The sequence below is a fragment of the Lissotriton helveticus genome, chromosome 6, assembly GCF_964261635.1.
Source record: "Lissotriton helveticus chromosome 6, aLisHel1.1, whole genome shotgun sequence".
Lineage (NCBI taxonomy): Eukaryota > Metazoa > Chordata > Amphibia > Caudata > Salamandridae > Lissotriton > Lissotriton helveticus.
In genome coordinates, this window is record NC_136067.1 from 280,512,121 (window position 1) to 280,584,209 (window position 72,089).

Sequence of the window (72,089 nt, forward strand, 5' to 3'; positions counted from 1 at the left end):
GCTCATTATATTACATTGCGCCACTCCTGCGGCAACCCCAGGAAATGGGGTTCCCTGGTGCAGCTGATGGTCTACTGCTGCACTGACTCAGAGTCGTAATCCGGCAGACAGTGGCTGCCACTGGTGCATAAGACCACTGCACTCGTAGTCAGGTCCTCAGTACTAGTTTAAGTAAACACACCACAGTGCAACAAAAGCTACATTCCTCTCCCAGATGGTAAAAATGTTTCCTAAATATTCTAAAAAATGTAAACTAAAATACAAATGAAAAATAATTATTTCAGAAATAATCTACAAATATTTAAAAAACACTAACAAAATAAAATAAATTTTAACAATCAATAATAAGCAATTACAAGGGGGAGTGATGTACTTTGAAGGGGTTAGAGCTACTATTCCCACTCCAACTTGAGCATGATTAGGGATTGTGTTGGACTTTGAAGGGATCAGATTTGCTGTTCCCACGCTGAACATAAGCAAAAGTAGTGACTGTGCTGGTTTTTTGAGGGGTTAAATTAACTATTGCCTCTTCAATGTAAGCAATAGCTGGGGAAGTGTTAAGAGTTTTGAGGGGCCTTATTTACTATTACCACTCTATCATAAGCAACAGTAAAGAAAGTGCTGAACATTGGAGTGTCAGTGTTGGACTTTGGAGGGGTAGATTTTACTAATCTCACACTACCATAAGCAACTGAAAGGAAACATTGGACTTTGGAGGGGTGTCAGGAATACTAATCCCACTCCAATCTAAGCAACAATAGGGAAAATGTTGGAATTTGGAGGGGTCAGATATACTATTCCCACTCAAACCTAAGCAACTGTAGGGAATGTGGTGAATTTAGGATGGGTCAGGTTTACTATTCCCATTTCAATGTGAGCAGCAGTAGGGAAAGAATTGGGCTTTGGAGGGGTCAGATTTACTATCCACACTCCAATGTAAGCAACAGTACAGTACTATTCCCAACTCTATCTCAGCAAAAGTAGGGAACGTGTTACACTTTGGTGGGGTCAGATATACCATTCCCACACCAACATTAACAAAAGTAGGGAAAATGTTGGGCTTTAGAGGGGGGTCAGACTTACTATTGCCAACTCTAAGCAAAAGTAAGATAGGTGCTACACAGTGGAGGGGTTATGTTTACTATTCCCACTCCAATCAAAGAAATAGTAGTGGAAGTGTTGGAGTGTGAAAAGGTCAGATTTACTATCACCACTCTGAAAGAATTAAAAATTAAAATAAATAAATAAATACATAATATATATATAATGATGCCCAAGCAGTGCCTATACTTAACCTAGAAGAGGAGCTTGATTTTTTAGTAGAGGAAAGGCTTCGCACTCTGAGGCCACGACAACAACAACAAAAAAACAAGGCAACGTCTGCAGAAACAAAAAAAGACGAGAAAGAAGAAGATCACAAAAACAACGCCACGCAAAAAAAGAAGAAAACAAAGAAACACTGGCAGAAGAGGACATAATTAATGAAAGATCAATAATTAACCTCTCAGATGTGATCTTATCCAAAGCTGAAGAGCAATTATTAGCTTTAGGCTTGAACTTCTGTCCTGAACAAAAAATTCTTTGCTTTACAACATCTAAAAACAAGTACAGACATTACTAATCCAGCTAAGGGCACATGCTCCACCAATCATCCTCATTTGGCTGCATCAGACATTCCAGTACTTCTTGCATGTCATGACCTTGACCAGGCCACAGATTCTCAGCCTATGGGTCAGGAACAAGATCTCAACACCCAAAGAAGGCTAGAAAAGATCAATATGGCGCAGAAAGGGGCAGGTATAACCCCTTTCAAGGGAAAATCCGACTTTGTACCGCTCATGACTAAGGATGCGGTGGATGTTTTAAAAGACTGCATCATCTCTGAAATAAAAGAATTATAGAAGAAAACTAACAATCGGAAAAAACACAAGTTTAATCAAAAAACAGCCAAGTATTATGAATTGATTAAAAAACTGAATGACAATCCTGACATAGTGGTAAAAACCGCAGATAAAGGCGGAAATCTCGTGATTTGGCCGAAAAAAGACTACAAATAGGAGGCACAAAGACAGTTACAAGACAATGCCTGTTATGCGAAATCCAATCTGAAAGAGTACAAAAAGGCTAATGAAAATTTGAAAAAACTGTTACTGAGATGGCGGAGAGAAGGCCTCATATCAGATGACGAATTCAAATTTATGCTCATTGAGTTTCCTGCTTTACCTGTCTTCTATTTGATACCAAAAGTCCACAAAGATATGATACCAATTCCGGGCAGGCCAATCATCTCCGCAATCAACAGCAGCGGGGAAAATGTTGGCCGCTTTATAGACTTCTTTTTGCAGGGCTTGGTAAGCAAACTGCCAAGCTATGTACGTGACATAAGTGACTTTTTGGAAAAAATAGAGGGCTTGGAATGGCAGGAAGATATGCTACTTATAACTTTGGACGTTGAGCAATTATACATGAGCATTGCCCATAGTTGCGGAATAAATGCAACCGCGTATTTTCTGGGACAAAGAGAAGTGGAATTTCACGAGCATAACAAAATGATTCTGAGTTTAATCGAATGGTGTCTACACAACAATTACTTTACTTTTGGAAAGGAGATTTGGAGGCAGGTTCGTGGTGTGGCGATGGGGGCTTGCTTCTCCCCCAGCTACGCGTGTTTACACGTGGGCTGGTGGGAGGAGCGGGTCCTCAACGCCACACACCAAGTATGGGTCAGAGAAAAAATTGTGAAATACCTTCGCTATATAGATGACATCTTTATAGTTTGGCAGGGAGATATAATGGAAGCCCAACAGTTCATTAATGGGATTAATAACAACACACTTAATCTGAATTTTACGTCCCACATAAGTGCCAAACAAATTGAATTTCTAGATGTCTCTGTATATGTTGATAAAGACAACAGGTTACAAACGACCCTGCACAGAAAAGCCACTGCAGGCAATACAACCCTGCATGCGTCCAGTCTCCACCCCATGCACACCATTGATAACATACCTTTGGAGGAAATCCTCAGAATCAAAAGAATCTGTAGCACTCAATCTGACTTTCTTAAATGTGTTAAATATCTACGGATACGACTAAGAGCTCGAGGATATTCTGATATTGTGTTTAATCATGCTCTGGCTAGAGCAGATAAACGTTCCAGATCCTCACTATTTCCAAATACTTCTGAAAACACATTTGAATCTGTATCCCCTGAAGCAGAAATCTCAAATAACTGCCCGAGATTTATCACTGCATTCAGCAACCAAGAAAAAAAGATCAAACAAATAATCAATCGTAATTGGCCAACAATCTTGACTGATACAGTATTAGGAAATATGTTGCCCACTAAACCCTTGGTAACTTTCCGGAGAGCACAGTGCATGGGCACTATACTTGACAAAAGTAGCCCAGAATTAAAGCAAAAATCTATCTGGTTACAACCAGCTTCAGGGTTTCGCAAATGCTCTACTTGTGGAGCTTGCCAATTTGGCTGCAACAAAACACATTATAGTACCCCCTTTAAAACAGAGGAAACGCCTATAAAGGGAAAACACACATGTAAGACTGATTATGCTGTATATGTGCTGACGTGCACCAGCGGCCTCAATTATTTTGGTAGCACTAAGCAGCAGGTGCACGTCAGAATATTGCAGCATATCAGGGCTATTCTCCATTGTGATCAATCTTATCCGGTGGCCCGCCATTTCCAGAGCACACATGATAAAGATGTTAACTGTCTATTGTATTATGTGGTAGCTTCAGTACCACCCCTTAGAAGGGGTGGGAATCGAGAATTAAAATTAAGGCAGCTAGAATCTCGATTTATTCTGGAATTTGATAGTAAGTGGCCTAACGGACTTAATAACACTGAAGATTTGCGCAATTTCCTGTAAATAACTGTATCTCATGACTTTATATTCTTTATCCTCAGGTAGTCAGGTTCCCTGTTACCTAGAGTTGATTGTTGACTATTTTTTGTGGTACCACTCTATTTCATCTAATCTAATTTTGTCCACACGCCGTGGGTAGTCAAGTTCCTTGTTAGCCACGGCGCACTCTAGTCACTAACTCCTCACCTCTTATATTTATCACCATTGAGGATTTTTTAGCACTTTGTAAATTTGGGTGTTTTTATCACTTTTTAACATGATATCGTTTTTTTACCTGTATTAAATATTTTATACTGATGCTTTTTATAAATGACAAAATTATGAGGACTCCCAATTGTCTATTTAAGCATTCCTGAATTTTTCAGACAGGTCACTTTATCATGCACTTTTTAGAATGTAAATACTGTAATTCCCTATAGCACGTATGTTTGCACTTTTTGCACAGTTAGACACGGATCTAGTCCAGCACTGCATTTTGCACTTTATTCTGAACCCGCCCTAACGATATTGTGAAATTTGACTATGGAGTTTTAACGTTCGTTTGGCCCATCTTTGTGGATTTATCCTGTTATACCGCATTCTTTAGACGTGTATATATATAGAAAAAAAGTATTTATATATATATGAAATTATATGTGAATAGTGTACATAAATTCGACGCTATAAATGAAATGATAAATGCTATCTGTCAAATATCAACTGACTAAAGTTTAAACATGCCAGAACGTTTTTTTGTGCGTATTTGTACAGTGAATAACCTTACTTCATAGTAGATGTTTTCTATGTCTATGGTCATGTGACCAGGGGAAGGGCGGTGTTCAATGTGGTCACTCGAGCATTATAAAATGAAAAAAATGGCACTAGTTCTTTGCATGTGAACAAGGGCTCTTGAAGCCCGAAACGCGTATTGCCCTCCTGTTTTTACCAGCTGCAATAAAGTAAGAGCCTATGAAATATGTGGTCCGTCTCCTGCTTTGCCTCGCAGGTCCTGGGTGGATCAGGAAGTGCCGTCCGTGGAGTTTTATGCATATATATATATATAAATATATATATATATATATATACACTATATATATATATATATATATATATACATACACTATATATATATATGTATATATATATTCACTGAAAAAACCATAGGTTATAGACCATATATAGTTAGGAATTAGCATTTAAAAAACCTTATTTTACTCACACAAAACCATTGAAATTCCATATATAGTTAGTTGCACTAACTATATATCGCGCACCCGCAATCCACTGCTGATCATGTCACATATTACATCATTCATGACATGGTCAGTGACATCACTGATGACATCTCAAATGACATCACTGATGACATCACTGATGACATCTCAAATGACATCACTGATGAGATCACTGATGACATCATCCAGTGACTGTGTGTTTCTGTAAAGTTTAAATATGTTTTACATATTGAAGAATGAGTAGATGTATAAGTGTCTGGACGAAGGATTTAGTAGGTGCATGACTGAATGTATGAGTGAGTGATTAAATGTGTCTCACTGAGTGCATGGGTTAGTGACTAAACTGTCTTAATTTGTGCATCATTATGTCTGTTGTTCTGTAAACTGCTGCATGTGTTGATCAGTAGCTATATGATTAACTATATGGGTTATTGATTGATTGTCCAAGTATTTGTATAGGAGACTGAGTGTGTGTGTGGCTGGCTGGGAGGTGTGTGACTCTGTGCCGATCAATGTGTACTTGTATCAATGATTGTATAAGAAAGTAAGTATGTGTTAGTGTATGTTTGAAAATGTAAGGTGCTCTATGTTTAACTGTATAGACAAGAAAATGGAAGTGTGATTGATTCTTTACAGGACTGACTAGGTGTGTGAGTAACTCCATGGATGAGTGGCAGAGTGTAAGTGTCTGTATAGGTGTATGAGTGCATATGATAGTGTTGTAAAGATGAGTGATTGTATGTATGAATGATTGTATGGGTGAATGAGTGAATGTGTGTGTAGACGTAGGAATCAGTGAGTACGTATGTAGTAACTAGTATTGGTGTGTCAATGGTTTCAAAAATTATACTCTGTATTTAACACTGGGTGAAACAGAGGTTATATTAAAACGTGAGGAGATGCATTGTATTGTCACATGAATGATATCATCAGTGATGTGGTCATTGATGTCATTTGAGATGTCATCAGTGATGTCATCAGTGATGTCACTGACCATGTCATGAATGATGTAATATGTGACATGATCAGCAGTGGATTGCGGGTGCGCGATATATAGTTAGTGCAACTAACTATATATGGAATTTCAATGGTTTTGTGTGAGTAAAATAAGGTTTTTTAAATGCTAATTCCTAACTATATATGGTCTATAACCTATGGTTTTTTCAGTGAATTTTCAAGGTTTTGTAAATGCTAATTCCTAACTATATATGGTCTATAACCTATGGTTTTTTCAGTGAATTTCAATGGTTTTTTAATAGCAAATATCATAAGCTGTCAAATGTCAAGTACGTGGTAAGTAAAAACATTTTCGTGTTTATGCACACTGATCTGCTTTGAATACTGCCCCCCACCCCTCATTTCTATTAGGAGTACTCTCTCTTTGCAGATAGTGAAGGGTAGTTAACGCAGCCCTTTGCCCCCTTTGTAATACGTCGTGCCTGCTTCTCTCTCCATTTGATTGATTGTTCTCTTTGGTTCATTCTCTATTTACAAACAAGCACAGAGTCGCAATACTCTGTTTAGTCTTTGCAGATAGCGAAAAATCGTGTAAAAAAACAAAAGGAATCGAGCAAAATCAGTAGGCCACTAATGGGATCTCTTTTTGACCTCGCTAAAATAGAAACATTAGGAACAACCTGTTGAAAATAGCAATGCGTATGTACATAAGCGGCGTTCATTTGTGTTCACAGTACCCCTTGTTGATTGTTTCAATCGAGCATTGAATTGTTCGAAGTTAATTCTCTTAAGGATCTTCTCTACCTGCAAACGAGGAAGAATAGGAATATTCTCTCTCCCTTTGCAGATAGTGAAGGGTAGGTAACGCAAGCCTTTAACACGTCGTACCTATTTCATTCCTCATTGATTGATTGATTGTCCGAACATTGACTGTTTGGGAATTAGTTCTTTTTGGAGGTATTCCCTGTTTGCAAATAAACGTAGGAAAATCTTTGCAAGTAGTGAAAGGGTACGTAATGCGGACCTTTCTCCCCCGTTGTAATCTGTCATGCCTATCTACTCCCCACTGATTGATGCACCTTTTTCACCCGGACCATTTACTAGAGATACGTCATCTGGCCCGACCAGAGAGCACCCCTAGTGAAAAGGACATATGCAATAATAACGAAGTGATCACTGTATCCTGTTAACAGAAACTTTACCATGAAACAACCTGGAAAGAAAAAAATAGGAAAACGAAAATCAGTAGGCCACTGATGAACATGAACTTTTATTAAACAACAAACAAAGAAACGATAACATAACGTAATGATAAAACCTATTAATGTCCTAGAAACAAGAAAACGTTAAAGTATGCCAGTGGTGAGAGACCAGAAAAACAGTCCGAGAAACCAAATCACCCCTCGCTGTCCCAACTCATGCACTCTGAAAGTTCAAAGTTTTGAGGAGTGCTTGTAACATTGTCTGAAGCCTATTTGCAATTGCTTCATCTTCACTATTCTTAAAGTAAGTGGGGGCTGTTGTGATGCGGTGCCACCCTGAACCGCTTGACGGAGGCCCCCGAGGGACGGTGTCATGTCGCGGACTCGGAGGGGGCGCTTGGCTCCGGCCCCCTCCCCAAGTCGTGTTGCCCTGGTGTGGCCTGAGATCGCCCCCGACATAGGTGGCCGGCTCCCGGGGTCAAGCGGAACTTTTTTCCTTTTGGTGACTCTTCCATTCTTCACCTTGTCCCACAATCCGTTTCACCTAAAGACACGCTGTAGTGGGGCACCCCTTTTCCGTTTCATTTGCCATTCAGCCCGCTTTTGCTACACTGTGCCTCTTCCGCTATTCAGCTGTTTACCGCCCGCTCTTTCGACTACAGCGTCTCGCTCACCATGTACTTGAGTTGCTCCCGCTCTTGCGGTGCAGCGATAGGCGGCTGCCACAGGACTCTCAAAATGGCGGCCATCTCTTCAGATTTGGGCGTGGTCCACTAAAATGGGCCTGCGACACCTTGGAACTCGGACGCTTGTCTGCTAGAGCTTGGGCTCCATTCTCGAAAGCGTCCCCTCATCCTTGAAGATTCTACAAAAGTCTTGGGGGCCCCCGACTCCCGCAGGCTTCTGGTGGGGAGCGCCTAGCATGATTGCTCGTGGAATGGCCACGACGGAGCTACGAAATGGTGGTGCTCTCATGCTAACGCCAGCTTCAGTCTGAAACATCCAGAAACACTGTAGACTACCAATTCGATCAGTTCCGGTAGCGCTCCAACGTGACCCGGTAGAGAAGAACTTGCCCTCCCCTCTTTGACTGATGGTTCTTGTTGCCTGTCCCTTCTGTTGTCATTTAACAGAACTATTTAGCCTGCTGAAAGGGGTTGTGTGCCGTCCGCTGGTTGGTGGAGACATTTTGACTATATTCTGGACCTGCGTTGTCGCGTAATGCGTCATATGACGTGCCGCGTTAGAAAGTTTAATAAATTATTAAACACAATAAACAATCCTTAAAAAATAAAAAAAAATAAAAAATAATCAACAAAACCAACAATCAATTAACAACAGTATTTGAAAAGTCTATCATTCATTTTTCATTGCAGTACGCTGCCCAGAAAGCTTCCCGGTTCCCGGACCGGGCGCTACCCACGCAAAAAAACAAAAAAAAAATTTTTTTTTTTTTTGCCCCGCGGGGCCGTTTTAAAGCCTCCACATTAAACCTAGGGGGTCAGGGAGGATCTACTATGCCCCCTTATGGTTATTTGCCCCTTTGTTTTGGCCTCCTCTTGTCTCTCGATCCTACCGAGAGACAAGATGGCGGCCGCTACGGACTTTTTGGAATGTTGACAGACGCCAGAGAACCAATCAGCTTCGCTTCACAAAGCTCCGTTGCGCGAAAAGTACGCGTCCTGGAGCGCTGCCCAGAGCGCGCTTACAGATATATATCTTTTTTTAAACGTTAATTTCTCAAAATCCACTGGAGCACATATATTGAGACCTACAAAAGGCACATCGGGCTACCAGTCCCTACAATTTTGCCAAGTTTCGTGCAAATCCATTCAGCCGTTCGGGCTAAAAGTGAGGCCAACCGCCCTATGGAAATTAACATGGGAAAAACGCGTTTTGGGACCCCCCTTTTTTCTCGGCCCCCCCTTGACGAACCCCCCCAAAATTTTCAGGGGCTGCTCAGAAACAAAATGTGCCATTTTCCTGAAAATTTCAGCCAATTCCGTCCACAAACGCCAAAGTTATTAGACATAGAATTTTCAAAAATCCCATAGAGAAAAAATCCTAACTATATATACCTACTGGCGACCGCCAGTAGGTAATATATATATATATATATATCTGTATATATATATATATATATATCAATGCTCGAAGGTGTCCACCTTTGAGTAGCACGCAAACAGCAGCTTGGTTTATGTATAGGTGAGGACGGGGATCCACTCGTAGACGCCGCTCCGTACGGGATCTGCCCGACGCGTTTCGAAGCTCCATATGCTTCTCTTCAGGGGCTTTAACGGAAGCGGTGTGCCCCATTTTATATATAACACACCCACCGATGGGAGGCTCAAATGAGACTGTGCATTCTGGGAAGTGAGGTCCGGGAAGCACACAATCAAGTCCTGTATGGACTCCACAAGTGGGCCCGTCCTCGATTCCAAGTACGACTGCTGCTTCACCTTAGTGACCCCCAGGGTACATACCCAATTGGATTGGGTGGTAAAATACCGAATTTGTAGGGCCTTTGGGACTCAGAAGAGTCCCACCTACATCTGAGATTTACCGAATCGGTAAAAATACCGATTCGGTATTTTACAGAATCGGTAAATTTACCGAATCGGTAAATTTACCGATTCTGTAAAAATATGCCCCTACATGCCAATTCTTAAATATCGGTCGGTAACGTCCGAAATCGGCCGTTACCGACCGGTATTTTGGTTCCTACATCTGGCCCCTAATCACTTACCTATAGATTCAGTGTTATATGCAGTGAATAATCAACAGAACACTATCAAATATACGTATACGCCTATTTTAACATTACACACCAGCACACATTGTATTCACTTATAAAGACATCCTTCTGACTTATGCAAACAATTGATTATACTTACATTTACTCACCTACACACTTATACAAACACCACTTCATCTATTTATATAGATAGTAACTCACACTTAGTGTGTTATAAAATCACTATTACAAGTATACAGTTATCCATATAGTGACTCATACAATCACTAAGTCTTAGGCACACTTAATTAGATATAACTGTCACATGCACTGCCTTTTTTTCAAGTTTAATGGAGATGTACCATTGAGAGAAATATTTCATCACCACCACACCCATAAACATATACACTCACTGAAACAACTGTTATAACATGTAGTCTTAACCTCATATACCTACTGAATGAACTATTGACACATTTTTTGGCAATCACACACCCCCACCAAACCACATAGACATTCATTTACCCATACACATACTCAGTTAAGAAACCAATAACAAATATAGTCTTTAACATAGCAATAAAGACTTTCACACAGTTTAGTAACTACACATTATATATACTGAGACTCTACAAATTAGTCAAGGAAACAATCAATGACACTTTTAATAAATCCACCATCCACACATTTATATTTATATATCCACTCATTCTTCAATGCAAAGTAGTGTATTTATAATACATATTTAAATATCAAAGCAAACCACTTTCACTGGATGATGTCATCAGTGATGTCATCAGTGATGTCATCAGTGATGTCATTTGAGATGGCATCAGTGATGTCATCAGTGATGTCGCTGACCATGTCATGAATGATGTAATATGTGACATCATCAGCAGTGGATTGCGGGCGCGCGAGTTATAGTGAGTACAACTAACTATAACGGGGGAATTTCAATGGTTTTGTATGCGTAAAATGTCCAGCTAACTATAACTGGTGTGAAACCTATGGTTTTTTCAGTGAATTTCAAAGGTTTTTTAAATGCTAATTCCTATCTATAATGAGTGGGAAACCTATGGGGCCTTATTTACGAGCCCATTGCGCCACCGGAACGTCACTTTTTGTGATGTTCCGGTGGCGCAGAAGACTGAGTGATATTTATCAGGCAGGACTAAGCCACTTTTTGTGGCGTAATCCTGCCTGATAAATATCAGTCCCTTTAACGCAGTGCCCTGCGTTAAAGGGGCGTGCAATGGGTGTTGCTGGGGGCGTTCTCAGCAGCATCCATGGACTTGAGTAATTTATAGCATCCTCAAAGTCAGTCTTTCAAAAATTCCAAAGTATAGGACATGATAATCCAAATACAAATGTATATACAATATATAATCTGCATATCTATATAAATACAAATATAAATGCATGCATACATATACATATATGCATACATATGTATGTTATTTACATGAAAGTTTGAAAAACACTCATAAAAGCAAAGCTAAAAAGCCACCTCATTGCAAACAGAATGGCTTTAACTTAAACGAGGGCGCGATCTATTGCATTTTCAATGCTTGTTTACTTTGGTTCCATCAAGAAGGCATTCAGATGTGTCACACATTTGCCATAAATTCTGAATGTTAGCACTCTAGTTGCTCATTAGATCACTGTAGTAAAGCTACTGCTCACCAGGGAAGTCTGCTGCTGGTATTCAAAGTGCATGTTTCAGTCTGCATGTCAGAATTTTTTTAATGAAATAGAAGAGGATTTGAGAAGTCAAAATGTGCCCTAATTTTTCTTTCTTCAGCACTAATCATAAATTCTATGGCAAAATGAACCCCCTCATTTTGTTCCTTTGCAAATTAAATGTTTTAAGTGTTACCACTTTATTCCAATCAAGATGACTTCAGGTGTGCCATACTTTTGTCATAAGTAAGACTTTTAGCGCTCTAGTTGTTCTTTAGAACACTCTGGGACATGCTGTCATTGGGCTATACTTGGGCTACATCTGGGGGATATTTGTGCTACATTTGGGCTCTTTTGTCTCTGGTGGCCATCTTGGGGGACTTCTTTGTTATGAAGTTTCCTAATTTCCTCATTTACTACAGTCTCCTCAGTAGGAAATACTTTCAGTTTTCTACTTTGATTCCATCAAGAAGGCATTCAGATGGGACACACATTTGCCATGAATTCAGAATGTTAGCATGCTAGTTGCTTCTTAGATCACTGTAGTAAAGCTACTGCTCACCAGGGAAGTCTGCTGCTGGTATTGAAAGTGCATGTTTCAGTCTGCATGTCAGAATTTTCTAATGAAATAGAAGAGGATTTGAGAAGTCACTCAAAATGTGCCCTTATTTTTCTTTCTGCAGTACTAATCATACTTTCTATGGCAAAATATACCCCTCATTTTGTTCCTTTTTAAATGAAATGTTTTAAGAGTTACCACTTTATTCCAATCAAGATGGCTTCAGGTGTGCCATACCTTTGTAATAAGTAGGACTGTTAGCGCTCTAGTTGTTCTTTAGAACACTCTGGGAAGCTGCAGTAGAACACAAAGGAATCAACTGACAGTCTCTGTCCTTGTTGGATGTACATGTTTTACTGAGAATGTCAGACTTCATTCTCACATGACTGAGAAAGATAATGTGAATTTACAGAAAATATGCTTTCAGTTTAGCTTATAGATCCCCTTCCAAACCACTGTGGGAAAAGCATGAGATAATAGTTTTCTTTCTAACATGATTCATGATATCCCAGCAGAAGGCTTTTTTACATAGTAAAATCACCTTAGAACACACCACAATTCCTAAAATGAGTATGGTACCATCAACAAATGATTTATAATGTAACTAAAGTCCTAAAACCTTCGTTTAACTGCAATGCTTTTTAATGAGGTGCTATCATGTATATTGGTCCCAAGATGGCTGCCAACACTTCTTGGATGAAGTGCTGATAGCCAATCAGATGTCACGATGAGATGTGTGGTTAGGCTCCGACCAGATATATATATTATTTTTCTTTTGATTTTCTCAGGAACTACTAGAGTGATTTACACCATTTAAGCAAAAGGGTGATCTGGGTACCAGACCCTACCATTTTCCCAAATTTGGTGTAATTCCGTTCAGCGTTTCGGGCTGTAGCCGTGTCTAATCGTCATATGGAAATTAACATGGGGAAAACACGTTTTAGGACCCCCCTTTTTTCTCGGCCCCCGCTTGATGAATCTTCCCAAGACTTTCTGGGAAGAAGCGGAGCGGAGCAGGCCATCTTCTTTGACAAATTCACGAAGATTCAACAACCGGCGCCAAAGTTATTCCCAATAAAATGTTGCGGATTTCCTATGGAAACTAGGTCCTAACTATATATATATATATTTATATATATATATATATATATATATATATATATATATATATATATATATATATATATATATATATATATATATATATATATATATATATAGTTATATGTTTACCATAATATATTTAGTCATTAAATATATAGCAAACAACATTACATTTATAAACTATACATCATAAAACATTTCCCTATCTATACCCTAAAAAACAAACATTAACCAACATTTTTAAATAATAATAACAATCATTTAAATAGGAATGACATAGCAATAATACAGCCATTATTAAATTAAACTTCTAAAATAATGTCAGTTATTACATTTTAATTCACACAATTATTTAATTATTTAAATGAACTAACTACCAATTAATCACAAATCAACAAATAAAATATCAAATGAACAGTTAATTAATTTGTAAATGTGTCAATTAAAAAATGTAATTCCCTAAAAAATTATTATACAGTAAGAGCAATAATCTACATTGAAGAACATGCCCATTCAAATCCCCTATAAATCCAACAACCCCCTAATAAATAACAATCTGTAATGACATTTAAAATAATACATCTTGTATAAAATCCTACATGCTACTAATAACTTACACTACTACAATAACAAATATTAATCAAACTAATTCAAAAACAACATGTTATACAATTATATTAAATAAGACAACGTTATATGATATTAAATGCATAAACTTATATATTGTTACCTATGATATTAAGTATCAGAATATTATTGATATCACAAAATCCTGGCCACAATATTTATGATGCACAATACTTTTGATTTGATTATTTGGTCAAACAGACTCCCAGGGCCCTTCCACACTAACGTTTTCTTTCTATTGTTGTCAACAAACCTGACTGTATGATATAGTTTATTTTATCTATCACAAGTGCATTTAGTAGATAATTCCACTTTATTTCATGAACGCTGCTGTTGAACCAAAATTACAAATTTAAGGTTTCACTAATGAAATTATTAAATTAAATGTTGATTTGAAAATTTTCAATACAAATAATTATTTTCCCTAATGAAGTGCCACGAATATTTGGTCCATGTGACCGAACCCTATACGCCATTTCATTTAAGGCTGGAGAGGTTGACAGTGCAACGTATGACAAGCATCCTCAATTATATAAATTAAGTTGAACAAAAGTGGGGAATATTGCATCATAGATTTAAACACCATTGGCATATTCCTTGGTGGGAGTACAGCTAAGGATGTTTCCCTAGTGCTTGCAATTCTGTGTCCAACATGTTGGCGTAAGCAACATTTAGGATATGTGCTAGTCACATACCTGACTTGTAACTAATTTGGCAGCGCAGCTTGTGAGAGTTGCATCCCTGTATCAAAACATTTCTCTTTATCCACCAGTGTACAGACGCTGGCCAGTTGATGAAGCAAGAAATGTTGATCCCCTCTCAAAGTCAGTCTTATCTTTTGGCCTGAAATAAATAAACCAGAAGAAACATGGCTGCTCTTGTGTCACTTATTTTCATTGATCCTTTCACAGCAAAGTACAACACATGAAAAGTCTTTTTTAAGGTAAGGATAAGTAAATGTTTGTGTGTGTGGGTGTATGTGTATGTGTATATATATCCCACAGGGTAAACCATGGAAGAAGGCACGGACTCGAGGTAGTCAGGATACAGTATCTGTTTTATTTGATCAAGTCATCCTCAATCCCAAAGATACACGAGAGACGCGTTTCGGCGTGCTGGAAGCCTTTATCAATCTGTTTGGCGCCATAGTAAGATCAGTATATATAGCCCATCATGGGCATAAAAGACATACTATCATGCACGTAAATAAAAAGTGCCCCTGTGAAAAGTATAAATATCTACTATACATAAGTTTGCACGGTATGATAGTACCTATAGTAGTATCTGGACTGCATAGTGCAACTCATAACCTAACACAATATATCGTTATCTTATTGCATGTAAAGAAATATACAAAATTCAGGCCATCCTCTCAGATCGAAAACATTTTTTATATAGGCATGTGTGCCGCCAAACCCCCATTGCGTATTGCCTGTATGATTAAAAAAAGCAAAAATGTTCTGCGTACTTTAAAAGAACTCATGCTGCTAATATTTTCCCCTTAATTAGTCAGTTCATGGCAAATTCTAATTCAACATGTCCATAAATACTGATAACGGAACCGCCAGCATGCGGCCTCTGACCTCTTCCGTGAAAACAGATGTTCATTTCCACTTAGATCCTTGTCGCAAAGTTAGTGAAAAACTCCGATTCAAATACATTTTCCACAAGACATAGGGACTGGATAAATTACAGCCGCTTCCTCGGGGGCCCAACTAAACATCAGATGTGAACGTTCGACTTGTGTGTTGCCTCCCAGCGCGTGCTTTAAACCCGACGGGACTACCGGTCCCATAATGCAGTTTGCCAATTCTGAAAATAGCGGAGTTACACAGATAAAAATACAGCACCAAAGTCCGTATTGCATCAGCATATAGTCTTGACGAGGTACCAGGATTCAAAAAACAGTGCATGAAATAGTCAATCTGTGGGGGAAAGAAGCACAGTCTCAATGTCCTAATAGACATGCAGCAAAGTTATGATTTAAATCAGACACAAGTTCGAGATTGAGGGGGACCAATGCACAAAAATAGAATACGCCAAACACACCTCACCGCATCGGCATAGGCCAGCCGCGGTGCCCAGTCACCAGGTGGCGCCAGTATGCTGGGCAAGGCATTTCTTGCTGGGGAAACACCGATCCCGCGCTGGCAGTCACAAACAACCACCTCGCTACAGGCCAATAGTCTCCCTCCACAGTCATCCTTGTTCCTCTTCCCGGCTGCCAGACTGCGGGCTCTCCCTTTAGCACTTCCCAACTCCTCTAAAATAATGCGGTCAGAATGGAGAGCCACAAACAACTGGTGTTCCGTGTATAGCGTGACAACCGCCTACGCTGAAATGGATGAACACAAGCAACCCGCTCCCACAGGGTTAACCATGGAAGAAGGCACAGACTCGAGGTATCATATCAACAAAATGACCAGGTCCTTCTTGGCCTATTCTTATTTCAACATGGGCACATCTTATCAGACTCAATCTGTTATTTTAGCTCCCCACACTTAATACTAATAGGGGTAGAGAGTACATTATTTCCAGGCCAACTTTAAAAGCAACACCATCCCATTGTGACAGTCAAAAGAACAACAGAAAAAACTTCCCTGTGCCTAAAAATGTGTGAACGGGATTCACTGGTTGGTAATCACCAGTGTAGCCCTATTATCATCATCGGCGGTCACCAAGCCTTAAAAGAAAGGTGTCCAAACAAAAATGTAATGTGAGTGCAATTGAGTGCAGTGAAAGAAAAAACCAACCAAACCCAAAAATAGATGTATTATAAAGTTAGGGATGCACGTCATTAATCACTTTATTCTTTAGACTTTGTGCAGTCTAACTGATTAAAAATGGAAGAGGTATAGGTTGCTAATCATGCAGCCCTAAACCCACCAGCCAACATGTTTCATTGCCTTTTACCATTTGAGGCATTTTCATCAGGGCATAAGTTTTCTTGCCACCGCTTCAATGCTGGACACACCGTTACATAAGACTGTCAAAAGAAAGAATACCTACTTCACAATATGCTCATGTATATGCTACTTATAAAAACATCACATCGCACAGAAAGCAACTCATATTTTCCCCAGCCAAGCCATGGTGACTCCTACCAGCTGCAAGGGTCAATTAAAAATGAGGCGCGACCCCTCCTGTAAGTCGACCTCCGTGTACTTTCACAATCTGCATTAGTGGCAAATAAAAAACCGGCAGGAAAATGACCGTTCATCTTGAACATTTCATTTCCAAAAATCGAGCGTTTTGAGTCTAATAACACCAAGTCTTAATATAAAAATATGTCAAAATGCGACTGGGATGCAGTGACGAGCCTGCAAAATAATTCTGCCATTACTATAAAAAGTGCGGATAAAGGAGGAACGGTTGTCTCCTTAATACTGGTGATTATAAACTGGAGGTCAACCGACTCCTCAATGTCCGCACAAACTATCAACCCTTGAAAAAAGACACTACTCAAGAACTACTAAACATCATTAAAGAGATGGTCAGTACGGCTAAAGAAAATAAATGGATCACAGCTAGGGAGGCTGAGTTCTTAGTGAATAACAACCCCAGGACTGCGGCATTTTATATCCTCCCTAAAATACACAAGCCCGCACGCCCCCCTCCGGGACGCCCCATCGAATCTGGGATTCAATCGGTCCTAGAACTATTATCCCAGTTCTCTGACTTCTTCCTCCGAGAGTCAGTACTCAATCAGAAATCTTTTGTTAAAGATACGATGGATATACTCAACACAATGGGTGAGATGGAGTTTGACTCCACCAGGGAGTTCCTGGTAACTATCGATGTTGAATCTTTATATTCTTGTATCCCCAAGACGCGACCCTGGTTGCAGCAGCTCGTGATCTTGGGGAACAAGAATGGTTCTATGATGTACCACAAACCTTCGTCCTCCAGTGTGTGGAGTTGGCTTTGACTACGAACCTATTCCGTTATAAGGACAAACTGTTCCTGCAAACTACGGGCACCTCTATGGGGGATACGATGGCACCAAGCTTGGCATGTATTTATGTGGGCCAATTCGAGGAGCACATCGTCTACCCGTCCACCAATCCCTTACAGAGGAACATCCGCCTCTGGAAGTGGTATATAGACGACGTGCTCTGTGTATGGACAGGCGAAGAATCTACTCTGTTAGAGTTTTTTGATTGGCTTAACACACAAGACTCAAGTCTCCGTTTTACCTGGTCCTACAGTCGTAGTTTGGCTGTCTACCTGGATCTGGATATTGAGGCCTCTGAGGAACATTTAGCTACAAGGGTACATCAGAAACCCACCGACAGGAACTCCCTTTTATTGTATGAATCATACCATCCGAGATCTTTATGGGACAACCTGCCGGTGGGGCAGTTTCTCAGATTCCGAAGAAATTGCTCATCAACAGAGGATTACCTTGAACAGGCTAAGGGATTAAGTAGCAAGTTACAGGACCGTAATTACCCCGCCAAGGTTATCAGACAGGCTAAGAAGAGAGCTCTCAATACCCCAAGAGGTGTCCTCCTGGAGGTAAACCAAAAAACTAAAAGACCATTGCATCCCAGTAGTTATGACCTTCGGCCCCTTGGCAATGAAGATAAGGCAGTCAATTCGCAAACACTGGTCCTTGTTGTCCACTAATGAGTTTAAAATGCCACCCCCCAGGTTTGCTTTTAAAAGATCATGCAACCTGAAGGATAAACTAGTGCACACCCGGACTCCGCCAGCGAAAACAGTTACAGCTGTGACAGTCCCTAAAGGACATTTCCCATTTGGGATGTGTTCGGTATGTCCCCTAATGAACAAAGTAACCAGTGTTACATTAAGATCAGGAAAAGTGTGGTTCCTGGGACACTTTAGCAACTGTTACACCACTAATGTGGTATACAGGTTGCAATGTGAGTGCGGTTTGCAATATATCGGCCTCACATCTAGAAAGGTGAAAATCAGGATCCAGGAGCACTTGAGTACTATAAGGGCTGGTAAGCTGTCCACGAAACTTGTACAGCATTGCCATACCTATAAACATGGTTTCACCTGGACAGTGTTGGAAAAAGTGGTAGGAGATCGCCATACTGTAGAAAGATTACTGGTATCGAAAGAGGCCAGATTGATTTTCCAAGAAAAAAGTGAACAGCTTGGACTCAACGAACTCGTAGAATGGAACAAGGTTTATTGAAACATAAAGATATAGATGCAGAATGATTGTCTTACCTTTGAGGTTCCCTTAGCTGAGCTACTTGGTATTGGTGGAAAGGGAAGCGTTAATGCCCACACTAGAGTTGCGTAGCGAGTCGCTGTATCGATGAGGACTGGAGCTTTGATACTCACTGAACGATGCTCGGTATTGCTTTAATATCATCCTAATGTGGAAGTGGTAAGAGCTACATAACAGTGCATAAGGCTAAATGAGGGACGTCTAATATGTATCTTCTATAATATCTAGCCTGTTCTAAGATGGCTGCACCCCTTTTTTGTATTGCACCATAATGGATGAAATTGAGGTACTCGAAGGAGAGGACGTTGTGCACACTAACGCGGGAGCACTCTGTGCGTCTATATGGAAACCTCGATGGGTTGGCACAAATGTGGAAGCAATTTTAATTTCTCTTTAAAATTATGAACTTTTATATGATTTGTTGCTGTTAACTTTTAAAATTACAACCGACTATAAATTGAAAGTTGCGACCCATGGTCTAAGAAGTTGCCACATATACAGGAATTTTAATTAAATACCGACATGTAGCGATCGAAAACAACAATACCCCACTCCAAGATGGCGGCATGTTTACTAATAGAGATCTCGCGATAATTAAACCATGGGCCGCGTTAGTTTGTTTTACAGCGGCTTTAAATCGAGAATGTTTGTCTTGATGCCGGTACCTGGATGAGACAAAGAGGTTTGCGTGTTCTTTACCGGTAAGGAGAGGGGTTTGGACATAGGGCTCCTGAGAGAATTCGAGCACTAATATGTAAGAAAAACGCTTGATTTTTGGAAATGAAATGTTCAAGATGAACGGTCATTTACCTGCCCTTTCTTTATTTGCCACTAATGCAGATTGTGAAAGTACATGGAGGTCGACTTACAGGAGGGGTAGCGCCTCATTTTTAATTGACCCTTACAGCTGGTAGGAGTCACCATAACTTGGCTGGGGTAAATATGAGTTGCTTTCTGTGCGATGTGATGGTTTTATAAGTAGCATATACATGAGCATATTGTGAAGTAGGTATTCTTTCTTTTGACAGTCTTATGTAACGGTGTGTCCAGCATTGAAGCGGTGGCAAGAAAACCTATGCTCTGATGAAATTGCCTCAAATGGTAAAAGGCAATGAAACATGTTGGCTTATGGGTTTAGGGTTGCATGAATACCAACCTATACCCCTTCTATTTTTAATCAGTCAGACTGCACAAAGTCTAAAGAATAAAGTGATTAATGACGTGCATCCCTAACTTTATAATACATCTATTTTTTGGTTTGGTTGTTTTTTTCTTTCACTGCACTCAATTGCACTTACATTACATTTTAGTTTGGACACCTTTATTTTAAGGCTTGTTGACCGCCGATGATGATAATAGGGCTACACTGGTGAGTACCAACCAGTGAATCCCGTAGGTGCTATGCCCGTGAGGGGTCTTCATGCCTTTTTCACACTTTTTTAGGCACCGGAAAGTTTTTTCTGTTGTTCTTTTGACTGTCACTATGGGATGGTGTTGCTTTTAAAGTTGGCTGGAAATAGTGTACTCTCTACCCCTATTAGTATTAAGTGTGAGGAGATAAAATAACCAGTAGGTTGTTATAGTTATGACCTATTTTCCATAGGAAATACGCAACATTCTATTTGCAATAACTTTTGCGTCGGTTGACTAATCTTCACGAAATGTTCAAAACTCGTGGTCCGCTCCTATCCTGAAAGTTTGGGGGTGATTCATGAAGCGGGGGTAGAGAAAAAAGGGGGTCCCAAAACATGTTTTCCCCATGCGATTTCCCATATGAACCTTTAGTCGCAGATACAGCCCGAACTGCTGAACGGAATCACACCAAATTTGGCAGACTCATGCCTTTTTTTGCTAAATGGTGTAAATCTGTTCAGTAGTTGTTTAGCTATTAAAGGGAAAAAAATATATATATAAATCTGAGCGGAGCCTAACGACAAGATCTGATTGGCTGTCAGCACTTCATCCAAAAAGTGTTGGAAGCCATCTTGGGACCAATATACATGATAGCACCTCATTAAAAGCCATTGCAGTCAATAGAAGGTTTTATGACTTTAGTTACATTATAAATCATTTGTTGACGGTACCATACTCAATTTAGGAATGGTGGTGTGTTCTAAGGTCTTTTTATCATGTGAAAAGGCCTTCTGCTGGGATATAATGAATCATGTTTGAGAGAAAACTATTTTCTCATGAATTTCCCTCAGAGGTTTGGAAGGTGATCTATAAGCTAAACTGAGAGCATATTTTCTGTAAATTCACATTATCTTTCTCAGTCATGTGAGAATGAAATCTGACATTATCAGTAAAACATGTACATCCAACAAGGGCAGAGACTGTCAGTTGATGTCTTTGTGTTCTACTGCAGCTTCCCAGAGTGTTCTAAAGACCAACTAGAGTGCTAACAGCCTTACTTATGACAAAGGATTAGCACACCTGAAGCCATCTTGATTGGAATACAGAGTTAACTCTTAAAACATTCAATTTAAAAAAGAACAAAATGAGGGGATTAATTTTGCCATAGAAAGTATGTTTGTGCTGTAGAAAGAAAAATTATGGCACATTTTGAGTGACATCTCAAATCCTCTTCTATTTCATTAAAATAAATTCAGACATGCAGACTGAAACATGAACTTTTAATACCAGCAGCAGACTTCCGTGGTGAGCAGTGGCTGTACTACAGTGATCTAATGAGCCATTAGAGTGCTAACATTTAGAGTTTAAGGCAAATGTGTGACATATGTGAATACCTTCTTGATGGAATCAAAGTAAAAAACTGAAAGCATTTCTTACTGAGGAGACTGCAGTAAATGAGGAAATTAGGAAACTTCATAACAAATAAATCTCCCAAGATGGCCACCAGAGACAAAAGAGCCCAAATGTAGCACAAATATCACCCAGATGTAGCCCAAGTATAGCCCAATGACAGAATGTCCCAGAGTGTTCTAAAGAACAACTAGAGTGCCAACAGTCTTACTTATGACAAAAGTATGAAACACCTGAAGCCATCTAGATTAAAATAAAGTGGTAACACTTAAAAAAAATTGTTTGCAAAGGAACAAAATGAGGGGGTTTATTTTGCCATACAAATTGTTATTAGTGCTGCAGAAAGAAAAAATAGGGCACATTTTGACTTCCCAAATCCTCTTCTATTTCATAAAAAAGTGCTAACCTTCAGAATTCATGGCAAATGTGTGACACGTCTGAATGCCTTCTTGAAGGAACCAAAGTAAAAAAATTGAAAGTATTTCCTACTGAGGAGACTGTAGTAATTCAGGAAATTAGGAAACTTCATAACAAATAAGTCTCCCAGGCGTGGGTCTCGTGCTCTCCATGCCACTGGTGTCAAGCATCGAGTACCGTAATGCGCTTGTGTCGCGAATGCACGGGAGCAGGAGTCGCGTACTGGTCGCATACCAATCGCGCATATCAAGTAATATTAAATGTATATGATTGAAAAGCACGCAGCTGTCACACACCGTACGTGGATCCTTCACAAATTCTCTAAAATGGCGGCTAGAATCTGCGCGACTCAGAAGTTCTTTTTTTTAAAGAAAATAATATAAATATATTAAAAGACAAAAATAAAACAAAAAAATTAAACAGTATTTCAGTTTGATTTTTAAAAATGTTTTTTGCAATTTTCAGAAAAATATATAATGTTATTTAATGAATAACATATTTATAAATAAACAGTTAAAAATACCTGTAGATAATCAGTACAAAAAAAGGTATAACTATTATTACACTTAAAAATTTGCATTTAAAAAGCCTTTGAAATTCACTGACAAAACCATAGGTTTCAGAGACATTATAGTTAGAAAATAACATTTAAAAAAGCTTTGGAATTCACTGAAAAAAACTTAGATTTCAGAGACGTTATAGTTATAAATCAGCCTTTAAAAAAACCTTAGAAATTCACAGAAAAAAACATAGGTTTCAGGGGTGTTATAGTTAGCTGGGCATTTCACTCATACAAAACCATATAAATCCTCTGTTATAGTTACTTCTGCTTCTGTCATCAATGATGTCATCAGTGATGTCACTGACCATGTCATGAATGATGTAATATGTGAAATCATCAGCAATGCATTGCGGGCACGCGAGTTATAGTTAGCAGAACTAACTATAACAGAGGAATTTCAATGGTTTTGTACGAGTGAAATGTCCAGCTAAATATGACACCCCTGAAACCTATGTTACATTAAAACTTTCTTCATATTGAAAACTTATGCAATGAAGAGTTTAAAATACATCAATGTATAAAAACACTAAAATTACATATAGAAAAAATATTTTAAGAAAAATTATATTTTTGAAAAAAGGAGTTTAAATGCAATGTGCTTCCAATTTTAAACGTGTTTCTAACTGTATAAATACAGGAAATAGAATTCATAGTAAGGATAAATCCCGCAAAAAAATGGAGGTAACCAACCTAATCTTACATAGGTTATCTAGCATAAAGTTCTCTTGCTGATGGAATAGACAGTATCAGATGATAGGTTAAAGTGCAAATATTCAATCATGACCAAGCAGCATTCAAGATTATTGTGCAAAACTGTGCAGAAATGAGTACAAAATATTATGTAAAGTGCAAACCGTATGATAAAAAATAGCTGTATAAATATTGTTCACAACAAAATAGACCATTACTGGATCCTATTGTTAAAATCATATAAATAACATATTATTAGGAATTCATCATAACAGTTAATAGTGCAAAATTTAGAAGTGAGAAAAATATATGAAAAAGAATGTTTATGTTATTTCATATATACAAGCAGCCGTAGGAGTAATTCATATTCTTCTTAATAACAGGGAAGCTGTTTATTAAGTCTAAAATATGGTGAAGAACCAAATTTAAATGTAGCCTCAGTACGAGATAATGTTATATACATAGGTAAGATGGCCAGATAAGATGCGTGGAACAGACAGGTAGGAGAACAATAAACTAACTAGTTTCTATCACTAATTTTAGAAAATTATACATGTCTTCTGTATTGTTCAACCTGTTAGGCCATTTGCTGTCGAATTCCAAAATCATGTTGGTCTCAAGTTGCCTCAACAGATGTTTTCTGTTGCCTCCTCTACGAGATTTTGGAAATGGACCCCACTACGTAATATTTCAGGCACGCTACGTCATTTTTATGAGTTCATTTGAAATGACGCGCTACCGGGTAGGCAGGATCGCTATGAAGGATTGCTCTAAGATGCTGTAAAATCCTGACATGCACCTGAGGCTTTGTGCTACCAATGTAGTTTAGGCCACAGGTGCATGTCAGGACATAAACAGCAAATTCAGTCTTGCAATTGAAGCTACCGGAAATGGCTATCTCCTGGGAACTGAAAGTCTCTGATAATGGTTCCAAATTTACATGCTCTACACGTAGAACATTTTCGAAACCCAGCGCTGGTTGAAGCCACATAGTGTTATATCTGATTTCTAGGCTGCTTTTGTCTAGAACATATTCTATACTTTTAGATCTTCTAAAAGTAATCATAGGGGTACTAGGTCATTTAGAACCTAGAACCACATCAGTTAACACTATTGGCCAATTTTTCTTTATGATAGTCCTGATTTTGCTTTCTTCATTACTGAATGCAGTAATTAACCGAGGACATTCTCTAAACTCATTGTCATTTTTGTTAACTTGATCTGTATCAGAAATTTCAGTGCCATTTAGCTTGGAAGGAAATATGTTATGTTATGTTATGTTAAAGGTATTTGGTACCGCGCACATACACCAATTGGTTTCTTGGCGCTCAAGACCAGTGGGCAGAGGAGCAAGTGGGTGGAAACAGCTAGTCGAATGCTAGACAGAACACATAAGTTTTCAGAGATTTGCGGAAAGGGAAATAATCAGGAGTGAGCCGAATGGAAAGAGGGAAGGAGTTCCAGGTGGACGGAGCAAGAAAGGAAAAACAGGCATCTCCATGTTTCTTGCGTTTGAACCTAGGAGTGATCAAGAGATTGTGGGCAGAAGATCTAAGGTGTCGAGAAGGGACGTGAGGGCACAGACAGAGAGAGATAAAGACAGGAGTAGAAGCAGAGAGAGATTTAAAGATAGTGCAACCCATTTTAAAGATGCAGCGTTGTGCAACCGGAAGCCAGTGTAGAGTCTTCAACATTGGCGTAACATGTTGATGTTTGGGCTGCTGAAAAATTAATCTGGCTGCCTGGTTTTGCACCAGTTGGAGACGGTGGAGATGGTAAGCGGGTACCCCCACGTATAGACAGTTGGCATAGTCTAAACGTGAGGTAACCAGGGCCATAATGACCAAAGTAAGAGCTTCTGAAGAGAGAAACCTTCGAATCTTCCCGACTCTGCGAAGGTGGAAAAAGCAGGCCGAGGTGACAGCATTAATGTGCGGCCGCATAGAAAGATCACTAGAGATAGTGACTCCAAGGCTCTTTACGGAGTTGACTGGACAGGGGGGAAGACCCAGGGCAGGGGGCCAGAAATTGGAAGTCCAAGGATGCGGAGAGCCACCAATCAGCACAAGCTCAGTCTTGCTAGGATTGAGCTTCAGCTGAAATAAGCTTTCTTTAGGCCGCACATTGGCCTTAACTATAGCTTGATTGAGAGTGGTATCTGAATATCTTCGCGCCTTTAATCTTACCATCATTTCTTTCAAACATATTTCAAAATCACTAGTTGAACTGCATATTCTCTTAAGTCCCAAAATCTCTCTATAAGGAATACTAGTTATGGTGTGCTTAGGATGTAAACTAGTAGCGTGTAGCGTGGTATTTCCGGCAGTCCGTTTTCTGAACAGGGTGTTCTCTATTCTGGCATTTTTAATGTAAATTCTCACTTGTAGAAATTCTATTTCACATTTACTAATATGAGATGTGAAATTGAGATTGAGGGAATTATGATTTATCTCTTCTACAAAAAGTGAAGCCTCCTCCTTATCTCCTTGCCATAAGATAAAAATGTCATCAATATAACGAAGATATTTTACTATCTTTTCATTGACCCACACCCTATGTTCTTTATTTAAAACCTGTTCCTCCCACCAGCCAACGTGCAAGCACGCATAGCTGGGGGAGAAACAGGATCCCATCGCCACACCTTTTAAATAAATCTTTTCCGAAGAGAAAAAAGTTGTTATGGAGACACCATTCAATGAGACTGATAATGACCTTGTTGTGTTCATGGTACTCATACAATCTTTTGCACAGAAAGTGTTCTACAGCTGCCAACTCATTTACGTGATCTATGCTAGTATATAAAGACTCTGGGGCATATTATCAACGATTAGCGATATTCAACGCTAACTAGGCTTAGCAACAAATTTTTTATCGCTAAGCATCGCCGGGAATTATCACTGAGATAACGTGCTATTAGCAACGTTTATCTCCAAAGCGATACATTTTCTGGCGATAGCGTGAATATCGCTGAGAATACAGCGATATTCACGCATTAGCGACAAAATGCTCTTAGCCATGTTATCCACCTCCCATTGGATAACATGGCTAAGAACTGGTCAGAGCAGGCGTTAGTTTTTGGCGATAGCGGGAATATTTCCATCGCTACGCCTGCCTTGCTAATAGGCGATAGCGACGTTAGCTACTGCTTTCAGTCGCTAACAGGTTGGGTACGCCCACTTTGCATGTCATTAGCGATAAATATCGCTGACATGCAAAGCGGGACCCAAACCGCTCGATATTGCCTAAAGGTGTTGCTTACTGCTGTTAGCGACAGCTTGCTAATAGAGCGATAGAATTTTCGCCGCCGAAAATGGCCGCTAAAGCGGCGATAATTGCCTATCGCCCTGCTTGGTAATATGCTTGGTAATATGCCCCTCTACGTCTAAAGTTATCAATAACATGTCATCATTCCACTCTAGATCTTTAATATTCTCCAAAAAGTCACTGGTATCTTTAACATAACTCGGTAGATTTTTTACCATGTCATGCAGAAAGAAATCAATATATTGGCCAACCTATATATATAAAGAGTCAATTCTGTCCTTGCTGACGACCGGGGTAGGCGTACTCTTTGGGTTCTGTCGGTGAGGAAGGAGGAGATCCAGACAAGGGCCTTTCCATGGATCCCTGTCTTTTAGAGACGTGTTTTTAGGGTGCGGTGGCAGACCACGTCGAAGGCAGCTGAGAGGTCTAGGAGGATGAGGGCTGCGTTTTCTCCGTTGTCGAGCAGGGTTCTGATGTCGCCGGTGGCGGCGATGAGGGCGGTCTCGGTGCTGTGGTTGCTGCGGAAGCCAGACTGGGATGGGTCGAGGGAGCTGTTGGTTTCGAGGAAGTTGGTCAGTTGCTTGTTGAGGGCTTTCTCAGTGACATTCGCCGGGAAGGGGAGCAGGGAGATGGGCCGAAAATTCTTGAGTTCCTTGGGGTCTGCTGTCGGCTTCTTAAGGAGGGCGTTGATTTCAGCGTGTTTCCAACTCTCAGGGAAGGTGGCAGATTCGAAGGAGCTGTTGATGATGTCTTAGAGGTGGGGTGCGATGATTGTGTCTGCTTTTTTAAAGATGTGGTGAGGGCAGGGGTCGGATGGAGAGCCGGAGTGGATGGTGTTCATGATCTGGGTGACGTCTTCAGTGTTGACGAGGGACCAGCGACTGAGGAGGGCGGTGGGGGGCGTTAGTTCTGCGGCTGGTGGAGGCATCTGGTTTGCGAAACTGTCGTGTATGTCGGCGATCTTGCGGTGGAAGAAGGCTGCGAGGGAGTCGCAGAGGTCCTGTGAGGGGGGATGTCATTGGAGTTGGAGCTTGGGTTGGAGAGTTCCTTCACGATGCTGAAGAGCTCCTTGCTGTTGTGTGCGTTGCTGTCTATGCGCTCTCTGAAGGCTGTTTTCTTGGCGATGCGGATGAGCTGGTGGTGTCTGCGTGTGGCGGTCTTAAGGGCCTCAAGGTTTTCCACAGTCCGTTCTTGGTGCCAGGCTTTCTCTAGAGTTCGGTGGGATTTGAGGTCTGTGGTGAACCAGGTGGTTCTCCTGCTGTTACGCTTGTTCGGAGGGTTCTTGATAGGGGCGAGGTTGTCGGCGCAGTTGCTGATCCACTGTGTGAGGGTTCAGGTGGCGGTGTTGGTGTCTGAGGTGTTGGCCGGGGGCCCTGGGCGAGGGAGGCGGTCAGCTGGTCAGTGGTGACTTTGATCCAGCATCTTTGGGGGATATGCGGCGGTTGGATGTGTGCGGTGAGTTTCTTGTAGGAGAAGTGGATGCATCGGTGGTCGGTCCAGTGGAGAGTGGTGGTGTGGCTGACCGTGATGTTGATGCTGGCGGAGAAGATGGGGACCAGCGTGTGGCCTGCGTGGTGGGTCAGGGTGTTCACTAGTTGCTTCAGTCCGAAGTTGGAGAGGTTGCTGAGCAGGGTGGTGGTGTTGTTGTCGTTGTTGTTCTCCAGGTGGAAGTTCAGGTCACCCAGGAGGATGTAGTCTGTGGTGGCGAGGGCATGCGTGCTGACGAAGTAGGCGATGGATTCGCTGAATTGTGGGCGTGGACCCGGTGGTCTGTAGATGAGTGTTCCTCTGAGGGTGGTCTTGGGGTCGGTGTGGATCTGGAAGTGTAGGTGCTCGGAGGTGCTGAGATTTTCTTCGGTGCTGGATGTGACTCTGAGGGTGTTCCTGTGGACGATGGCAATTCCTCCTCCCGGCTTCTTGGTGCGGTCCCTCCGGATGATTTTGTAGCCGTCCAGGATGGCAAAGGCGATGTCGGGGGCCGATGAGGCGTTCATCCAGGTTTCCGTCAGGAACGCGACGTCTGAGGCTGTTGAGTTGAGGAGGTCCCAGAGTTCGATGGCGTGCTTGTGTACGGAGCGGGTGTGGAGTAGGATGCACTTGAGGTCGTTGTTTCCTGGGCTGGTGTGGGAGGCGGTGGTTCGGGTCCTGGTGTAGCAGCAGTTTCGGCAGGAGAAAGGTCCGTGAGTGCGCTTTGGGGTGGCTTGGTAGCAGGCAGTCGAGCGGCCGGTGTTGAGCGTGAGGAGGGTGGCGGCGTCGAAGGTCCGTCGTGCGTTGTGGGCCTGTCGAAGGCCAGGGGTTCTGGCGCTGGGCTCGGTCCAGGCACGGACGGGCGCAAACGGGTTTCCCTTTGGCACGCCTCTGGCGCAGCGGCCTGCATTAAGAAGTGGTGGAGGGAGGGAGGAGCAGCTGGGAGGCGGGTAGCGGGAGCCAATGGGAGGGAGGGCGGGTGGGCCGCAGGGGCTGCAGCGGCAGGAAAGAGCGGGAAGTGGGCGGCACAGACATTTTGGGGTATAAGTACAGGACCCCAGACCACTGAACTTTAGATCATCCTGGAATCAAGAAGAAACCTCTGCCAATGAGAAAGCTGGAAGATTGAAGAAGGAAGACTGTCCTGCTGTTGCTTTGCTGGACTGACCTGCAGTTGCTTTGCTGCCAAGGAGAGGGGAAGGACTTTGCTTTGTGCTGTGTCCCCTTGCTTGAAGGAATCTTCAAGGGCCTGTAGAAGAGCTGGCTCCCTGTTAAGAAGTCCCAGGAACAAAAGGACTTCACCCCCAGCTGCCCTGAACTCTACTGAGAGAGTTCTGTCCTTCCTAGAGTGCTTGGGCCAGTTGTGGTGCCTCTGGAAGTTGTACCTGTTTGGGAAGCTGGAAACCAAGATTTTAAAAGAAATTTCTGCAAAGTTTAACGTATTGCTCGCTTGCGGAGCGCATCCCCGTCAGTGTGAGGAAATTCCCGCCTCTACGAAAGCCAAGATCGTCACAGCGTCATCGCATTCTTCGTTTGCGGGACGCACCAGTCCGGTGCGGGAAGATTACCATCACTGAGAGTATCGTCGCAGAGCCTGTCATCACTGGGAGAGATCGTCACACCACTTGTGGAGAAGTGTGGCTCAATGATTAGAGCGGCAGACCCTGATGCAGAGGTCTAGCCTGGGACCAGGGTTCAATTCCCGCCTCGGCGGGTCTTTGGCTCAATTTCCTCGGACCGGAAAATACTCGCCTCGGTGCCTATTCTAATCATGGGTCCCACTATGCAACTCTGGGCAATAGCTTGCTTAATCTCCACAACGGCCCCCACAATGCTAGGATGCCTGGCTTCACCTTGGGGGTGCCCAGGAGTGGGCACTTCACAGGGAAAAAGCCAGGAAGGGTTCCACAACGGTATTCGTACAAGCGCCGAGATACCCCAGTTGGGGTCGATTCATGCGCTATACAAGTACACTACATTTACATTTTGCTTGCGGACCACATCACGTCTCTGCGAGAGTCGTCGCAGAGCCATCGCATCAAAGGGCTGCGAGAGGAGAAGATCGCCGCTGAGCGGCACATCGTCACCGCACTGGAGATCGTCGCCGCCCTGAAGATCATCGCATCATACCTTTTGCGAGCCACTTCCACTGAAATCTGTGCACCAGAATCCACACAAGGTATCGCATCCCTGACCCCAAGGTCTAACACAACCCAATAGGTTTGACACCATTATCTTTCCCAGTTTATTCCATTAGTTTCATCCCATAGTCTACTCCCTGGTTCCTTAGTATATTTTCATCACCCAGACGCTAAATGGAAGAACCCACAATGTAACCTTGGTATTTGGGTTTAAATTTCGGGCACTGGTCCGAAAACTGTATTATAACTTCCATTACCACCAACTTTTAGCGATGTCTCATTCATGAGACTATCTCCCTGCTGCTACTATTTTCTTATTAACTTTGTGAAATTAAGGGCACTCTCACGGGGCTCCGGGGGATATGTATTGCTGCTGTAGAATTTTGTGAATATTTGATAATTTTATATTTGCACATTTGCACTTTATTGGGGTTTGCACTTAGGTGCTTTTGGGCAGAATTGCACCATAATACGTCCGTTATTGGATTTCCAGAATGAATGTACATTTGCACATGAATTACTTGTTTACAGATAGCATTTTTGTGCACATATTTAAACAGGAGGTTTCCAATTGTATGACATTTAACCAGCATGTTAGAATTTTACACCATGTCTATATGAAATTATGTCCTTCTGTTTTTACAAATATGTGGTGGCAAATATTTATTGTTTTAAACTACACTATGTATTTATTTATTTACAATGTATCATTCAAGGGAATCCAAGCAGATCGTAGGAGTCCTCAGGAAAAATTGGAAACTCTTACAATTAGATCCAACGGTGAGCAAAATAATGGGTAATCACCCTAACATCACGTTTCGACAAGCCAAAAACTTGAGAGATAGCTTGGCACATAGCCACTATCAGGATCAAGGAGAAAAAAGAAAAGGAACACAGTGGCTAAAAAGAAGTGGCTTTATTAAATGCCATAATTGTTAAGTTTGCCAGATAGCCACCAATAAAACAGAAGTGATGTATCCTAACAACAAATTGTGGCAAACCAAGGAGTTGATAACATGCAAGAGCCAATTTGTTGTATACATGATTGAGTGCCCATGTTCTTTAAAATATATGGGAAGCACAAAGTGTGAATTGAAAAAAAGAATATTGGAGCACGTTTGAGCAACTGTAAACAGGGACAGAAGCAACGTAGTTGCTAAACATATGAAAGCCATGCATGAAGGTGATTGGAAATTAATGAGTTTTTATGCCTTGGAAACCATAATCCAACATGTAAGGGGCGGAGACAGGGAAAGAACTTTGAGGTGCAGAGAATCCCGACAAATAGTGAATTGCAGGACTTTAGCCCTGTGGGTACTGAACCAAAGCGAGGAACTATATGTTCATCTTTGAACAAAATGTGGACTTGAATTGGACAGTACTGTTTTGTTGCCACTGTGAAAAATTAGAGGGGTGTTTTTTGGTTCTTTTATGGTTCAAGGGTATGGGGGTTGTGTAATTTGAAAGGTCGGTTAATTTAAAGTGAAAATTGGATTTGACAGTGGAAAGCAGTAATATAATTGTTTGACATAGACTTTCGGGCATGAACTGTGATTCGATAAGCCCACTGGAGGGAGTGATTTGAGTATACATAAAAATAAACTAGGTCAAAAATTCACCGGACAGTTACAGTAGGAATGGGTGAGAACGTACTAAACCATTGGGGTTGTTAGGATAATAATATGGATACACCTTAACGTAGCCCACTGGAGGGCTTAATAGAAGTATGTTTAAAGCGGTGGTATTGTAACGAATAAATACAGTCTTATAGATTGGTATCCTAGTAAAAATGCCAAAAGAATAAAGTTTTCAATAATAGTAAAAAAACGGCATGAAGCAATGAGTCCGGTTTCACAACGCTATTTAAGAGCTAAAAAAAATGTTTTAGCTTAAATCTATTATGAGAAACTGCAATGTCGAACAATAATATAATTGAAAGATGCATGCTCCCGGATTTATTTTGTAATAACGTTGACACATAGAGATGTGTATGTATCTACTTAACAAACTACAACCTCCATAAACCCTTGCAACATGATAGGAAGTGATGCGAGTAATCACATGTTTGGTGCACTATTCCTTATAGGAGGGTTTGAATGTTAAGGAATATCAACCGTGAGCAAGTTACCAGTGTGTAACGAAATGCGTCAGTATTTTTTATCACTGGATGCTGCTGGGTAAATAAAGTAACGGAGAAATATGAAGATCCTGTGAGTGCGGACTGTCTCTGCCCTATAGTATCGCACCGGGACGAGAATCGCCAGGGGTCGATGAGTGCGATCCAAGTCAGGAAAACAAAAACAAAAAAAAAAATATATATATATATATATATATATATAAATATTAAGTATGGGCGAATTTTGCGGATCTGCGGTCCGCGAATTAGCGTGAAATCGCTAATAAGTCTGCGAATTCGTGGATTTTCCCGCGAACTCGCAGATTTTTATGCGATTTCCATCTACTCAACTGGAGTGCTTTCTACTGGTTAAACAGTAAGTGCTACCTCGTTGGGTAAATGTATAGTGCTTTTCCTACACTGCAGCTGCGTAAAGGCCCAGAAGATTTGTCTCCACTGACCATGTGTGCCTGTAACTTTGCCACCGTGCCAAAAGGCGCCGAGGTCCCTTGAGTGAGCTGTCCATCATAGTTGGGAAAGGACGAAAAGACGTTTGATACCGCTAGTGTGTGGTGCGGGGCTTCTATGCGTGTCATCAACATGTCCCTTGTGTATAAAGGTTCAGAGAGCGAGCAGGGCAGCAGGTGAGGAGAAAGCAGCCTCCTGGTCACAGGAACTACATGGGGATTGCGCTCGAGAAACTCATGGATTCAAAGACCTCCCTCGAGTATTACAGCTAATTTTCGACAGCAGATATGGGGTTAAAGCACACTTGCCCAGCCTCGACCGTGCTCACTAATGTTTTGGGCTGATTAAAACGTTACTGAATTTGAGCTTCAACCTGCTTTATTTATATCTGTAAGTGTTTCCTGTTGAGGTTTATTTTTTGTGACAGGAGCCTCGTGCCAGAATGAATCCTGCCCTGCATAATTATCCACGAAGATGCCGCCGTTTTGTGCAATACCTCTACTCAACTGGAGTACTTTCTACTGGCTAATCCAGTAAGTGCTACCTTGTTGGGTAAATGATAGTGCTTTTCCTACACTGCAGCTGTGTAGGGCCAGAAGATTCGTCTCCACTGACCATGTGTGCCTGTAACTTTGCCACCGCGCCAAAAGGCGCCGAGGTCCCTTGAGTGAGCTGTCCATCATAATTGGGAAAGGGCAGGAAGACGTTTAATACCGCTAGTGTGTGGTGCGGGGCTTCTATGTGTGTCAACATGCCTCTTGTGTATAAAGGGTAGGAGAGCGAGCAGGGCAAGCAGGTGAGGAGAAAGCAGCCTTCTGGTCACAGTAACTACACGGGGATTGCGCTTGATAAACTCAGGGATGCAAAGACCTCCCTCGGGTACTACAGCTAATTTTCGACGGCAGATACCGGGTTAAAGCACACTTGCCCAGCCTCAACCGTGCTCACTAATATTTTGGGCTGATTAAAACGTTACTGAATTTGAGCTTCAACTCGGGCACCTGCTATATTTGTAAGTGCTTCCTGTTGAGGTTTAATTTTTGTGACAGGAGCCTCGTGCCAGAATGAATCCTGCCCTGCATAGTTAACCACGAAGATGCCACCGTTTTGGGGAATACCTCTACTCAACTGGTGTACCGTGCTCACTAATGTTTTGGGCTGATTAAAACTTTACTGAATTTGAGATTCAACTCGGGCACCTGCTATATCTGTAAGTGCCTCCTGTTGAGGTTTAATTTTTGGCCCACAGGAAGCACTTACAGAGTTAAGGCATGTGCCCGAGTTGAAGCTAACTTTTTAGAATGGCGCTGGCAAGCTGCCAGAGTTGCTTACTTGCAAGTTGCAACTCTGGCATCTTGCCGGCGCCATTCTAAAATGGTTACAAAGTTAGCTTTCTTCAACTCGAGCACCTGCCTTAACTGAAATCCGCCCGCGAGTGGATTTGCGGATTTTTTGGCAATTTCGCGAGATTCGCGGATCGCGAAATTGCCAAATATCCGCAAATTCCACGAGCGAAACTGATTTTCCGCCCATAGTTAATATATATATATATATATATATATATATATATATATATATATATATAAAATCCCACAAGCGAGCGCAAGCGCTCAAGGCGCCTTTCCCAGCCGCTTCGGTGAAGGCGGTCCGTTACGAGGCGGGCAGCCTCTTCGAGTTGCACCAAAATCGTGTTTATACCTTGTTCGAAACACGGTAGTAATGGACACAAGCCAGAGTTCTGTGCAGCAGACGGAGATTTATTCGTCAGATGGTCTTACAGGCAAGAGAAACACTTGACGCGTTTCAGTGCTATGGCACCTTAATCATGAGTGTTTGATCTACCGGTGCATACATTTTTAAATACCACGTGACACTCGTGTAAGTGAAAAAAGACTCAGCAACTTGTGATTACAAATACATCAATGTTGCTAAACAAATATTCGGCCGAATACATGAATGATATTATGTGAAAAATAAAAATAAAACAGTTAACAGATACTGAACCGCCTCTGTGTATGAGTGATTGCATATGCTTACTAACATAGCGAGACCTAGTGTGTTCTTATAATGTTATTCAATAAAGTTCTTGTTTAAAGAGTCCGTGTGCAACGCTGCGAACCTGTTGGTAAATCGGAACAGTCTGAGATGATGTATACCACGCTCGTCCCATTAAGCGCTCACAATATCAAGCCTCTGTGGGCAAATTCATGCTTACAGACAGTTGCACGGAAAAATGGGTGAGTATTAAGTCATCAATCTGGCCCAAGTGGGCTTATACGGTAAGTCTCCAAAGTTCATCACGTTTCAGCAGCATATATAATAATTCAAATTCATTTCTTCAACACATTGCGGTTCAAATCTAAAATAAAGTAAAATAACACTGTGTCACTTATGTTAAAAAATGAAATCAAAATAAAAAATACACTAAACATGGTTAGATCAAAAGAACAATAAAAAAACATTAAAATGATCATTTGCTCTGTGGCTTAATCATAATTCTGGATATTCTGGGGAAACCTCTTCAGTCTATACTGTGTACAACAGAACTGACTAACCTAGATGGACGGCTAGCTCCTCATCAAAATTGTGACCTGAAGGGGTAAGGGTCCTGTATTGTATGATGAGTTTAGATTCTAATGTGCGGAGTTCTTTCAGTCTATTGCCCCCTCGTATATCCGCTCTCACAAAATCCAAAACTGCGAAACTCAATAGATTCGTGTTCTGTTCATGATGACTGTGAAAATGGTGGGCTACGGGGTATGCTTTGTCGAAGTTTTTTATTGCACGAAGGTGTTCAAGAATCCGTATTTTGGCCTTGTTTATAGTACTGCCAATATAGGCGAGGCCGCAAGGGCAGAATAATGCGTACACCGCATATTTCGTGATTGTATGACTTAACAACTACTGCCTAAACCACGACTTCCTGAACAACGAAAGCTGAACAATGAGCAATGCTTAACCACTACTTTTTTTACAACGACTTCCTAAACCACGAAAAAAAGTTTAAATGACTCATTACTAATTGACGCCAGTATGTTCTTTTAAATAAACATGTACAAGCTGTGTCCATATGCGAGCAAAATCAAGCAGAGTGAGATGGAAGGCCGTGCTTATCTGCTTAAGCACCTAACGATTGACGAACACAAACACATCAAGCTGTGTCCCTCTGCGCAAGCACAATCAAGGACATTAGACTCGCAAGGCTGAAATAAAACAGCTTTGGACTTTTGTTCCTACACACAGTCTGAAGGGTGAGCTGAGAACTGGCTTATTCCGAGGTGAGTTATTTTAAGTCCAAGTGGGTGACATGAAAGGGGTGGGCAGAACAAGCTTTGCATGACACTGGGATCTGAGCCCAGCTGCAGGCTTCACATGGGATTTGTGACACCTCTGCTTAATTCATCCTTGTTGAAAACGTGTTAAAGGTGAGCTGGCTGCTGTTTAAACCGCGGAGCCAGGGGTCACGGCTTCGGGCCTTCAGCCAGAAAACTTCAAAGGCGATGGCCCAAATCCTTCTAGTCGGATTTCCACAGGTAGAGCCTTTTATTCACGTCTGCCTGATGGATTTAGAGCAAGGTGTAGAGAGGTTTAAAAGTGAAGACGAGAGGCCGGGTGAAGTACACGTTTCTGCCCCGTCTCAGCAGATTTCTTGCACTTCAGGGAGCAATGAAGGTTAAATGTCTTTGTTGTATTTTCTAGTAAACAGGCCAGCTGCACAGAGCGAATGAGTCAGCCTTTTACGAGTAGTAATTGCACATTATTCGAGGGCTGTTAACTCTTAAACGCAACTGTCTGTGTGTTACTACAGTGTCCTTCCTTCCTTTTCATGTAAGGATCTTGAAAACACTAAAAAGACATTATTTTGCTAATGTTTTCCTGTGATTACTTCCTTTTGACTAAAAGTCGGGCGTGGCTAAAGAATACAAAGAATTCTTGATCATCAGACCATCAGTCTGATGAGAGATGTAACACCCCAACACTGCCGAATTAAAGGGGGGGCGGAGAGAAGTGACGTACCTCACATACTTCCCGTGGACTTCATAATATGTCTGCTTCTTCGTTGTAAAGGACTTTGTTGAAAAGTCATGGTTCAGGACTTCATGGTTCAGGACTTTGTTGTATGTGATTCTTGGTTGTTAAGACTTCGTTGTTAAGGTAAGTCATTGTTTGAACTTCGTCGTTTAGGATGTTTCCCATATTCCGTATTACATGACGTATGCTTTTTGATCACATATGGGCGACTGCCTGCTGAGAGGATACATTCTTTTTTGTTCTTACTGTTTTTACACGCTTTGCAGCTTCTGCAGGTGTAAAATCCTTGAATGCCAGGAATCCCTTTCTTGTCAGTTTCTACTGCCTTACAGAGCGTATCTCTTAGAGATCTGTCTCTCTTATATGTGATCTGCGGATTCTGTCCTATGCAGTCTATCAGATCTTTATCCGTTCTCTGAACGGGCCAGAATTTGTTCAGGCATTTATGTACTGCATGCGTTTGTTTACTGTACGTGGTTATAAACCTTAGGGTTTGGTTGTCAGCTTCTTTACTCTCTCCCACTACCTCTAATGATTTGTCAATAAGCAGAGATTCTCTCGAACGTAGGGCTGCTCCTTTTAATGCCTTATTGACTGTTTTGCTGGTATAACCACGTTGCAAAAAACGTTCTGCCATAATTTTCGATTCTATTTTAAACTTCTCCGTCATGCTGCAATTTCGTTTCGCTCTAAGGAGCTCACCCAGTGGAATACTCTGGATGAGTGCCATAGAGTGACAGCTGTCAGCGTGCAGCAGGCTGTTTCCTGCAGTGATCTTCCTGTAGAGACAACTCTCAATTTTACCATTTTCAACAAATACATTGAGGTCTAGGAATTCAACTGCACTGTTAGACCAATTAGAAGTTAGGTGGAGATTAAAGCTATTGGCATTAAGTGTTTGTACAAAATCATTTGCCTCCTCTTCTGTCCCTCTCCATATACAGAAAATGTCATCAATGTACCGGATGTACATTGGAACTTTATCTTTAAATGATGTTAGTTGGCTTACTACTTCCTCTTCCCAAAAGCCCATGTAGAGACCTGCAAAAGGCAAAACAGGTCCCCATCGTAGTTCTGTTTCAAACAGATGGATATCATCTCCAATAACATTTCTGTGTGGGCGATGTAAGAAGCTGACCTGTTGTTTAAAAAATGTCTGCAAGCTTCTACTCCTTTCTCTTGGGGTATGCACGTGTACAGACCTGACACATCCATTGTCAACAAAGAGTACTCATCAGTCCACTCAATACTTCCCAGTTTACGCAGGACGTCACTAGTGTCTTTAACGTATGAGGGTAGTTTTTGTATCAAACCTTGAAGGAAAAAATCAACATATCTGGACATGTTTTCCAAAAAACTCCCTCTCGATGACACAATTGGTCTCCCTGGTGGCTTAAGTGGCTCTTTGTGAATTTTGGGCAGCAGGTATAAGGCTGGGAGCTTAGGAAATTTACAGTCAAGACATTTATATTCGCTGTCTTCAATAAGTCCCTGCCTTTTCCACTCTAATACCCGAGTGCCAGATTGTCTGATAGCGTGTTCATACTCCATCCTGTTACTTCTTTCATATTTGTCAGTTTCACCAAGTTGTCTAAGACCTTCGTTAATGTAATCAATTTTAGACATAATGACTACATTTCCGCCTTTATCAGACTTTTTTATCACAATAGAGTTGTCATTCTTTTAAATCATCAATCAATCAATCAATCACAGCATTTATATAGCGCACTACTCACCCGGAGGGTCTCAAGGCGCTGGGGGAGGGGGGTCTGCTACTGCTCGAACAGCCAGGTCTTGAGCTGCTTCCTGATGGCGAGGTGGTCCTGGGTCAGGCGGAGGTGGGTCGGGAGAGAGTTCCACATCTTGGCGGCCAGGTAGGAGAAGGACCTTCCTCCTGTGGTGGCTCTTCGGATCCGGGGGATGGCGGCGAGGGCGTGGTCGGTCGATCGAAGTTGGCGTGTGGGAGCGTAGAAGTTGAGGCGGCTGTTGAGGTATCCTGGGCCTTGGTTGTGTAGGGCCTTGTGTGTGTGGGTGAGGAGACGGAAGGTGATTCTCTTGTTGACCGGGAGCCAGTGCAGGTCTCTCAGGTGTCCGGAGATGTGGCTGCGACGGGGGATGTCCAGGATGAGTCGTGCTGAGGCGTTCTGGATCCGCTGGAGTCTCTTCTGGAGTTTGGCGGTGGTTCCGGCGTAGAGAGAGTTGCCGTAGTCCAGACGGCTGGTGACGAGGGCCTGGGTGACCGTCTTCCTAGTCTCGGTGGGGATCCACCGGAAGATCTTGCGTAGCATGCGCAGGATGTTGAAGCATGACGAGGAGACGGCGTTAACTTGTTTGGTCATGGAGAGGGAGGAGTCCAGGATGAAGCCCAGGTTGCGTGCGTGGTCTGTTGGTTTGGGTGCGCTGCCCAGGGCGGGGGGCCACCAGGAGTCGTCCCAGGCAGAGGGTGAAGATCCCAGGCTGAGGACTTCCGTCTTGTCCGCGTTCAGTTTCAGGCGGCTGCTCATCATCCACTTGGCTACGTCTGTCATCCCTTTGTGAAGGTTGGCTCTGGCGGTGGCGGGGTCGTTGGTGAGGGAGAGGATCAGCTGGGTATCGTCGGCGTAGGAGATGATGTTGAGGTTGTGTTGGCGTGCGATGGCTGCGAGGGGGCTCATGTAGATGTTGAAGAGGGTTGGGCTGAGCGAGGAGCCTTGAGGGACGCCGCAGATGATTTCAGTGGCTTCTGATCTGAACGGGGGAAGGCGGACTCTCTGTGTCCTTCCGTCGAGGAACGAGATGATCCATTCCAGTGCCTTCTCCTGGATTCCGACGTTGCTGAGGCGCTGCACTAGGGTTCGGTGGCAGACTGTGTCGAAGGCCGCGGAGAGGTCTAGGAGGATGAGGGCCGCTGTCTCTCCGTTGTCGAGCAGGGCTCGGATGTCATCGGTGGCTGCGATCAGGGCGGTCTCAGTGCTGTGGTTGGCCCGGAAGCCAAACTGCGAGAGGTCGAGGGATCCGTTCGTCTCGAGGAAGGCGGCCAGTTGCTTGTTGACGGTCTTCTCGATGACTTTTGCAGGAAACGGGAGCAGCGAGATGGGGCGGTAGTTCTTGAGGTCGGTGGGGTCGGCTGATGGCTTCTTTAGTAGAGCGCTGAGTTCGGCGTGCTTCCAGCTCTCCGGGAAGGTGGCGGTGTCAAAGGAGGTGTTGATGATGTCTCGCAGGTGGGGTGCGATGACAGCGTCGGCCTTGTTGAAGACGTGGTGAGGGCAGGGGTCGGTCGGGGAACCGGAGTGGATGGAGTTCATCGTGCGGACGGTGTCTTCGGTGCTGATCGGGGTCCAGGCGCTGAGGATGGTGGTGGGGGTCGGTGGTTCAGTCGTGGCGTGCGTCGGTTGAGGGCTGCAGCTGTTGTATATGTCTGCGATCTTGTTGTGAAAGTAGGAGGCGAGGGAGTTGCAGAGGTCTTGCGATGGGGTGATGTCGTTGTTTCCGGCGTTGGGGTTGGAGAGCTCTTTAACGATGTTGAAGAGTTCCTTGCTGTTGTGGGCGTTGTTGTCCAGTCGTTCCTTGAAAGCAGTTTTCTTGGTGGCGTGGATCAGTTGGTGGTGTTTACGGGTGGCGAGCTTGAGGGTAGTCATGTTGATCGGTGTAGGGTCTCTGCGCCAGGCTTTCTCGAGGGCTCGGCAGTTCTTCTTGGAGCTCTTGAGTTCGTCGGAGAACCATGGGGCTTTCTTGTTGCCGGGTCTGCTAGGCGGGGTCTTCAGGGGGGCGAGGTCGTCTGCGCAGTTGCTGATCCACTTCGTGAGGTTGGTGGCCGCCTGGCTTGGATTCGGTGCGCTGGTGGGAGGGTTCATGTTCAGGGAAGTCGCGAGCTGGTCGGCTGTGATCTTGTTCCAGCTTCTGCGAGCAACCCATTGCTGGTGGTGGTGGATCGTGGTCCTTCTGAAGCTGAAGTGGACGCAGCTGTGGTCCGTCCAGTGGAGTCCGGTGGCGTGGCTGAAGGCGACGTCCTTGCTGGATGAGAAGACGGCGTCGAGTGTGTGTCCGGCGTAGTGGGTGGGGGTGGTCACCAGCTGCTTGAGACCGAGGTTGGCGAAGTTGTCCAGCAGGGTGGTGGTGTTGCGGTCGATGTTGTTCTCCAGGTGGAAGTTGAGGTCCCCGAGGAGGATGTAGTCAGCGGAGGGGAGGGCGTGCGGGCTGATGAAGTCGGCGATGTCTTCGCTGAATTGTGTGCGTGGTCCCGGGGGTCTGTAGATGAGGGTGCCTCTGAGCGTGGTCTTGGGGTTGATGAGGATCTGGAAGTGCAGGTGTTCGGCTGGTGCGAGGGTGTCGTCGGTGTTGATCGTGATGCGGATGGTGTTCCTGTGGATGATGGCGATGCCTTCTCCTAACTGGTTGACGCGGTCCCTCCGGATGATCTTGTAGCCGTCCCGGATGGCGATGGCGATGTCGGGCGCTGAGGAGGCGTTCATCTAGGTGTCCGTGAGGAAGGCGACGTCTGGGGCTGTGGTGTCGAGCAGGTTCCAGAGCTCGACGGCGTGTCTGTGGACGGAGCGGGTGTTGAGCAGGATGCACTTGAGGTGGTTGCTGCTGGAGTTCGGCTTGGTCGGTGCTGGTGTGGTGCAGGTCCGAGTGCAGGTGAACTTGCAGGAGAGGCAGCAGAAGGGTCCGTGGGTGCGTCTCGGGGCGGCTCAATAGCAGCCTGGGATTCTACAGGCGTTGAGTGCGTTGAGTTCAGTGGCGTCGTAGGTCCGTCGGGTCAGCTTCCGTCGGTGGAGGCCAGGGGTCCTGGCACTGGGCGCGGTCCAGGCGCGGACGGGCGCAGACGGGCTTACCTTTGGCGCACCTTCGGCGCTCATTCGGTGCTCCCGCTGCGCGCGTCCGCTGCGCGGTCGCTCTGGGGGCGTCATAAGAAGGGAGTTGGGAGGGAGGGTTCGCTGGGAGGCGGGAGCGTGTGAGCCAATCGGCTCGCGGGGGGGGGCGGGCCGCAGGTAGGCAGCGGCGGGAAAATCTGTGCGTCCTTGGCAGGCGGCCCTGCGGCGGCTGGGGCGCCGGGATCGCTGTCGGCGAACAGGCAGCAGGAGGCTCAGGCACAGGCAGCAGGGGGCTCAGAAGCAGGAGAAGCGAGGAGCGTGGGGGCGACCAGGCCAAGGGCTGCTCTCTGCGCTCTACTGATATTGCTCCATATGTTAGAATTTCTACGTTTTGCTATTTTCCATAGCTCATCACTCACTCCCTTTTCAAATACTTCTATTGCCTCGATCTTAATTTGAGGCAAGAACACTGATTTTGGTCTGAAATCGCTCTTAGCGCTGAGATCAAAGGGAATATTCTCTAACTCAAGGCTAGTGGTTGGATCATCATGAACAGAACACAAATCTATTGAGTTTCGCAGTTTTGGATTTTGTGAGAGCGGATATACGAGGGGGCAATAGACTGAAAGAACTCCGCAGATTAGAATCTAAACTCATCATACAATACAGGACCCTTACCCCTTCAGGTCACAATTTTGATGAGGAGCTAGCCGTCCATCTAGTTTAGTCAGTTCTGTTGTACACAGTATAGACTGAAGAGGTTTCCCCAGAATATCCAGAATTACGATTAAGCCGCAGAGCAAATGATCATTTTAATGTTTTTTTATTGTTCTTTTGATCTAACCATGTTTAGTGTATTTTTTATTTTGATTTCATTTTTTAACATAAGTGACACGGTGTTATTTTACTTTATTTTAGATCTGAACCGCAATGTGTTGAAGAAATGAATTTGAATTATTATATATGCTGCTGAAACGTGATGAACTTTGGAGACTTACCCTACAAGCCCACTTGGGCCAGATTGATGACTTAATACTCACCCATTTTTCCATGCAACTGTCTGTAAGCATGAATTAGCCCACAGAGGCTTGATATTGTGAGCGCTTAATGGGACGAGGGTGGTATACATCATCTCAGACTGTTCCGATTTACCAACAGGTTTGCAGCGTTGCACACGGACTCTTTAAACAAGAACTTTATTGAATAACATTATAAGAACACACTAGGTCTCGCTATGTTAGTAAGCATATGCAATCACTCCTACACAGCGGCGGTTCAGTATCTGTTAACTGTTTTATTTTTATTTTTCACATAATATCATTCATGTATTCGGCCGAATATATGTTTAGCAACATTGATGTATTTGTAATCACAAGTTGCTGAGTCTTTTTTCACTTACACGAGTGTCACGTGGTATTTAAAAATGTATGCACTGGTAGATCAAACACTCATGATTAAGGTGCGATAGCACTGAAACGCGTCGAGGGTTTTTCTTGCCTGTAAGACCATCTGACGAATAAATCTCCGTCTGCTGCACAGAACTCTGGCTTGTGTCCATTACTACCGTGTTTCGAACAAGGTATAAACACGATTTTGGTGCAATATATATATATATATATATATATATATATATATATATATGAAACAAACCCCTCTCAATTAGACGGAATGAGCCGCACACATCGCGATGAAACCAACAGGTTTTATTGCATATTCAAAAGCACTGGCATGTCTTAGTCCCTGATGCATTTCGGTCTACACAGACCTTTTTCGAAGGGGGAGCCAGGAGCATCCAAGAGGCTGAAATCGAACAGAACCAATTTACTACATTTAAAGTGTTTGCCCCCTGGTGGGCGTCACGGTAGACTACCCTCAGAGCATTATGGTTCCTGTAGTTCGATCGCAATCCCAACAATCTTTGCCCTCGAGTGGGTGATGCTTGAAATTCATTCCGCTTTTTTTAAGAAAAGTTCCTCATGATCCCCATGCATACTAACTTTCAGAGTCTGCTGGGGCCCAGAACCAAGGTCCAGTCCTTGGTAGCGCCGCTGTCTTTGTTGCTTTCGCAGGTACTCAGAAGGGGTCAGTTTTCAGACAGTGATGGTGCACTTTGAGGCTCGTGGTGCGTCGCTCACGGCAGGACCAAGCTGTAAAACATGAAACAAACCCCTCTCAATGAGACGGATTGAGCCGCACACATCGCGATGAAACCAACAGGTTTTATTGCATATTCAAAAGCACTGGCATGTTTTAGTCCCTATTGCATTTCGGTCTACACAGACCTTTTTCGAAGGGGGAGCCAGGAGCATCCAAGAGGCTGAAATCGAACAGAACCAATTTACTACATTCAAAGTGTTTGCTCCCTGGTGAGCGTCACGGTAGACTTCCCTCATAGCATTATGGTTCCTGTAGTTCGATCGCAATCCCAACAATCTTTACCCTCCAGTGGGTGATGCTTGAAATTCATTCCATTTTTTTAAAGAAAAGTTCCTCGTGATCCCCATGCATACTAACTTTCAGAGTTTGCTGGGGCCCAGAACCAAGGTCCAGTCCTTGGTAGCGCCGCTGTCTTTGTTACTTTCGCATGTACTCAGAAGGGGTCAGTTTTCAGACAGTGATGGCGCACTTTGAGGCTGGTGGTGCGTCGCTCACGGCAGGACCAAGCCGTAAAACATGAAACAAACCCCTTTCAATGAGATGGAATGAGCCGCACACATCACGATGAAACCAACAGGTTTTATTGCATATTCAAAAGCACTGGCATGTCTTAGTCCCTGATGCATTTCGGTCTACACAGACCTTTTTCGTAGGGGGAGCCAGGAGCATCCAAGAGGCTGAAATCGAACAGAACCAATTTACTACATTTAAAGTGATTGCCCCCTGATGGGCATCACGGTAGACTTCCCTCATAGCATTATGGTTCCTGTAGTTCGATCCCAATCCCAACAATCTTTACCCTCCAGTGGGTGATGCTTGAAATTCATTCCGCTTTTTTTAAGAAAAGTTCCTCGTGATCCCCATGCATACTAACTTTCAGAGTTTGCTGGGGCTCAGAACCAAGGTCCAGTCCTTTGTAGCGCCGCTGTCTTTGTTGCTTTCGCAGGTACTCAGAAGGGGTCCGTTTTCAGACAGTGATGGCGCACTTTGAGGCTGGTGGTGCGTCACTCACGGCAGGACCAAGCCGTAAAACATGAAACAAACCCCTCTCAATGAGACAGAATGAGCCGCACACATCGTGATGAAACCAACAGGTTTTATTGCATATTCAAAAGCACTGGCATGTCTTAGTCCCTGATGCATTTCGGTCTACACAGACCTTTTTCGAAGGGGGAGCCAGGAGCATCCAAAAGGCTGAAATCAAACAGAACCATATATATATATATATGTTTAGACGGCAGCTTCCATCGTCGACAGCACCGAATGGCAGGTATGGCAGGTAGAACGGCCAATAAAACAGCAATTGGAGAGTAACATATATATATCTATATATATATTTTACCTACTGGCGGTCGCCAGTAGAGAGTTATAGTTGTCCTTGGGGGCCAATTACCCCTCTTGTTATCTCCAGTAAGTCCCACACAGTGGGATTGCTAAGACGTCATCGGAGGCCACGGCCCCATTCTCTATCACTCTGCAAGTCCACTTTAATCCTGAGCGACTTTGGGGGCCAAGAAGCCCTCCTGGTACCTCCTGTAAGTCCAACGCAGTGGAATTCCTGAGCTCTGGTCGGAGGCCCAGCAGCCTTTCTCCACCACTCAGCAAACGCGACTACTAGTTAAAGAAGCATTTTCAATGTAATAGGTTTCACATTTGCAAGAGTTAGAGCTATTGGTGTTGTAAATGTAAAAGTTTTTTACTAATGTTTTTTGGTGTAGAGTGGATGTACATTGTGTGTAGTGGAATTATGTGGTATGCTGTGCAGTGAAATTATATGAATAGAAAGTATGTGGTGTTTAGTGTATAGGAATTATGTGGAGTGGGAATATGTGTTTTGGAGAGTAATTATGTGGTATTGTAGTCTGTATTGTGGAGTGTTAACCTCAGGTTTAGTCTTCCTCATTTCGATAGAAGCTAAACTATAAACTCAATGAGACACAAAAAAAGCAGGTACCACTGAGGAGCACTTCTGGACCTAGTCGGAGGTATGAGCAGGGCCACTGGAATTATGTGACTGTTCCACTGCACCACTTTTCACATAATTAAACATTTTCTGCATTTGCCAAATATTCCATAATCTGCTGCCTAATCTGCAGATTTGAACACAAAAAGCCTTGTTTCTAGCTCAAACTGCTCAAATTTTCCCGAAAAATCAGCGTCACGTGTTACAGCTTGGTAGAAGGCCCTTTGAAAAGTTGGAATGGTCGCGTGTTACTTATTGAATAATGTGGGTGTTAAACTGGTACTAATGGTGCACAAACCTCTCTTCTTTCTGTGCCTCTCTTGCCTCTTTATGTATTTTTCGTGCTTCTTTCTGCGCCTTTCTTACTCTTTCTGCACCTCATTGTCTTCTTTCTGCACTTCACTTGCCTCTTTCTGCACTTCTCTTACCCTTTCTGCACCTCACTTGCCTCTTTCAGCACCTCTGTTGCTTTTTTCTGCAGATCTCTTGCCTCTTTCTGTACCTCTCTTGCCTCTTTCTGTATCTCTCTTGCCTCTTTCTGCATCTCACTTGCCTCTTTCTACACCTTACTTGCCTCTTTCTGCACCTCACTTTCCTCTTTTTACACCTCTCTTGCCTCTTTCTGCTCCTCTCTTGCCTCTTTGTGCATTTCCCTTGCCTGTTTCTACAGTTCCCTTGCCTTTTTCTGTACCTCTCTTGCCTCTTTCTGCACCTCACTTGCTTCTTTCTGAACCTCACTCTCTTCCTTCCGCACCTCTCTTGCCTCTTTTTGCACTTCTCTTACCTCTTTCTGCACTTCTCGAGCCTCTTTCTGTATCTCTCGAGCCTCTTTCTGCACCTCAGGTACCTCTTTCTGTACTTCTCTAGCTTCTTACTTCACTTATCTTGCCTCTTTCTGTACCTCTCTTGCCTCTTTCTGCACCTCACTTGCTTCTTTCTGAACCTCACTCTCTTCCTTCCGCACCTCTCTTGCCTCTTTTTGCACTTCTCTTACCTCTTTCTGCACTTCTCAAGCCTCTTTCTGTATCTCTCGAGCCTCTTTCTGCACCTCAGGTACCTCTTTCTGTACTTCTCTAGCTTCTTTCTTCACTTATCTTGCCTCTTTCTATACCTCTCTTGCCTCTTTCTGCACCTCACTTGCCACCTTCAGCTCTTCTCTTGCCTCTTTCTGCACCTCACTTGCTTCTTTCTGTATCTCTCATGCCTCTTTCTGCACTTCTCTTACCTCTTCCTGTACCCTTCTTGTATCTTTCACCAACTCTGATGTTACTTTCTGCACTTCTCTTCCTTCTTTCTGTACCCCTCCTGCCTCTTTTTGTACTTGTCTTGCCTCTTTGTGCACCTCTCCTACTTTTCTCTGCACCCCTCTTGTATCTTTTTGCACTTCTATTGCCTCTTTCTGCACCTTTCTTGTTTGCCAAGGAATGCCCTGACTTGTGTCTGTGTGGTTGGAGCAACCCAGTCTACAATTTTCTGGATCTTGGGTTGTAAGGGTTGAACTTGGCCTCCACCGACATGGTGGCCCAAGTATACCACAGAGCCCTGCCCTATCTGGAGCTTGCTTGCCTTGATAGTGAGGCCTAAATTTCGCAGAGCCCCAAGGTGGATCAGTTGATCCAGACAAGTGGAGCTATAGACAGCAAAGACTTTATTCACCAACCTTTGAAAAGTGGCAAGGGTATTCTTCAGTCCAAATGGCATACAAGTGAACTAATAACGCCATCTAGAGTTGAGAATGCATATTTCTCTTTTGCTTCTGGGGTCAGACCAATTTACGAGTACCGAGATGTGCAGCCAAAAGTACTGAGACATTTGACTGCCCCTAACCTGTTAATAAATTTGTCAGCCCCAGGAATTGGGTGTTCATCTGTCTTGGTTACTGCATTGAGGCCCCAATACTCCACACAAAACCTCAGCTCTGTTTTACCACCCTTGGTATGAGGTTTGGGGCCTAAGACAACTGGACTGGCTCAGGGGCTCTCAGAGGGTCTAATGATTCCCAATTCCAGTATATTGCTTACTTCAGCATTGATGCTCTCTTGACATGATCAGATTGCCTGTAGATTTTCTGTTTGACGGGTACCTGGGATATTGTGCCTGGGTGCCTGGTAGCATAATCCACCTCTACTAGTATTACCCGATTCCTTCCTCCTGCTGTTGGAGGATCTAAGGGGGCAACCACATCAACCATGACCATTTCAAAGGGCACACCTTCCACTGGGAGCGAAAATAAGGGGGCCTTTGGGTGATCAACTGCTTTGCCACTAGCTTAGCAGGTAGCATAGGAGTTGCAAAACTCCTTCACCTTCTGGGGTGTACATGGCCAGTAGAAGTGGATAACTAACCTACTCCAGGTTTTAGCCCAGCCAAGACGCTCAGCTAATGGGATGTCATGAGCCAAGGTGAGTAAGAACTCTCTATACATCTGAGGCACTACCACTCTCCTAGTGGCACCAGGTTTGGGGTCTATGGCCTCAGTGTAAATTAGTCTCTACTCCCAATAGGTTCTGTGGGAGCCACTGACATCTCTTGTTTCCTCATCAGCAACTTCCTGTCTCAGGCTTTCACGAGTGGGACATGTCCTCTGTCCCTGGTACATATCTTCTCCAGAGGGTTGCCTTGTGCCCAGGAGCTCTGCAGTGTAGGGCCCAAGTTTCTGTGGCTGAGTTTCCTCTGGGGCTGACAGGTTTTCTCCCTGAGGAGAGAAGACCTGACGTTGCATCTGTTCAGGAGCTGGTTTATCAGAATCTGGATTTGACCTGAACACATGCTGAGGACTCCAGATCATTGCCTAGCTGCTGACATTCTACAGGAATTGCAGAGGATACCACACCATTCTGTTGGCCTGTAACCCCTCCCAATTCTAAGTTCACCATCACCATGGGATGGACCTTAACCTGATTATGAGCATTTAGGACTGTGAATGTCTCACCAGTCACGTATTGTCCTGGGGATTTCAGCCTTTCTGTCACCATAGGACACCTGAACCCGTATCCCTCAGCTCTTCAACTCTGATCCCATTTATATGAGACTGTTATCTGTATTTTTACAGGTAATGGGCCAGAAAGCCAGGGCAGCTACAACCACCCCATCTTTCGAGACTAAAGTTGCTTCGTTGATCCCTCTGACATGGTCAGGGCTCACTTCTGAAGACTTACCATTGTATTTACTAAAGGAGCACTAGAGAGACTCTTTATATTGGGCCAGCTAGGGTTTTTCCTCTGGTGCCCATTGGCCTTGTACTAAAAGCACAATGCCTTTTTGGGAGCCCGGGGTCGTATCTGCAAGAAAGTCAGTCAGCTTAGCACCGCAAGCCATTTGTCTGTGCCACACTTTCAAAGCACAGGGATGCAACATATTGGTAATATGTTGCATCCCTGTCCTTTCCCCTTCACTGGTGAACAATGGGCTGCCATGCTCCAATGCAGGTACCCTTGTACCATGGTGCACAAAAACAATCACAAGAGGTGATTTCCTCTGTTTATGTGTGCTGTAGAATGCAACACCCATGTCACTCTCCTTTCACGCAAAGTGCTGTGTGAAAATGGGCCACATTAACAAGGACATGAAAAGCCACACAGTGTGGCTTTACGTGTCCTTGTAAATATGGGGCAGCAAAATATGCAGCTGGTGCATCACAAAACGTGGAGCACCAGGGGTGCAAGGGGCTTATAAATATGCCCCCAGTTCTTACCTTGGTACCCACACCTAGACTGTGTATTGGCTTGGGGCCCACCCTCTTGAACCAGTTTTTGGAGGCCTTGAGAAGACTCTTTGTTTTTGTCTTTGGACGACTGGTCACCATCTTTCCCTTGGGGCTTAGTGATCCCTTACTTTTGGTCACCCCCACTATTTGGTTACCCATGTGTTGAAACAATCGTCTTTCTTCTTTCCAACTCTTGAGGAGAACGTGGATCCAATTCCACAAGGGACTGATATAATTTCTCTGGAAGTCAAATGCTCAATTGCTTCTCTTTCACAACAAGATTATAAAGCCCATCATTATTCTTGCACGTTGCTACATTACAACCAGCCCCCTCGTGTTTTCAATGAAAAGTCTAAAAAACCTGCCCAGGTCTGACTCTGGGTTTTTTTACCTTCCCAGAACCTGATCCTGTATTCCTCAGTGGTGATTCGAAAGCCATTAATCATAGTATCCTTCATGAGATGAGAAGACTCAGCATCTGCCTTATTCAGTGTCAGGAGCCTATCCCTACACTTTCCTGAGAACAGTTCCCAGAGAAGAGAGCCCCGGTAGTTTCGGTTGAGTTGCCTCATTTTACAAGCCCTCTCGAAGGCTGTAAACCATTTGGTGATATTATCACCCTCTGTGTATTTGGGGATTTTAGGGTTGAAAGCTTCATTGTTCTCCCTATTCATTATTTTCCTGCCACCAGAGATGGGTCCTAGGGTCATATCAGCTCTTTCTTTTTCTATAGCTAGGACTTTAACCTCAAGGATATCATCTTGGCTAGTTTTTAAAGTTCTACATCTTCACTGCCTATTTCTCCTGAAGTACCATCAGTACTCCCAATGTTGCTTTCGGTAGGATTGATTTTGGAATCATCATCGACGTCATCCACCTCAGCATCCTCTGCCCCTTCTCCAAGAAGGGTTTCTTCCTCTGCCAGCTGGTTCTCTCCTTTACTCCAAGAGTCAAGGCGCACCTGCAGATGGCTTGAAAAAAGATAGAGAAGCATTAAGGCCTCAGTAGACCACGCAGCCTTCAAAACCGCAGTCATCGAACGCCACCACCTCATCAAATCAACTATGAAAACGGCCATACAAGAATGCATTAACGCCAATTCACACAACAGCAAGCAACTCTTCACCATGGTAAAATAGTTTATAAAACCCGCCATGGAGACAACAGACGTCCCTTCCTCCCAAGACCATGGGAAATACATGACACCTACCTTCATAATACTTACCTAAAATAGACTTTCCGTGCGTGATAAAGGCATGCGCGGTAAAGGCAAATGTGTGGTAAAAATTTGAGTGGTTAAAAATGTGTGGTTAAGGCATGCATTGTAATTGGCAGAGTTGTCATGTCATATAACCATAATGGACCATAATGAACAATAAATGCTGGCATGGGGACAAAGAGTCTAAAAGCAGTAGTTAAAAAGCACCATTTGGAATATTGATGCCATTACTCATCATGGCAGAAAGAAACATCATGGGAGAGCACACAGCAAGGGCAGGGCGGACCATCAGCCCCACCTCATGGGTAATTCTTCCTTAAATCAGTGCCTTGAGCCTCTGAGTGATGTTCAACATGAGCAATAAAACAAATGCACCATATTATCATGCTCATCCCATCTAGACCACTCTTCAAACACACCTTGTTCAAATCGGTCATGCAGGCCCCAACTCGCAACTGATTGGAGAAGGCATACAGAATTAGCCTGCAACCATTAAGCCAAGCATGCTGTTTCCAGCATGCAGCCAATCAAACAGGGAAATATCACAGTGAGACCACATAAGTTATGGAATCACAATGCAGATGATAGGTTACATGCTATATCATAAAATGCAGGTGCTAGTTTAAATGCTTCAGAGTGCAGGAGACACACTGATTTTTGTTCAGCCAGGTTGACCATTGGTACCATAAAAATGTGCTATTTAACAATTCACTTCACTCTTATAGACTACCCCTGCAGGCAGCATGATAAAGTGCTCCAAAAAGTGAAAACATGACAAGGCACATGCATGTGTGTCATATCCACTAACACTGCTTGTAATATTTGTAAGTCAACGCTACAGCAGGCCTTATATGCCTACGGCAGGGTGCATTATATTACATGTGGAGATATATCTGCATGAGCAGATATGTCCCTGTGCTGGCCAGTTCAATTACTGACAGTACAAGTGAACAGGGAAACCATCTTAAGGTATATACTGGGCACTGGGCAAAACAAGTCTCCCAGTTACATAATGGCTTCACTAAACCCCAAGGAATGAGAGCCACCGCTCTCAGGAGGTCAAGAACAATGCGTGCTCTGGAGAGAGGGGTTATCACCTCCTCCTCCCAGAAGGCTGGTAAATCTGCATATCAAGGCAGGAGGCTTCAAACACCTCTGCCACCATTGATACGTGACGTAATGCTTCACCAGACAGGGAAATACTACCCCTTGCTCTGGGCCCATGTGACACCAGTATAGGTGGACAAATTAGCTTGGCAGGAGGTGTGTTACACTGCCAAGGTGGACACACCTCTAGGGGGACCAGTTTGAAGTGAACTTAAAATTAGGAATTCCACCATCAGGGCAGGGTGATGCCCACTCCTCAAAGGAAGTGGGCATCTAGGGGGGCACAGTGATCACAGAGGTAAGTAGCTGCTTGGCTACTACCCCTTACTCCCCTAATGCCCCTTAATTGAGTATTTTGGGACCCACTGATACCAGAACTTCAGATTTTGATGGAGAAAAAGAAGTGGACAAAGAAGAAGACTGCAGACCCGAGAATCAAGGAGCACAACTGACTTGGCGCCAACCTGCCAGTTGCACCCAACCCTCGTGAAGCAACCGACTCATCCTGCCACTGTGCAGACTCCAAAAAGCCTGTGGGCTGCCACTGCTTCACCAATTACCAAAGAAACTCCCTTGGAGTAGAGGAGCTACTACCCTGCAGCCACAGGCGACAAAGAAGTAATACCCGGTACAACGACATGCTGACTATGGGGACTACTGATGCAGCAACCACCCAGGAAGGTAGCCGTGCACCTACAAGCCAGTTCAATTGCCTCTCCAAGTGTGGGGATGCCAGAACCTACCAGAGCTATGCAGTACCAATACCCGAGGTACTGGACCCCGTGAAGTAGCAAAGGCTTGTTGTGCCATCCAGACACCAAGGTTGAGGAAGACTGACCTTCATGTCAAGGGACTTCAGGGACAGTGAGACCCACATTGAGTGTGGTCCAGCTGTTCTGTTTGCCCCTCTGCAGCAGTAACAAAGACAAAGAGTGATTCTAAGACCACCACCACCTAGCGCTTCAAAGTACCTTTGCACCCGCACTCCAGAGACAGAGTCAAAGGAAGGTGATGGTGCCAACAGGGTCACCAGACACACAAGAGCAGAGGCCATCCTTGGGTCTCACCAGACTGGACTTCCAGTCACCGCCTGCAGCCTCTTTCTGCAGGCCCCTTCCAATAGTGAGCGACTCCAGCACTGAACCAGAGGCCAAAAGACAACACTACAGCCGAGCCCCACAGCCTGAGAAGAACTGGATTAAAGGTGCACCCATATATACGAGCATCTCAAGGTTCAAGCCCCCTCATGGGTTCCCCCAGACAGGACCCCAGTCCCAGATTGCAGCCTCTTTCTAACCAGCCCATTCCCCATTGAAGTGAAGAGGATACCTGATGCCTTGACACACCGCTGAACCCAGATGGCCCAATGTCTCCCTAGGTGACCTGTTGGTGTGGCGTTGGACCTTGCCCCATACTCACCTTAAGTCCTGGAGAACAGTCCTCAAAGTCGCTGTTAAGTGCCTGAATGCAGTACATGTTTTTTCCTCATTGGATTACATTACCACTCCCAAATATTGCACTGTCAATTTTTGAAAACTGTAAAAATTCATAACTTGAGAAGTACTTGCCTGATTCTGGTGAACTTGGTATCTAAATTCCTTTAAAAGTATGTGTTATTTTTGTAAATTGGTGTCAGATTTCTTTATTGAGTGTGTGTCTAATTTGCTGCCTTTGTGTATGCAATAAATGCTTAACACCCTGATATGAATGACACTTTACAACGCACGCGTTACAACACGTGTCATTACAACAAATTTTTACATTGCAAAATCCATTACAACGCATGTTGTTACAATGCATGTCATTACAACGCATAATCCATTATAATGCAATTACTATTCTAACTCCGCCGGGGCGTTACTTTGGGGAATGCGTTGTAATGGATTATGCGATGTAATGACATGTGTTCTAATGGATTTCGCGTTCTAAAACATTTGTTGGAATGGCACTGCTCACCCACTCTGTAATACCTTTGGGATTTGTCTGGACTCTTTACATAGTGTACCTTTTTTTTGGTCCACTATATAAAAGCAAGCTTTCTCCACCCTATATAGCACCCCTTCAGTATTTCTGAAATAACACTAGTACTTCCATGAAATGTGGAGGTCACAAGTTTCAATCAGCTGTCCATACAACAGGGAATGCTGAGCTAGCCAATAACTAAAATGATCAAAGGGAAAATTGGAATGTGTTCAAATAAGTGTATTTAATGCCAACATACGAATCTTCCGATTAACTGATATACTAATCTTCCTCCATGTACAGTAATGACCCCTATTAACTTACAATACACAGGACTTTTGTTAAACTCTTGATAACAAACATTTGCCATTGTGGCCAGCACGGTAACCCCACTGGAAAGTAGTATCCATACAAAATAGTTAATTGATCACTGCGATCCGTAGAGGAATGATGTTGAAATATCAATACAAGGATGAATGAGTGGTAAGTGCCAGCACAGGATGTGCACAGACTACTGATAAAGTGTGGTGGTTGTGAAGTAGGTACCATGATTTGATTAGACATCCTAGAAGAGGTGGTGGCTAGGGGTAACATTAGTGGGTACTGGTGTTTAGGAGGAACACCATTAAAGTTCACTTATCTGATGCTCTTGCATTGATCATTGTTATATATGTATGGTGACTTACTTTTTACCCACCTGGCAATGAAGTCAAAATTATTATGAATACAAGTTTATCAATGAGGCAATGGCTGTAAGTCAAAAGTGTACATAAGCATGTTGATTGAAAAACAATTGTTAAATGAAGAGGATGATATATAGAAATATATTGCATGTACGAATGCTAACTCCCAAGTAAAACTTGGTATGATGACAAATCATACCAATTAAGGCTGCGGAAAATGAAGATCATGCCATGAACAGTGACCTTGTATAATGAATTGAGCATTAAAACATAGGGACCAACATATAAGGCAAAGAAAGACGAACATCACCCTGAGACATGGCCCAGACTGTGTGCATGCTCGTGTTTGGATGTCTTAGCATATTAATGCCTGACATATTTGCTATATCGATACATGCCTTTTTTGTTGAAATATGGATGAAGTTCCTTAAAATTTCCGGTCTGCTCTTAGTTGTTGCTGGATAATTTGACATTATTCTAGCAAGTGCCATTATCACAATATAGAGTCTGATGATACCATGATTTATTCACAGAGAGAGAATGAATAATGTGTATTTCCCCCTTTAATTGACTTACGAGTCTACAATCTAATCATGTAATGGGTTTCTAAGGAGAAATTCTTGCTAGCTGTCCTTGTGCTTTTATCGGAGCTTGTCAAGTTGAAGTAAATTGGTTATGTTTGTGATAGTGAATGTCTGACGGGAATTTGTAAACTCAGTGGGGTCTACATTTGGGCACTGATGTCTTTCTGCATTTAGGAATTCATAGCATTGCTGCCTCTGTGGGTTCTTGTTTCATGTGCAGACTTTCAGTTTCTCTGCTGATTGTTTGTGCCATTATTTGTGGTCCTATTTGTGGCTCATTTTATATTGATTGTTATGAGTCCTGGCAGCCCAAGTCAGGGTATCCTGGTTACAGTAATACTGATACCCATTAAAAGTGTATTGCTCCCCATAGCACTTGTTAGACCTGGCATCTTTTGGTGTGGTTTCCCCGGTCTTTGTGCTTCTGACCTCCTGTTTTTGATTGTGTGCTGAATTTTGTGTTGGTGCACAAAGGGATCTGAGGTGTGCCCTGCATATCCTGATGGCCAATCACAAGGCTGATGAAGCTTCCTGAGCAAGAGTGGTGGGAGCGAACATTTGCACCTGAATACGGCTGTGCCTGTCCCCACACAAATAAGTCTCCACCCCCTGGAGGGTGTCTGAAGCCAGGGCAAGGAAGGTAAAGGGTGCTGTGCACTACAAAGACATTTATTTGAAGTCTCCCTACTTCAAAGAAAATAAGTACTGGACTTTTGACACCATATACTCGGAGCACTTCTGGACTTAGGACATTGTGTCAGGAAGAAGAGCTGTTGTGCTGCCAGGAGGGACTGCCACAGAGGTGTAAGAAGAAACCAATGGCAAGCAAATTCAGAACCTGCAGAGTCTGCAACTTTGACGCTTTCCGCTGGCTACATAGAAGTTTCCCAGCTCAATGCAATGACCTCCGAATCACTGACAAAATGTCGAAGGTCAGAATATTGACCTACAAAAATATTGCAGCAAGAATATCGAAGTCGACAAAAATATATAGAGAAAAAATATCGATGTAAAAAATATCGTTGTTAAAAAATAAAGTAAATAATACATATAATTAAAATAAACAGTTAAAAAAAGTTAAATGTTTAAACATTATAAGTAATATATATATATATAATGTAAAAATAAATTAAACATGTACATATAATATATAATATATACTTACTAATAATGTTAAATAATTATTTTAATAACTTATAAAATGTTTTACATTTCATATAAATTATGAATACATCTATACACATGAAACAATCAAATAAAAAAATAAAACAATAAATATAACATATTAAAATAATGAAAATATTGTTAATCTTTTTGATATTAATTATGTACTACATTAACTAAAATAATACACCAATTATTAGATAGCGGAGATAATAAAATGACTATTCCAACACCAAAGAGTGCAACAGTAGAGACTATGTTGGATAGCGTAGGGGTAAAAAGTTACTATCCCACCCCAGTGAGTGCAACAGTAGGTAAAGTGTTGCATAGCGTAGGGGTAAAAATTACTATTCCCACTCCAGTGAGTGCAACAGTAGGAAAAGTGTTGCATAGCGTAGGGGTAAAAATTACTATTCCCACTCCAGAGAGTACAACAGTAGGGAAAGTGTTGGATAGCATAGGGGTAAAAATTACGATTCCCACTAAATGTAGTGCAATAGTAGGGAAAATGTTGGATAGCGTAGGGGTAAAAATTACTTTTCCCACTCCACTGAGTGCAACAGTAGGGAAAGTGTTGGATAGAGTCAGGGTTAAAATTACTATTCCCACTCCAGGGAGTGCAACAGTAGGGAAAGTGTTGGACAGCGTAGGGGTAAAAATTACTATTCCCACTCCAGGGAGTGCAACAGTAGGGTAAGTGTTGGATAGCGTAGGCGTTTAAAATTACTATTCCCACTCCAGTGAGTGCAACAGTAGGGAAAGTGTTGGATAGCATAAGGGTCAAAATGACTATTCCCACTCCAGTGACTGTAGGGAAAGTGTTGGTTAGTGTAGGGGTTATAATTACTATTCCCACTCCAGGGAGTGCAACAGTAGGGAAAGTTTTGGGTAGCGTAAGGGTAAAAAGTAGTGTAGGGGTTATAATTACTATTCCCACTCCAGGGAGTGCAACAGTGGGGAAAGTTTTGGGTAGCGTAAGGGTAAAAATTACTATTCTCACACGAGTCAGTGCAACAGTGGGGAAATGTTGGATAGCGTAGAGGTTAAAATTAATATTCCAACTCCAGTGAATGTAATGCAAAATGTAGGAGAGCGTAGGGGTTAAATTAACATACTTATTAAATAAATCATTTTTGTATAATAGATCAGATATAAAAAATTGATTACCTAAAAAAGTTATAACAAATACCAACAAAAATAAATTAATATTTACTTAAATAACATTAAGTTACTTTCCACCCTATTTCCCCATAAACCCACAACCCGCTACACATACAAAAAACACAAATAATGTGAATGTAAATTAATCAATTAATAAAATTAATTATCAATTAATAATGAATTACCCAAAAATGTTTTAACAATAGCAATAAATGTAAAATATTAATACATTAATTGCAAATATTATATTTCTAAATTAATCAATTAATACCAATTAATTAACAATAAATGAATTATCAATCCAACAAAACAAACATTAATAATTAATTATAATTAAATTACTTCCCACCCTATTCCCCTATAAACTCACAACCCACTACACATACCAATTAACATAATTAATTTAATTAACAATTAATCAATTAATAAAACTGAATTGCCCATTAATAATTAAATAACAATACATTAATCTACAAGAACAACACATACAAATAATATATGAATTATAATTAATATAATGCAAAATAAATCAATTAATAAAAACATATTAATTAATTAATTATAATTAAATTACTTCCCACCCTATTCCCTTATAAACCCACAACCCGCTCTGATACTAAAACGCAAAATTTACTTTAAAAAATGACTAATTTCTAAACATTTAATACATATATTAAAAATAATGAAAATGCATTACAAAACATTTTAAACATGCATATAAAATACATACTAAAATACATAACACTAATATGAATATTGATATTAATAACAATATTTTTGCTAACGATATTACTTACTTCGATAATACTAACTTCAATATTACTTACTTTGATATAAAAAAACGATTACCTTAAGGTTGATATTCTAGTCAACGATATTCTTGACATGGATATTCTGTCCCAACGATATTAAAAACTTGATATTAGCGCAGGTCGATATAAAAAAAAAATCGATATTTTGACTGCTCACTATGACCGCCACTTACAACGCAGGCACAAATGATGCCACAGTGCCTCCGTAGAGCCGCCACTGTGGGAGTCCCGAGCACCGCACCCCCGATGTCCGTGCTTCTTTCTGTATCTCTCATGCCTCTTTCTGCACTTCTCTTACCTCTTCCTGTACCCTTCTTGTATCTTTCACCAACTCTGATGTTACTTTCTGCACTTCTCTTCCTTCTTTCTGTACCCCTCCTGCCTCTTTTTGTACTTGTCTTGCCTCTTTGTGCACCTCTCCTACTTTTCTCTGCACCCCTCTTGTATCTTTTTGCACTTCTATTGCCTCTTTCTGCACCTTTCTTGTTTGCCAAGGAATGCCCTGACTTGTGTCTGTGTGGTTGGAGCAACCCAGTCTACAATTTTCTGGATCTTGGGTTGTAAGGGTTGAACTTGGCCTCCACCGACATGGTGGCCCAAGTATACCACAGAGCCCTGCCCTATCTGGAGCTTGCTTGCCTTGATAGTGAGGCCTAAATTTCGCAGAGCCCCAAGGTGGATCAGTTGATCCAGACAAGTGGAGCTATAGACAGCAAAGACTTTATTCACCAACCTTTGAAAAGTGGCAAGGGTATTCTTCAGTCCAAATGGCATACAAGTGAACTAATAACGCCATCTAGAGTTGAGAATGCATATTTCTCTTTTGCTTCTGGGGTCAGACCAATTTACGAGTACCGAGATGTGCAGCCAAAAGTACTGAGACATTTGACTGCCCCTAACCTGTTAATAAATTTGTCAGCCCCAGGAATTGGGTGTTCATCTGTCTTGGTTACTGCATTGAGGCCCCAATACTCCACACAAAACCTCAGCTCTGTTTTACCACCCTTGGTATGAGGTTTGGGGCCTAAGACAACTGGACTGGCTCAGGGGCTCTCAGAGGGTCTAATGATTCCCAATTCCAGTATATTGCTTACTTCAGCATTGATGCTCTCTTGACATGATCAGATTGCCTGTATATTTTCTGTTTGACGGGTACCTGGGATATTGTGCCTGGGTGCCTGGTAGCATAATCCACCTCTACTAGTATTACCCGATTCCTTCCTCCTGCTGTTGGAGGATCTAAGGGGGCAACCACATCAACCATGACCATTTCAAAGGGCACACCTTCCACTGGGAGCGAAAATAAGGGGGCCTTTGGGTGATCAACTGCTTTGCCACTAGCTTAGCAGGTAGCATAGGAGTTGCAAAACTCCTTCACCTTCTGGGGTGTACATGGCCAGTAGAAGTGGATAACTAACCTACTCCAGGTTTTAGCCCAGCCAAGACGCTCAGCTAATGGGATGTCATGAGCCAAGGTGAGTAAGAACTCTCTATACATCTGAGGCACTACCACTCTCCTAGTGGCACCAGGTTTGGGGTCTATGGCCTCAGTGTAAATTAGTCTCTACTCCCAATAGGTTCTGTGGGAGCCACTGACATCTCTTGTTTCCTCATCAGCAACTTCCTGTCTCAGGCTTTCACGAGTGGGACATGTCCTCTGTCCCTGGTACATATCTTCTCCAGAGGGTTGCCTTGTGCCCAGGAGCTCTGCAGTGTAGGGCCCAAGTTTCTGTGGCTGAGTTTCCTCTGGGGCTGACAGGTTTTCTCCCTGAGGAGAGAAGACCTGACGTTGCATCTGTTCAGGAGCTGGTTTATCAGAATCTGGATTTGACCTGAACACATGCTGAGGACTCCAGATCATTGCCTAGCTGCTGACATTCTACAGGAATTGCAGAGGATACCACACCATTCTGTTGGCCTGTAACCCCTCCCAATTCTAAGTTCACCATCACCATGGGATGGACCTTAACCTGATTATGAGCATTTAGGACTGTGAATGTCTCACCAGTCACGTATTGTCCTGGGGATTTCAGCCTTTCTGTCACCATAGGACACCTGAACCCGTATCCCTCAGCTCTTCAACTCTGATCCCATTTATATGAGACTGTTATCTGTATTTTTACAGGTAATGGGCCAGAAAGCCAGGGCAGCTACAACCACCCCATCTTTCGAGACTAAAGTTGCTTCGTTGATCCCTCTGACATGGTCAGGGCTCACTTCTGAAGACTTACCATTGTATTTACTAAAGGAGCACTAGAGAGACTCTTTATATTGGGCCAGCTAGGGTTTTTCCTCTGGTGCCCATTGGCCTTGTACTAAAAGCACAATGCCTTTTTGGGAGCCCGGGGTCGTATCTGCAAGAAAGTCAGTCAGCTTAGCACCGCAAGCCATTTGTCTGTGCCACACTTTCAAAGCACAGGGATGCAACATATTGGTAATATGTTGCATCCCTGTCCTTTCCCCTTCACTGGTGAACAATGGGCTGCCATGCTCCAATGCAGGTACCCTTGTACCATGGTGCACAAAAACAATCACAAGAGGTGATTTCCTCTGTTTATGTGTGCTGTAGAATGCAACACCCATGTCACTCTCCTTTCACGCAAAGTGCTGTGTGAAAATGGGCCACATTAACAAGGACATGAAAAGCCACACAGTGTGGCTTTACGTGTCCTTGTAAATATGGGGCAGCAAAATATGCAGCTGGTGCATCACAAAACGTGGAGCACCAGGGGTGCAAGGGGCTTATAAATATGCCCCCAGTTCTTACCTTGGTACCCACACCTAGACTGTGTATTGGCTTGGGGCCCACCCTCTTGAACCAGTTTTTGGAGGCCTTGAGAAGACTCTTTGTTTTTGTCTTTGGACGACTGGTCACCATCTTTCCCTTGGGGCTTAGTGATCCCTTACTTTTGGTCACCCCCACTATTTGGTTACCCATGTGTTGAAACAATCGTCTTTCTTCTTTCCAACTCTTGAGGAGAACGTGGATCCAATTCCACAAGGGACTGATATAATTTCTCTGGAAGTCAAATGCTCAATTGCTTCTCTTTCACAACAAGATTATAAAGCCCATCATTATTCTTGCACGTTGCTACATTACAACCAGCCCCCTCGTGTTTTCAATGAAAAGTCTAAAAAACCTGCCCAGGTCTGACTCTGGGTTTTTTTACCTTCCCAGAACCTGATCCTGTATTCCTCAGTGGTGATTCGAAAGCCATTAATCATAGTATCCTTCATGAGATGAGAAGACTCAGCATCTGCCTTATTCAGTGTCAGGAGCCTATCCCTACACTTTCCTGAGAACAGTTCCCAGAGAAGAGAGCCCCGGTAGTTTCGGTTGAGTTGCCTCATTTTACAAGCCCTCTCGAAGGCTGTAAACCATTTGGTGATATTATCACCCTCTGTGTATTTGGGGATTTTAGGGTTGAAAGCTTCATTGTTCTCCCTATTCATTATTTTCCTGCCACCAGAGATGGGTCCTAGGGTCATATCAGCTCTTTCTTTTTCTATAGCTAGGACTTTAACCTCAAGGATATCATCTTGGCTAGTTTTTAAAGTTCTACATCTTCACTGCCTATTTCTCCTGAAGTACCATCAGTACTCCCAATGTTGCTTTCGGTAGGATTGATTTTGGAATCATCATCGACGTCATCCACCTCAGCATCCTCTGCCCCTTCTCCAAGAAGGGTTTCTTCCTCTGCCAGCTGGTTCTCTCCTTTACTCCAAGAGTCAAGGCGCACCTGCAGATGGCTTGAAAAAAGATAGAGAAGCATTAAGGCCTCAGTAGACCACGCAGCCTTCAAAACCGCAGTCATCGAACGCCACCACCTCATCAAATCAACTATGAAAACGGCCATACAAGAATGCATTAACGCCAATTCACACAACAGCAAGCAACTCTTCACCATGGTAAAATAGTTTATAAAACCCGCCATGGAGACAACAGACGTCCCTTCCTCCCAAGACCATGGGAAATACATGACACCTACCTTCATAATACTTACCTAAAATAGACTTTCCGTGCGTGATAAAGGCATGCGCGGTAAAGGCAAATGTGTGGTAAAAATTTGAGTGGTTAAAAATGTGTGGTTAAGGCATGCATTGTAATTGGCAGAGTTGTCATGTCATATAACCATAATGGACCATAATGAACAATAAATGCTGGCATGGGGACAAAGAGTCTAAAAGCAGTAGTTAAAAAGCACCATTTGGAATATTGATGCCATTACTCATCATGGCAGAAAGAAACATCATGGGAGAGCACACAGCAAGGGCAGGGCGGACCATCAGCCCCACCTCATGGGTAATTCTTCCTTAAATCAGTGCCTTGAGCCTCTGAGTGATGTTCAACATGAGCAATAAAACAAATGCACCATATTATCATGCTCATCCCATCTAGACCACTCTTCAAACACACCTTGTTCAAATCGGTCATGCAGGCCCCAACTCGCAACTGATTGGAGAAGGCATACAGAATTAGCCTGCAACCATTAAGCCAAGCATGCTGTTTCCAGCATGCAGCCAATCAAACAGGGAAATATCACAGTGAGACCACATAAGTTATGGAATCACAATGCAGATGATAGGTTACATGCTATATCATAAAATGCAGGTGCTAGTTTAAATGCTTCAGAGTGCAGGAGACACACTGATTTTTGTTCAGCCAGGTTGACCATTGGTACCATAAAAATGTGCTATTTAACAATTCACTTCACTCTTATAGACTACCCCTGCAGGCAGCATGATAAAGTGCTCCAAAAAGTGAAAACATGACAAGGCACATGCATGTGTGTCATATCCACTAACACTGCTTGTAATATTTGTAAGTCAACGCTACAGCAGGCCTTATATGCCTACGGCAGGGTGCATTATATTACATGTGGAGATATATCTGCATGAGCAGATATGTCCCTGTGCTGGCCAGTTCAATTACTGACAGTACAAGTGAACAGGGAAACCATCTTAAGGTATATACTGGGCACTGGGCAAAACAAGTCTCCCAGTTACATAATGGCTTCACTAAACCCCAAGGAATGAGAGCCACCGCTCTCAGGAGGTCAAGAACAATGCGTGCTCTGGAGAGAGGGGTTATCACCTCCTCCTCCCAGAAGGCTGGTAAATCTGCATATCAAGGCAGGAGGCTTCAAACACCTCTGCCACCATTGATACGTGACGTAATGCTTCACCAGACAGGGAAATACTACCCCTTGCTCTGGGCCCATGTGACACCAGTATAGGTGGACAAATTAGCTTGGCAGGAGGTGTGTTACACTGCCAAGGTGGACACACCTCTAGGGGGACCAGTTTGAAGTGAACTTAAAATTAGGAATTCCACCATCAGGGCAGGGTGATGCCCACTCCTCAAAGGAAGTGGGCATCTAGGGGGGCACAGTGATCACAGAGGTAAGTAGCTGCTTGGCTACTACCCCTTACTCCCCTAATGCCCCTTAATTGAGTATTTTGGGACCCACTGATACCAGAACTTCAGATTTTGATGGAGAAAAAGAAGTGGACAAAGAAGAAGACTGCAGACCCGAGAATCAAGGAGCACAACTGACTTGGCGCCAACCTGCCAGTTGCACCCAACCCTCGTGAAGCAACCGACTCATCCTGCCACTGTGCAGACTCCAAAAAGCCTGTGGGCTGCCACTGCTTCACCAATTACCAAAGAAACTCCCTTGGAGTAGAGGAGCTACTACCCTGCAGCCACAGGCGACAAAGAAGTAATACCCGGTACAACGACATGCTGACTATGGGGACTACTGATGCAGCAACCACCCAGGAAGGTAGCCGTGCACCTACAAGCCAGTTCAATTGCCTCTCCAAGTGTGGGGATGCCAGAACCTACCAGAGCTATGCAGTACCAATACCCGAGGTACTGGACCCCGTGAAGTAGCAAAGGCTTGTTGTGCCATCCAGACACCAAGGTTGAGGAAGACTGACCTTCATGTCAAGGGACTTCAGGGACAGTGAGACCCACATTGAGTGTGGTCCAGCTGTTCTGTTTGCCCCTCTGCAGCAGTAACAAAGACAAAGAGTGATTCTAAGACCACCACCACCTAGCGCTTCAAAGTACCTTTGCACCCGCACTCCAGAGACAGAGTCAAAGGAAGGTGATGGTGCCAACAGGGTCACCAGACACACAAGAGCAGAGGCCATCCTTGGGTCTCACCAGACTGGACTTCCAGTCACCGCCTGCAGCCTCTTTCTGCAGGCCCCTTCCAATAGTGAGCGACTCCAGCACTGAACCAGAGGCCAAAAGACAACACTACAGCCGAGCCCCACAGCCTGAGAAGAACTGGATTAAAGGTGCACCCATATATACGAGCATCTCAAGGTTCAAGCCCCCTCATGGGTTCCCCCAGACAGGACCCCAGTCCCAGATTGCAGCCTCTTTCTAACCAGCCCATTCCCCATTGAAGTGAAGAGGATACCTGATGCCTTGACACACCGCTGAACCCAGATGGCCCAATGTCTCCCTAGGTGACCTGTTGGTGTGGCGTTGGACCTTGCCCCATACTCACCTTAAGTCCTGGAGAACAGTCCTCAAAGTCGCTGTTAAGTGCCTGAATGCAGTACATGTTTTTTCCTCATTGGATTACATTACCACTCCCAAATATTGCACTGTCAATTTTTGAAAACTGTAAAAATTCATAACTTGAGAAGTACTTGCCTGATTCTGGTGAACTTGGTATCTAAATTCCTTTAAAAGTATGTGTTATTTTTGTAAATTGGTGTCAGATTTCTTTATTGAGTGTGTGTCTAATTTGCTGCCTTTGTGTATGCAATAAATGCTTAACACCCTGATATGAATGACACTTTACAACGCACGCGTTACAACACGTGTCATTACAACAAATTTTTACATTGCAAAATCCATTACAACGCATGTTGTTACAATGCATGTCATTACAACGCATAATCCATTATAATGCAATTACTATTCTAACTCCGCCGGGGCGTTACTTTGGGGAATGCGTTGTAATGGATTATGCGATGTAATGACATGTGTTCTAATGGATTTCGCGTTCTAAAACATTTGTTGGAATGGCACTGCTCACCCACTCTGTAATACCTTTGGGATTTGTCTGGACTCTTTACATAGTGTACCTTTTTTTTGGTCCACTATATAAAAGCAAGCTTTCTCCACCCTATATAGCACCCCTTCAGTATTTCTGAAATAACACTAGTACTTCCATGAAATGTGGAGGTCACAAGTTTCAATCAGCTGTCCATACAACAGGGAATGCTGAGCTAGCCAATAACTAAAATGATCAAAGGGAAAATTGGAATGTGTTCAAATAAGTGTATTTAATGCCAACATACGAATCTTCCGATTAACTGATATACTAATCTTCCTCCATGTACAGTAATGACCCCTATTAACTTACAATACACAGGACTTTTGTTAAACTCTTGATAACAAACATTTGCCATTGTGGCCAGCACGGTAACCCCACTGGAAAGTAGTATCCATACAAAATAGTTAATTGATCACTGCGATCCGTAGAGGAATGATGTTGAAATATCAATACAAGGATGAATGAGTGGTAAGTGCCAGCACAGGATGTGCACAGACTACTGATAAAGTGTGGTGGTTGTGAAGTAGGTACCATGATTTGATTAGACATCCTAGAAGAGGTGGTGGCTAGGGGTAACATTAGTGGGTACTGGTGTTTAGGAGGAACACCATTAAAGTTCACTTATCTGATGCTCTTGCATTGATCATTGTTATATATGTATGGTGACTTACTTTTTACCCACCTGGCAATGAAGTCAAAATTATTATGAATACAAGTTTATCAATGAGGCAATGGCTGTAAGTCAAAAGTGTACATAAGCATGTTGATTGAAAAACAATTGTTAAATGAAGAGGATGATATATAGAAATATATTGCATGTACGAATGCTAACTCCCAAGTAAAACTTGGTATGATGACAAATCATACCAATTAAGGCTGCGGAAAATGAAGATCATGCCATGAACAGTGACCTTGTATAATGAATTGAGCATTAAAACATAGGGACCAACATATAAGGCAAAGAAAGACGAACATCACCCTGAGACATGGCCCAGACTGTGTGCATGCTCGTGTTTGGATGTCTTAGCATATTAATGCCTGACATATTTGCTATATCGATACATGCCTTTTTTGTTGAAATATGGATGAAGTTCCTTAAAATTTCCGGTCTGCTCTTAGTTGTTGCTGGATAATTTGACATTATTCTAGCAAGTGCCATTATCACAATATAGAGTCTGATGATACCATGATTTATTCACAGAGAGAGAATGAATAATGTGTATTTCCCCCTTTAATTGACTTACGAGTCTACAATCTAATCATGTAATGGGTTTCTAAGGAGAAATTCTTGCTAGCTGTCCTTGTGCTTTTATCGGAGCTTGTCAAGTTGAAGTAAATTGGTTATGTTTGTGATAGTGAATGTCTGACGGGAATTTGTAAACTCAGTGGGGTCTACATTTGGGCACTGATGTCTTTCTGCATTTAGGAATTCATAGCATTGCTGCCTCTGTGGGTTCTTGTTTCATGTGCAGACTTTCAGTTTCTCTGCTGATTGTTTGTGCCATTATTTGTGGTCCTATTTGTGGCTCATTTTATATTGATTGTTATGAGTCCTGGCAGCCCAAGTCAGGGTATCCTGGTTACAGTAATACTGATACCCATTAAAAGTGTATTGCTCCCCATAGCACTTGTTAGACCTGGCATCTTTTGGTGTGGTTTCCCCGGTCTTTGTGCATCTGACCTCCTGTTTTTGATTGTGTGCTGAATTTTGTGTTGGTGCACAAAGGGATCTGAGGTGTGCCCTGCATATCCTGATGGCCAATCACAAGGCTGATGAAGCTTCCTGAGCAAGAGTGGTGGGAGCGAACATTTGCACCTGAATACGGCTGTGCCTGTCCCCACACAAATAAGTCTCCACCCCCTGGAGGGTGTCTGAAGCCAGGGCAAGGAAGGTAAAGGGTGCTGTGCACTACAAAGACATTTATTTGAAGTCTCCCTACTTCAAAGAAAATAAGTACTGGACTTTTGACACCATATACTCGGAGCACTTCTGGACTTAGGACATTGTGTCAGGAAGAAGAGCTGTTGTGCTGCCAGGAGGGACTGCCACAGAGGTGTAAGAAGAAACCAATGGCAAGCAAATTCAGAACCTGCAGAGTCTGCAACTTTGACGCTTTCCGCTGGCTACATAGAAGTTTCCCAGCTCAATGCAATGACCTCCGAATCACTGACAAAATGTCGAAGGTCAGAATATTGACCTACAAAAATATTGCAGCAAGAATATCGAAGTCGACAAAAATATATAGAGAAAAAATATCGATGTAAAAAATATCGTTGTTAAAAAATAAAGTAAATAATACATATAATTAAAATAAACAGTTAAAAAAAGTTAAATGTTTAAACATTATAAGTAATATATATATATATAATGTAAAAATAAATTAAACATGTACATATAATATATAATATATACTTACTAATAATGTTAAATAATTATTTTAATAACTTATAAAATGTTTTACATTTCATATAAATTATGAATACATCTATACACATGAAACAATCAAATAAAAAAATAAAACAATAAATATAACATATTAAAATAATGAAAATATTGTTAATCTTTTTGATATTAATTATGTACTACATTAACTAAAATAATACACCAATTATTAGATAGCGGAGATAATAAAATGACTATTCCAACACCAAAGAGTGCAACAGTAGAGACTATGTTGGATAGCGTAGGGGTAAAAAGTTACTATCCCACCCCAGTGAGTGCAACAGTAGGTAAAGTGTTGCATAGCGTAGGGGTAAAAATTACTATTCCCACTCCAGTGAGTGCAACAGTAGGAAAAGTGTTGCATAGCGTAGGGGTAAAAATTACTATTCCCACTCCAGAGAGTACAACAGTAGGGAAAGTGTTGGATAGCATAGGGGTAAAAATTACGATTCCCACTAAATGTAGTGCAATAGTAGGGAAAATGTTGGATAGCGTAGGGGTAAAAATTACTTTTCCCACTCCACTGAGTGCAACAGTAGGGAAAGTGTTGGATAGAGTCAGGGTTAAAATTACTATTCCCACTCCAGGGAGTGCAACAGTAGGGAAAGTGTTGGACAGCGTAGGGGTAAAAATTACTATTCCCACTCCAGGGAGTGCAACAGTAGGGTAAGTGTTGGATAGCGTAGGCGTTTAAAATTACTATTCCCACTCCAGTGAGTGCAACAGTAGGGAAAGTGTTGGATAGCATAAGGGTCAAAATGACTATTCCCACTCCAGTGACTGTAGGGAAAGTGTTGGTTAGTGTAGGGGTTATAATTACTATTCCCACTCCAGGGAGTGCAACAGTAGGGAAAGTTTTGGGTAGCGTAAGGGTAAAAAGTAGTGTAGGGGTTATAATTACTATTCCCACTCCAGGGAGTGCAACAGTGGGGAAAGTTTTGGGTAGCGTAAGGGTAAAAATTACTATTCTCACACGAGTCAGTGCAACAGTGGGGAAATGTTGGATAGCGTAGAGGTTAAAATTAATATTCCAACTCCAGTGAATGTAATGCAAAATGTAGGAGAGCGTAGGGGTTAAATTAACATACTTATTAAATAAATCATTTTTGTATAATAGATCAGATATAAAAAATTGATTACCTAAAAAAGTTATAACAAATACCAACAAAAATAAATTAATATTTACTTAAATAACATTAAGTTACTTTCCACCCTATTTCCCCATAAACCCACAACCCGCTACACATACAAAAAACACAAATAATGTGAATGTAAATTAATCAATTAATAAAATTAATTATCAATTAATAATGAATTACCCAAAAATGTTTTAACAATAGCAATAAATGTAAAATATTAATACATTAATTGCAAATATTATATTTCTAAATTAATCAATTAATACCAATTAATTAACAATAAATGAATTATCAATCCAACAAAACAAACATTAATAATTAATTATAATTAAATTACTTCCCACCCTATTCCCCTATAAACTCACAACCCACTACACATACCAATTAACATAATTAATTTAATTAACAATTAATCAATTAATAAAACTGAATTGCCCATTAATAATTAAATAACAATACATTAATCTACAAGAACAACACATACAAATAATATATGAATTATAATTAATATAATGCAAAATAAATCAATTAATAAAAACATATTAATTAATTAATTATAATTAAATTACTTCCCACCCTATTCCCTTATAAACCCACAACCCGCTCTGATACTAAAACGCAAAATTTACTTTAAAAAATGACTAATTTCTAAACATTTAATACATATATTAAAAATAATGAAAATGCATTACAAAACATTTTAAACATGCATATAAAATACATACTAAAATACATAACACTAATATGAATATTGATATTAATAACAATATTTTTGCTAACGATATTACTTACTTCGATAATACTAACTTCAATATTACTTACTTTGATATAAAAAAAACGATTACCTTAAGGTTGATATTCTAGTCAACGATATTCTTGACATGGATATTCTGTCCCAACGATATTAAAAACTTGATATTAGCGCAGGTCGATATAAAAAAAAAATCGATATTTTGACTGCTCACTATGACCGCCACTTACAACGCAGGCACAAATGATGCCACAGTGCCTCCGTAGAGCCGCCACTGTGGGAGTCCCGAGCACCGCACCCCCGATGTCCGTGATATACCGTCCGCAACTGTAGAACAGTGATTGACCTCGATGCATAATCAACGCTGCCCAGTAGTAAGGAACTGAGGGTCATCTCAGCAACCATATCCTCACCTCCCCTGCACCCCGCAATGTCCCTAGGCATCAGTGACTCCACAACTCTTCACCGCCGCCAGGAACCAATGCCTCACTTGCTTCAGAGACGTTTCACCTCCTCCGTGCAACTCACGGTCCTTGAGTGCCGACATGCCAACAACCTGCATAGCAGTAAGGAACTGACACCACACTTGCCTTTCCCGATGCCTCCTCTTTCCTGCTTTTCCGATGCCCATAAGGTAATGTGCCGGGTTCTGCATTACTCCCAATGCCGGCGCTCTCTCTAGTGAATTTGTTGAGTAGTCAACATCAAGCTCGACTAGATAGCCCATTGGAGCTATTGTTTTATACAAATTTCACGTGCTTCAAACCTTTGAAAATTCCTACCTTGATTTGTGTTTTTGGGATTTTCTTTGTTTTAGTTTTGTTTTACTCAGATAAATATTGGCTATTTTTCTAAACTGGTGTGGAGTACTTTTGTGGTGTTTTCACTGTGTTGCTGGGTTGGTGTTCAGATGCTTTGCACATTGGCTCTGGGGACAAGCCTGATTGATCTTGCCAAGCTACAGGGGGAGGGGGAATGGGTTATTTTTAGTGTGAAACTTACTTACCCTGATTAGAGTAATGGCCCCTACGTTGACAGGGTACAAACCACTGCCAACTATAGACCCCTATTTCTAAATGCTCTATTACATGAAAGTATAAATTAAGGATTCGAATTTTGCTAAAAATAACTTGCAAATTGTTACTTAAGATGTACAAATGTAGCCTGTACAACGAAACCGAATTGTAAAGATTCGTAGTCACACTGACAGTCGCTTGTGACAGTGTGGACATGGATTCCACAATAAATAAGTGTGTGCACTAATGAATACTAAACAGTCACAAATGCAATGTTTTTTTTCCTGAGTTTAATATACCAATGCCACTAGCTTGACTTTGGTAGGTCTTTCTCGTGTTTTCAAAACTTGTACATCTCAGATGCATGAACAATGCAACCCTGCACATCATTGTTTAATATTTCTTTAACTGTGTTCTAAGGAGTATCAAATGTGACCTTCAGGCTTGTATGAAAATCAGTCCATCCAACAGTCTGTTTGCACCGTAATTTTCTGTTCCTGATATTCCTGGAGAAGATGGATTTAACTGCATAAATTGAAGTCCACTTCCTTTGCAGAACAATGAGGCTGTTTATGTTTTTGAATGTGATATTGTTTTATGTGTTAGGCATAGTACAGATTTCTTAAATATTCAACAGCAATGTCACTTCACCATGTAATGCATTTTCTGCTTAATGTTTGGATAGCTCAAAGTTGCTTTCTTTGTCAGACCATTATGACTATACAGTTTCTGTGACTCCTTAAGCAACCCCAACATTTATGCCAGGATTTCTCTCCCAACTCTCTTACACAGCAGACCCTATGTTGCTATGAACATAACATATTTTTCATGTTCTTTCACTCCAATCTTATTGAACAGTCTTGATTCTCATTTGAACCAGCAAGAAATGGCAATGCATGAGCCATCTGAGAAAGGTTTTGTAAAACATTTGATTGTTGGTTAAATGGGGGGATGAACTCTTTCAATGCATCAGCCATAATCTCTGCCAGGGTGAACCTCAAAAGTCACTAAATTAACCTGTACTTGACTGTCTGATAGCTTGTCACAAAGGGCCAGATGTAGGTAATCCCAGATTATCGATTCTTAAATACCGAATCATACCGATTCGGTATTTAAGAACTGGCAATCGGGATGTAGGTATTTTTACCGAATAAATTACAGAATCGGGAACATTCGGCAATTACCGAATCGGTATTTACCGATTCAGTAATTGCCATTGATTCCTATGGGCCTTGAGGCCCATAGGAACCTATG